The sequence below is a fragment of the Indicator indicator genome, chromosome 9 (assembly GCF_027791375.1).
Source record: "Indicator indicator isolate 239-I01 chromosome 9, UM_Iind_1.1, whole genome shotgun sequence".
NCBI classification, from domain to species: domain Eukaryota; kingdom Metazoa; phylum Chordata; class Aves; order Piciformes; family Indicatoridae; genus Indicator; species Indicator indicator.
In genome coordinates this window covers 1,592,680-1,655,431 of record NC_072018.1, presented here as the reverse complement: position 1 = coordinate 1,655,431, position 62,752 = coordinate 1,592,680, and the positions used below count along the sequence as shown (strand labels likewise).

The 62,752-nt window shown below is 56.4% G+C and overlaps 2 protein-coding genes across 2 annotated transcripts; one reads left to right on the top strand and one right to left on the bottom strand.

Moving 5' to 3' along the window:
- Positions 1-4,312: 4,312 nt before the first annotated feature.
- On the top strand, positions 4,313-10,087 carry MAL (mal, T cell differentiation protein). The gene is made up of 4 exons (XM_054383775.1): positions 4,313-4,399; positions 8,419-8,586; positions 9,607-9,744; positions 9,972-10,087. Exons 1-4 carry the CDS (start codon positions 4,313-4,315, stop codon positions 10,044-10,046), a joined length of 468 nt encoding a protein of 155 aa, XP_054239750.1. The 3' UTR covers positions 10,047-10,087.
- Positions 10,088-15,245: 5,158 nt separating this feature from the next.
- Positions 15,246-58,941, bottom strand: MRPS5 (mitochondrial ribosomal protein S5). Its single transcript, XM_054383600.1, has 11 exons — positions 58,872-58,941; positions 57,201-57,338; positions 48,269-48,394; positions 46,390-46,623; positions 43,438-43,472; positions 25,567-25,657; positions 25,113-25,159; positions 23,401-23,458; positions 21,805-21,867; positions 18,600-18,736; positions 15,246-15,807 (listed from the first exon to the last, which is right to left on the bottom strand). The coding sequence occupies exons 1-11, from the start codon at positions 58,939-58,941 to the stop codon at positions 15,583-15,585; spliced, it is 1,224 nt and encodes a 407-aa protein (XP_054239575.1). The 3' UTR covers positions 15,246-15,582.
- Positions 58,942-62,752: the final 3,811 nt, after the last annotated feature.

Below are 62,752 nucleotides of genomic sequence, written 5' to 3'. Positions count from 1 at the left end.
AGCCCCTTTAAAGGCCAGACCCCAAACCCCTTTACCTGCCTCCAAACCCCCTTCAGAGGCCACTCAGACCCCTCAGCAGCAGGTGGCAGCCAGCAGTACCCGGTCGTGCCCACAAGGCGGCAGCAGTGAGCGTGAGAGCTGCGCTGCTAGGGACGCCGAGAGCCTAACACCGCCCCAGAGCCACCCAGACACTGTGGGCACCTGACAGAGACCCAAACCACCACTGAGACACCTCCTGGCTCCTTCGAGACCCTCCTGAGACCCCCTGGGGAGCCCCCAGGGGCCCCTCAGACGCCTCCCATTGTAGAGGTCCGAGGGGGACCTTAGGGCTCCCTTCCTGTACCTGAAAAGGTACAGGAAGGCTGCAGAGGGAGTTTTGCTAAGGGTACCTAGAGACAGGCCAAGGGGGAATGGTTTGAAGCTGAGGCAGAGCAGGGTCAGACTGGAGCTGAGGGAGAAGTTCTTCAGTAAGAGGGTGGTGAGACTCTGGCACAGGCTGCCCAGGGACTAACCCCTGGGACCAGTGACAACCTGACCTCCCTGGGCAACCTGTGGGAGTGGTGAGACAGTGGCACAGATTGCCCAGGGAGGCTGTGGCTGCCCCCTCCCTGGAGGTGTAAAGGAGCAGGGAGCCTTGCAGGCTGTTTATTCAGCTCAGCTCTTTGTTGTGAGGTGAAAGCCTTACAGCCCTTCTCAGCTTTCCTCTTGTCCACCTGCAGCCAGACCCTTCCAACAGCTGTCCCAGCTGCACAGCCTATGGGCTCCCAAACGCCACCCAGGAGATCCAGCAGATGGCCAGAAGCCTCCTGCCTGGGCTGTGCCCCTGCACTGCCTCTCTGCTTTGCTAGCAGAGGTGGAAGTGTTGAAAGCAGTTTCTAGAGAGCAGGGATTTGTGCCACGAGTTGCTCAGCAGCTGCCTGCAGGTGGTTCAGCTCCCTCTGCCCCCACACAGACAGGGGGGTGCAGGGGAAGCTGAGGCACAGGAAGTTCCATGGAGAAAAGAGGAGGAATTTTGTCCCTGTGAGGGTGACAGAGCCCTGGAGCAGGCTGCCCAGGGTGGGGTTGTGGAGTCTCCCTCTCTGGAGATACTCAAGACCTGCCTGGCTGAGTTCCTGTGTGCCCTGCCCTGGGTTGGGCTGGATGACCTCTGGAGGCCCCTTCCAGCCCCTGACATCGTATGACTCTGTGACAGGAAGGCCTGAGTCTGGCTGTCAGCCTGGGGCTCACTGTGAGAGTGACTGATGGGCAAACATTCCAGCTGTAGGCAGTGTCTCCATCACAAAGCTTGGGGGCCTGGGCAGCACCACCATTCTTCAGAGGGTGTAGGCTTCAGCTTTAAGTCACCAGAGGCAGTTAATGCCCTTTCAGGGCCATTGGAACTAGATGATCTTTAAGGTGACCTCCCCCCCCAGCCCAGCTTGCTCAAGGCCTCATCCAGCCTGGCCTTGAACACCTCCAGGGAGGAGGCAGCCACAGCCTCCCTGGGCAACCTGTGCCAGTGTCTCACCACCCTCACTGCCAACAATTTCTTCCTCATCTCCAGTCCCAATCTGCCCTCCTCAAGCTTCAATCCATTCCCTCTCTCCAAGATGGTTGACCAAACACTGCTATGTCCAGCTTCTGGAAGGATGCCCCCTGCCCAAACACATCTGCCTGGAGCGTTACAGTCACCAAATCCAGCAGGGGGGCTGGAAGGGACCCCTGCAGCTCACCCAGTCCAACCCCCCTGCTAAAGCAAGGCAGCCACAGCAGCTCGCCCAGGAGCACAGTGGCCAGGGCAGGGGTTGGAAGATCTCTGGACAAAGGAGACTCCACAACCTCTCTGGGCAGCCAGCTCCAGGCCTCCAGCAGCCTCACACCAAAGAAGTTTCTCCTCCTGCTCAGGTGGAACCTCCTGGGTTCCACTTTGTGCCCATTGCCCCTCGTCCTGTCCCTGGGCACCACTGAGCCTCAGCCTCCTGCCCCCCACAGCTCCTTCAGCTCTTGCTGAGCATTGCTCAGATCCCCTCTGGGGCTGCTCTTCTGCAGGCTCAACAGCCCCAGAGGGGATCTGAGCAATGAGTGGTTGCCCCTGCCAGGGCAGCACCCTTGTCTTGGGGTGCACCTGCAGCTGTGTGGCATTGGAGCAGGCTGCCAGGGAGTGCCCATCTCTGGAGGGGTTTCAGAGTGGTGCAGATGTAGTTCTCAGGGATGTGCTTCAGCCAAGAGCTCCTCAGGGCCCTGGGTGGTGTCCTGCATCTTAGAGGCCTCCTCCAGCCTGGGCAGCTCTGTGATTCTGTGACATTCCCCAGCCCTGCCTGTTTGCCAGCCCCTGGCATGTGCTGTCTTGCCCTGCCTGCCAGCTGCCCTTGTGCCCACTGCTGTGGGTGTAAGGAAAGATTAGTCCCATTGCGAAGCTCCTGTTCACAGACAGAGGAGTCCTGTAAAACTTCATTTGAATTAAGGGAGGCTCCACAGGACAATTCTCTCTGGGGTCTCTTAAATTCCTGGCAGGAACAGCTTCCCTTTTAGCCTAAATTTCCCTCTCCCTTTCCCCATGGGCTAAGGTACTCAGCATTTCCAGTCTCTCCCCAAACACCTACTGCATAGAATCATAGAGTCATAGAACTGGCAGGGCTGGAAGGGACCTCAAGGCTCAGCCAGTTCCAACCCCCCTGCCATGGGCAGGGACACCTCACACTACAGCAGGTTGCTCACAGCCACATCCAGCCTGGCTGCAAAAACCTCCAGGGATGAGGCTTCCACCACCTCCCTGGGCAACCTCTACCAGGCTCTCACCACCCTCATGGGGAACAACTTCTTCCTAACATCCAATCTGAATCTCCCCACTTCCAGCTTTGTTCCATCCCCCCAGTCCTATCCCTCCCTGACACCCTCAAAAGTCCCTCCCCAGCTTTCTTGGAGCCCCCTTCAGATCCTGGAAGGCCACCAGAAGGTCTCCTGGGAGCCTTCTCCTCTCCAGCCTGCACAACCCCAACTCTCTCAGGCTGTCTCCAGAGCAGAGCAGCTCCAGCCCTCTGCTCATCCTCGTGGCCCTTCTCTGGACACCTTCCAGCCCCTCCAGATCTTTCCTGTCCCCCTTCACCTCTAGCCCTCCTGCATCATGCATCCTATCTTCATTTAAATTAGGTTCTTCACTTCTCTGGGTGGAGAAGCTAATATTCAGTAGTCTGTTCAGCCTGAGCTCTGTCCTAAAAGTTCAGCAGTTCAGGCTGTGTTCAGTGTCTGCTATCTTCACACAGGCTCCTACTGATTTACAGCAAAGTTCAAGGTAAGGCCATTAGCAGAAGCCCTTTGTGATTTACACACACACAGATAAGGTGACCTGAGTGGTTTCTCCTTTGCTATTCCAACTCCCTCTAGCCTCAGGAGCCAGCAGTGTGCCCAGCTGGCCAAGAAGGCCAATGGCATCCTGGCCTGCATCAGGAAGAGTGTGGCCAGCAGGAGCAGGGAAGTCATCCTGCCCTGTGCTCAGCACTGCTCAGCCCACACCTTGAGTGCTGTGTCCAGTTCTGGGCTCCTCAATTCAAGAGAGATGTTGAGATGCTGGAAGGTGTCCAGAGAAGGGCAGCAAGGCTGGTGAGAGGTCTGGAGCACAGCCCTGTGAGGAGAGGCTGAGGGAGCTGGGGGTGTTTAGCCTGGAGAAGAGGAGGCTCAGGGCAGACCTCATTGCTCTCTACAACTCCCTGAAGGGAGGTTGTAGCCAGGTGGGGGTTGGGCTCTGCTCCCAGGCACCCAGCACCAGAACAAGAGGACACAGTCTCAAGCTGTGCAGGGGGAAGGTTAGGCTGGAGGTGAGGAGAATGTTCTTCCCAGCAAGAGAGATTGGCCATGGGATGTGCTGCCCAGGGAGGTGGTGGAGTCAGCACCCCTGGAGGTGTTCAAGAAAGGATTGGATGTGGCACTTGAAGCCAGGGTTTGGTTGTCAGGAGGTGTTGGGCATCAGGTCATAGGCTGGAGCTGGTGATTCTGAGGTCTTTTCCAGCCTGGCTGATTGAGTGAATTCCCCTTGCTCAAGGCACTACCTCGCTTTAACCCCAGCAGGGGCCAGGTCTTCCCTGCTGCCCGGGGGGTCAAGCCAGCGCCACCCCCTCAGGCCCTTGGCCGCAGCTTGTGCAAAGAGCTGAGCCCCACCAGCGCTGCCCACCCCCTGCCGGGCAGTCACAGCGCCGGGCCACACCTGTGCCATTCGCGGCTGTCTTCACCTGCCGGTAGGAAGAGCAGGAAGGGAGGAGGAAGAGGGAGCGGGAGGAAGCAGGCTGCGTTCGGCACGACCCGGAGCGGCTGCCCGCGGCGGTGCGGGAGGCTCACCATGTCCTCAGCGACCTCCGGCACCTCCTTGCCCAGCGGCCTGAGGGTCCTGCTGACCTTCCCAGATGCACTCTTCATCCCTGAGCTGGTGAGTGCTGCCCCGCGGCCGGGCAGGGCAGGTGCTGCTGGGAGACAGCTGGAGGGGTCTGGGGGAGCAGAGGGCACAAAGGCTGTGCTGCAGGAGGGGCACCCCTGGCCCCTGCCTGCTGGCTCACCTTCAACGCACAGCCACCAGCCCTGGGCCGGGGCTCGCACAGGGATGGGATTTTTCCTCTTCTAATCAGCACTGGGGAGGCCACACCTGGAGTGCCGGGGGCAGCTTTGGGACCCTGACTGCAAGAAGGACATTGAGGAGCTGGAGAGGGTGCAGAGAAGGGCAAGGAAGGTGGGGAAGGGTCTGGAGAAGAGGGCTGGGGAGGAGCAGCTGAGGGAGCTGGGGGTGTTTGGTGTGGAGAAGAGGAGGCTGAGGGGAGACCTCATTGCTCTCTGCAGCTCCCTGAGAGGAGGCTGCAGCCAGCTGGGCTTGGGCTCTTCCCACATGCAACAAGGGACAGGTCAGGAGGGAAGAGCCTCAGGCTGTGCCAGGGGAGGTCCAGGTTGGATGTCAGGAACAATCTCTTCCCAGCAAGGGCTCTCAGGCACAGCCCCAGGCTGCCCAGGGAGGTGGTGGAGTCCCCATCCCTGGAGGGGTTCATGGTGTGTGTGGATGTGGTGCTGAGGGAGGTGGTGCAGTGGCAGTGGCTGAGCAGCAGTGGTGGCTCTGTGAGCTCTGGGTGTGAGGTTGGGCTGGAGGAGCTCAGAGATCTCTTCCAAAGTCAGCAGCTCTATGGCTGAAGGATTTACAGCCTCTATTCACCCTCCTGTTAAGAGCAGTCACACACAGAGGGACTCTGGCCAAGCAGCAATTACCAGCACGTGGAGGAAGCCTTTGCTTCAGCTCCTCCTGAAATGCTCTGGGGGTTAACCTCTGTGCCCTGAGAGCAAGCTCCAGGTTTCCTGCTGCTGCACAAAGAAGTCCCATGGAGGGCACTGGCTGGGCAGACACTTGCCAGCCCCCCCTGCCAGTCCTGGTGCTGATGGCCTCAGCACGATGAGAAGCTCAGCAGGAGCCAGCAGTGAGCACCTGCAGCCCAGAGAGCCAAGCAGAGCCTGGGCTGCAGCAAGAGAAGTGTGGCCAGCAGGGCCAGGGAGGGGATTCTCCCCCTCTGCTCCACTCTGCTCAGACCCCACCTGGAGCTCTGGGTCCAGTTCTGGAGCCTCTGTTCCAGGAAGGCTCTGGAGGGTGTCCAGAGAAGGGTCATGAGGATGAGCAGAGGGCTGGAGCTGCTCTGCTCTGGAGACAGCCTGAGAGAGTTGGGGTTGTGCAGGCTGGAGAGGAGAAGGCTCCCAGGAGACCTTCTGGTGGTCTTCCAGGATCTGAAGGGGGCTCCAAGAAAGCTGGGGAGGGACTTTTGAGGGTGTGAGGGAGTGATAGGAGTGGGGGGAATGGAGCAAAACTAGAAGTGGGGAGATTGAGATTGGATGTTAGGAAGAAGTTGTTCCCCATGAGGGTGGTGAGAGCCTGGCACAGGCTGCCCAGGGAGGTGGTGGAAGCCTCATCCCTGGAGGTTTTTGCAGCCAGGCTGGATGTGGCTGTGAGCAACCTGCTGTGGTGTGAGGTGTCCCTGGCCATGGCAGGGGGGTTGGAACTGGCTGAGCCTTGAGGTCCCTTCCAGCCCTGACAGTTCTGTGATTGAAGTTGTTGTAATTCCTGCCTTCAGGGGACTTGGCAAGGGAGTTCCTTCACGGAACGAACACAGGCAGCCTCTCCTTTGGTTTGGATAAGGTCTGGGAATGTGCATCCTGAAGGCTCAGGTAAGAGGAATGCTGCATAACCAGCCTGCTGCACCTCTGGAGGTGCAGGACTCCAGGTCATGCAGCTACATTGCCTCTGCTGTGCACAGGAGAGGTTGCTGCCTGCAGCACTGCAGCCAGAGGGAGTTTGTCCATCCCCAGGGGAAGCTCAGCTTGCCTGCAGTGCTGGCATGTTCAGCCTGGAGAAGAGAAGGCTCCAGGGAGACCTTAGAGCAGCCTTCCAGTACCTGAAGGGGCTCCAGGAGAGCTGGGGAGGGACTTTGGACAAGGGCTGGGAGCGATAGGAGCCCTTGTCCCCCCAGCCCAGCTTGCTCAAGGCCTCATCCAGCCTGGCCTTGAACACCTCCAGGCAGGAGGCAGCCACAGCCTCCCTGGGCAACCTGTGCCAGTGTCTCACCACCCTCACTGGCAAGGATTTCTTCCTCATCTCCAGTCTCACTCTGCCCTCCTCAAGCTTCAATCCATTCCCTCTCCTCCTGGCACTCCCAGCCCTTGGCCAAAGTCCCTCCCCAGCTCTCCTGGAGCCCCTTCAGGTACTGGAAAGCTGCTCTGAGGTCTCCCTGGAGCCTTCTCTCCTCTCCAGGCTCAACAGCCCCAGCTCTCCCAGCCTGATCCCATAAGGCTCCAGCCCTTTGAGCATCTTTGTGGCCTCCTCTGGACTCTCTCCAGCAGTTCCCTGTCCTTCTTGTGTTGGTGGCTCCAGAGTAGTCCAGGTGAGGTCTTAGCAAAGAAGGCAGAGGGGCAGTCAATGCCTCCAAGGACACAGAATTGCCCTGGCTTGTGTCAGCTGGCACCTGGCTGCTGCCTGGCCAGGGATCTGCTGCTGCTCAGAATGACCACAGGATCCCAGGATGTTAGGGGGTTGGTAGGGACCTCCAGAGATCAGCAAGTCCAACCTCTCCCCACCCTCCTGCTGGCAGAGCATCATAGTGAGACTGAGAGTTACCTCTGGAGATTGGCCTTGCAAATCCAAGACCAGTCAGTGAGGAGGGGCAGGTCCCCCCAGCAGCTCTGATCTCCACACAGGGTGTGTTTAGCTGAGGGGCTCCTCATGTAGGAGGCTGCATGGCCTACACTTTGCACTAGCTGAAGAACCAACCAGGCTGATTGGGCACAAAACAAAGCTGTGAGGTGTGTTTGGTGCTAAGACATCAGCCTGCAGCACTGGAGGTCATCCTGCAGCACTGGAGGTCATCCTGCAGCTTGGAGGTCATCCTGCAGCTTGGACATCATCCTGCAGCAGAGCCAAGTGTCCTTCTGCTCCCCACCACACAGAGAAGCCTTTCCAAAGCCCCAAGGCTGGCTGGGAAGATGTAGGGTCCCACAGGATTATCCTCCTGCACTCAGCACTGGGGAGGCCACACCTGGAGTGCTGGGGGCAGGTTTGGGGTCCTCACTCCCAGAAGGACATTGAGGGCTGGAGAGGGTCCAGAGAAGGGCAAGGAAGGTCTGGAGAAGAGGGCTGGGGAGGAGCAGCTGAGGGAGCTGGGGGTGTTTGGTGTGGAGAAGAGGAGGCTGAGGGAGACCTCATTGCTCTCTGCAGCTCCCTGAGAGGAGGCTGCAGCCAGCTGGGCTTGGGCTCTTCCCACATGCAACAAGGGACAGGTCAGGAGGGAAGAGCCTCAGGCTGTGCCAGGGGAGGTCCAGGTTGGATGTCAGGAACAATCTCTTCCCAGCAAGGGCTCTCAGGCACAGCCCCAGGCTGCCCAGGGAGGTGGTGGAGTCCCCATCCCTGGAGGGGTTTCAAAGCTGTGTGGATGTGGTGCTGAGGGAGGTGGTGCAGTGGCAGTGGCTGAGCAGCTGTGGTGGCTCTGTGAGCTCTGGGTGTGAGGTTGGGCTGGAGGAGCTCAGAGGTCTCTGCCAGCCTCAGCAGCTCTGTGATGCATGAGGGCCACTTCCGTGGTGTTTGTGCAGGGTTTGCCAGCACTGCTGGGGGCAGCTGCCAGGCCGGGTGTGGAGCACCCCAGTGCCTCCCTGCCCAGCGAAACCAGCCCTCAGCAGGGCTGTGCCAGCCTCCCGGGCACACCAGCCTGGGCAGAGGCAGGCATGGCCCTGACAGCAGGAGCCAAGGCTGCAGTGAGGCCACCCCAGAGGCAGATGCTCCCAGCCTGGCCCCCAGCTCCAAGTGGAGGCTGGGAGGAGCTGAGAGCAGCCCTGGGGGGTGGCTCTGCGCAGTGCCAGTGCCGGAGCCTGCGTGGCTCTGCCTCTGCTCTGGCTCTGTCGATTCACCCCAGCTTTGCCCTCTCTCCCAAGGTCTTTGGGGGCCTTGTCTGGATCCTGGTGGCCTCCTCGAGGGTCCAGTCACCCATGCTGCAAGGCTGGGTGATGTTTGTCTCTGTCTTCTGCTTCGTCATGACCGGCACCCTCCTGTGCCTCTACATCGCCGGGGCGCACGGAGGCAGCAGCTCCTGGGTCACCTTGGTAAGTGCCTGTGACAAACCCCAGGCCCTCAGCCCCCTCTGGTGTCACCAGCAGACAGCTGTCTCCTCTGCATAGCAGACCACAGGCTGGGGCTCACTTCTGTGGGTTCCTGTCCCCCCACTCAGTGTGCTCCCTCCTTGCCCATGGCTGTGATGAGGACCCTTCCCTCATGCTGGAGGGAAGGGATCCATCCAGAGGGACCTGAGCAGGCTGCAGACATGAGCCCAAGCCAACCTCACCAAGGGCAAGGTCCTGCAGCTGGGCCAGGGCCATCCCCAGGCACTGATCCAGGCTGGGCAGGGACTGGCTTGAGAGCAGCCCTGAGGAGAGGGACTTGGGGGTGCTGGGGGAGGAGAAGCTCAGCAGGAGCCAGCAGTGAGCACTTGCAGCCCAGAGAGCCAAGCAGAGCCTGGGCTGCAGCAAGAGAAGTGTGGCCAGCAGGGCCAGGGAGGGGATTCTCCCCCTCTGCTCCACTCTGCTCAGACCACACCTGGAGCTCTGGGTCCAGTTCTGGAGCCTCTGTTCCCGGAAGGATCTAGAGGGGCTGGAAGGTGTCCAGAGAAGGGCCATGAGGATGAGCAGAGGGCTGGAGCTGCTCTGCTCTGGAGACAGCCTGAGAGAGTTGGGGTTGTGCAGGCTGGAGAGGAGAAGGCTCCCAGGAGACCTTCTTGTGGCCTTCCAGGATCTGAAGGGGGCTCCAAGAAAGCTGGGGAGGGACTTTTGAGGGTGTGAGGGAGTGATAGGAGTGGGGGGATGGAGCAAAACTCGAAGTGGGGAGATTGAGATTGGATGTGAGGAAGAAGTTGTTCCCCCTGAGGGTGGTGAGAGCCTGGCAGAGGTTGCCCAGGGAGGTGGTGGAAGCCTCATCCCTGGAGGTTTTTGCAGCCAGGCTGGATGTGGCTGTGAGCAACCTGCTGTAGTGTGAGGTGTCCCTGCCCATGGCAGGGGGTTGGAACTGGATGATCCTTGAGGTCCCTTCCATCCTGCCAGTTCTGTGACTCTATGATCCTTGCTCCCTAGGATGCCATCCTCCAGGCGACTGCAGCTCTGTTCTACCTCAGTGCTGCTGTGCTGGAAGCCTACTTCACCTACAATGTTGGCTTGGTGGCTCAGATCCCTGGGTACCTGCTCATCTACCAGGAGAACATTGCTGCTGTGGTGAGTGCCAGGCAAGCAAAGATCCTCTCTGGAGGCTGCTCCACAGCCGCTGGCAGCGTCCAGAGCAGATCTTGACTCTCCCCAGCTGTTCAGTCCCTCCAAGCGTGCAAGGGTCACCAGACCTGCAGGGTCAGCAGGCCTCCAAGGCACCAGGAGGTGTTTGCTGAGTGCAGGGACTCGTGCCAGCCAATCCAAAGTTAACTGCCTGCTGTGTTTGCCTACTGCAGGTGTTTGCATTCCTGGCCACCCTCATCTACGTGATCCATCAAGCGGTGTCCCTCTGGAGATGGAAATCTTCCTAAGAGCCTCCCCTTGCAAAACATCCCTCATGGACACCCAAGCTGGTCAGCCACTGCCATTTCCAGGCTGGGTTTGGGGTTTTTTGGTGTTTTTTTGGTGTCTGTTCTATACTTTTCACGTGGGGACTGTGGCAATGAAGATGAAGAGCCTGCCAGGGGAAGTGATGCCCTTCAAGTTTCTTCTGGGTTTGGTTTCAGGCAAGGTAATTGGGGCGCCAAAGCCATTCAGCTTTAAAAAGAAGGGTACAGCAGGGGGGCCCCTTGAACCACACCTTGATGCCCCCGGGTTGTGCCTGCTGCCAGGGGAGCCATCACAGGCTCATAGAATGGGTTGGCTTGGAAGGGACCTCCAAAGGTCATCTCGTCCAAGCCCCTCTGCAGTCAGCAGGGACATCCTGCACTAGAGCAGGAGCCTGACCTTGCACATCTCCAGGGACGAGGCCTCAGCTACCTCACTGCCCTGCTCCTGCTGCCCACACTGCTCCTGCTCCAGGCCAGGCTGCTGGTGGCCTCCTGGGCACCCCCTGGCTCCTCTCCAGCCAGCTGCACACCAACACCCCCAGGCCTCTCTCTGCTGGGCACTTTCCAGCCCCTCTGCCCCAAGCCTGCAGCCCTCCTGGGGTAGTTGTGCCCCAAGTGCAGGACCCAGCCCTTGGCCTTGTTGGCTTTCATCCCACTGGCCTCAGCCCATGGCTGCAGCCTGTGCAGGTCCCTCTGCAGAGCCTGGGGAACATGGGTGTGAAACCAGCCACGTCAGCCTGTTCCCCTCCCTTAAACCTGCTGTGCCTGCAGAGCATCTTCCTGCCCTGCCTGGAGACCCCATCTCTGACTCCTGAGGACAAGCAGTGACAATGTTTAACTTGCCCTGGAGGCAGCAGCACTTCCTGCAAGCCCTGCAGGGTGGTGCTGAACTCCCAGGCACAACCCCAACGCCCAGGAATTGCCCCTTCCTTGACCCCCTCCCAACAAACCTCACCCTGGGAGGTGTGCTGGAGAATGGTGTGCAGGATGAGAACAAGACCTTGCCTGACCAGAGGCCATCAGCTCTTGTCTTGGGTGCAGGGATGCCCTTAGCTACCCTTCCCTTCTGTGGCTAATAAAAGTGCTGTTGTTGGGAAGGTGCAGAGAAGGTGTTTCTGCTGCTTTCCCCTTGCTGCTCACCCAGCCCTGCCCTGCCCCTGCCCCTGCCCAGCCTGGGCACTGCCTGAGCAGGAGGCACAGCTCTGGCCATCACCAAGAGGGGAGGAGGGAGACCATGGGGCACTGCAGCCAGGGGCTAAAGCAGCTCAGATCAATCACAGAAGGGTTTGGGCTGGCAAAGATCTCTAAGCTCATCCAGTCCAACCAGCAACCCAGCCCCACCATGACCACTAAGCCATGGTCCCAACTGCCATGGCCACACGGTTCTGGAACACCTCCAGGGATGGGGACTCTACCACCTCCCTGGGCAGCCTGTGCTGATCCCTCACCACTCTTGCAGCACAGAAATTCTTCCTCAGCTGCAGCTTAGCCCTCCCCTGGCACCATTCCAGGCCATTTCCTCTCCTTCTATCACTGATTAACTGGGAGCAGAGCCCAAGCCCCAGCTGGCTGCAGCCTCCTCTCAGGGAGCTGTAGAGAGCAATGAGGTCTCCCCTCAGCTTCCTCTTCTCCACACTGCACACCCCCAGCTCCCTCAGCTGCTCCTCCCCAGCCCTCTTCTCCAGACCCTTCCCCAGCTTCCTTGCCCTTCTCTGGACCCTCCTCCAGCCCCTCAATGTCCTTCTTGCAGTCAGGGTCCCAAACCTGCCCCCAGCACTCCAGGTGTGGCCTCCCCAGTGCTGAGTGCAGGAGGACAATCCCTGCCCTGCTCCTGCTGCCCACACCATTGCTGAGCCAGGCCAGGCTGCTGGTGGCCTCCTTGCCCACCTGGGCACCCCCTGGATTGGGTTGGAAGGGACCTCAAAGCTCATCCAGTCCCAACCCCCTGCCATGGGCAGGGACACCTCCCCCCAGCCCAGCTTGCTCAAGGCCTCATCCAGCCTGGCCTGGAACACCTCCAGGGAGGAGGCAGCCACAGCCTCCCTGGGCAACCTGTGCCAGTGTCTCACCACCCTCACTGGCAACAATTTCTTCCTCATCTCCAGTCTCAATCTGCCCTCCTCAAGCTTCAATCCATTCCCTCTCCTCCTGGCATTCCCAGCCCTTGTCCAAAGTCCCTCCCCAGCTCTCCTGGAGCCCCTTCAGGTCCTGGAAGGCCACCAGAAGGTCTCCCTGGAGCCTGCTTTTCAACCCCAACTCTCCCAGCCTGTCCCCACAGCAGAGCTTCTCCAGCCCTCTCAGCATCTCTGTGGCCTCCTCTGGACCCTCTCCAGCAGCTCCAGGTCCCTCTCATTCTGGGGGCCCCAGAACTGGAGGCAGTGCTGCAGGTGTGGTGTGAGCAGAGCAGAGCAGAGGTCAGAATCCCCTCCCTGTGCTGCTGCTCTCCCTGCTCTGGATGCAGCTCAGCACACAGCTGCCTGCTGGGCTGCCAGGGACCATTGCTGGCTCCTGGGGACTCTGTCACCACCTGACACCCCCAAGGCCTTCTCCTGCAGGCTGCTCTCCAGCCACTGCTCACCCAGCCTGGATCTGTGCTTGGTATAATTTCTAAATGGGGCTAAACCATGCCAGGGAGTTCATGTCAATTTTCAAACCCAAGAGGGAGGATTTCCAGACCCAAGGAGGACTTTTCTTTCACCTCAGAGGTGCCTAATAAAGCAGAAGGAAAATAAAAGCTGCTTTGGAGCCACCTCTGTTGCTTCAGATCCAGGGGGAGCCTTTGAGCTGTGCCCATGGCTTTGTGTTTAAGCTTTTTAACTGCAATGTGAGGCAAACATCTGACTGATTTTTTTTTTCTTGTTTTTGTTTTCCTTGCTGCAAACCAGCCTGACCTGTCCTTTTTTTGTTGTTGTTGTTGTCATTTGGGGTTTTTTTTGTTTGTACATTTTTTTTTCCTGTTTCACTGTGACAACAGCCAACTGATTGTAAGAGAGGTGGAAAGAGAAAGCCTTTTGGAGAGGAGGGAGGGGACCTCTGAGCCACTTGGGTCTGAAGGTTGCAGCCTGACATCAGGAGAAGGGGAAGGTGTGGGCTGTGGGGCAGGGCTGGTGCCCAGGTGTGCCCTGCTCCTCTCTCCACACCCCAGACCTCAGCACTAAAAACACAGAGGTCCAGTGGCCAAGGTTGTGGTCACAGCCTGGGCTCTGCCCTCTCTGTCCACCTCCTGCTGCCAGCACCTTGGCTGTCTGTCCCCTGGTGGCCATCTCCCTCTGCCTTGTGGCTCTCACACTTGCAGCTTATCTCTTGGCAGGGCTCCCATCCCTCCTGCTCAGTTCCTCCTGCCTTTGCCCTTTACTGCTCCTTCCCCTGCCACACACCAGTTTACACCAGTCTGCACCAGTTCACATGCTGGTCCTTTCTAGCCCCACCTGGTTTGCTGAGGCAGTTTCCTCCCAGGACTAGAGCAACATTCCTGTAAAGCAGTGGAAAAACCCCAGGCAGGTGCTGCTGGCAGGGGAGTGCTGCTCAGCCCCACTGCAGCTGGGCACTGGGCTCAGGCAGGGTTGTGTGGCCCCAGTGCAAACTGGGCAGGCCTGGACAGGGAGAAGAGCCACCAGAGGCTCAAGAGCATCTAAATGAACTGATGAAAAGGAGAAGTTTCTCCTAATGTTCAGCCTAAACCTCCCCAGCAGGAAACTTGAGGCCATTTCCTCTCCTCCTCTCACTTGTTCCCAGGGAGCAGAGCCCAAGCCCCACCTGGCTCCATGGCCACAGGGTTCTGGAACACCTCCAGGGATGGGGACTCCACCACCTCCCTGGGCAGCCTGTGCTGATCCCTCACCACTCTTGCACCAAAGAAATTCTTCCTCAGCTGCAGCTTAGCCCTCCCCTGGCACCATTCCAGGCCATTTCCTCTCCTTCTATCACTGATAACTGGGAGCAGAGCCCAAGCCCAGCTGGCTGCAGCCTCCTCTCAGGGAGCTGCAGAGAGCAATGAGGTCTCCCCTCAGCCTCCTCTTCTCCACACTGCACACCCCCAGCTCCCTCAGCTGCTCCTCCCCAGCCCTCTTCTCCAGACCCTTCCCCAGCTTCCTTGCCCTTCTCTGCACCCTCTCCAGCTCCTCAATGTCCTCCTTGCAGTGAGGACCCCAAACCTGCCCCCAGCACTCCAGCTGTGGCCTCCCCAGTGCTGTCTCCAAGGGGACAATCCCTGCCCTGCTCCTACATTGATCTCCCTTCTAGCCTCCTGCTTTGGCCACAAAAGACTCATAGACTCATGGAATGGTTTGGGGTTGGAAGGAACCTCAAAGCTCATCCAGTCCCAACCCCCTGCCATGGGCAGGGACACCTCCCTCCAGCCCAGCTTGCTCATGGCCTCATCCAGCATGGCCTGGAACACCAGCTGGGGACAGACTCTTTGGGAGGGTCTGTCCCAATAATGCTTTCACACTGAAAGAGAAGGGATTCAGGCTAGAAAGAAGGAAGAAATATTTTCCCAAGGGAGTGGTGAACACCAGCACAGGTTGTCCAGAGAGAGAGAGGTGGCAGATGGCCCCATCCCTGGAAACAATCAAGGTCAGGCCCCACAGGGCTTTGAGGACCCTCCTCTAGTGACAGATGTCCCTGCCTGTGGTAGGGCTGTTGGACTAGAGGAGCTTTAAAGATCCCTTCCACCCCAAACTGCTCTGTGGTTCCAGTTTGGGTGCTTCAAGGTCATTCAATTCATTTGTTGCACTTCTCTGGACCCTCTCCAACCCCTCAATGTCCTTCTTGCAGTCAGGGTCCCAAAGCTGCCCCCAGCACTCCAGCTGTGGCCTCCCCAGTGCTGAGTGCAGGAGGACAATCCCTGCCCTGCTCCTGCTGCCCACACCATTGCTGCTCCAGGCCAGGCTGCTGGTGGCCTCCTTGCCCACCTGGGCACCCCCTGGCTCCTCTCCAGCCAGCTGCCCCCCAGCACCCCCAGGGCTTGCTCTGCTGGGCACTTTCCAGCCCCTCTGCCCCAAGCCTGGAGCCTTCCTGGGGTTGTTGTGCCCCAAGTGCAGCACCCAGCCCTTGGCCTTGTTGGCTCTCAACCAGCCCTGTCCTCCAGCCCCTTCCCCAGCTTGCTGGCACTTACTTCATCATCTCCCAGACCTTGGCATGTTGCAAGAAAGGCCCCAGCAGTCCTCCCCACCCCTGACTCATTCTGAGGATTCTTTATTGCTTTCACAATCTTTCCAGCAGTTTTCCCAGAGCTTGTAAAGGAAACCATGGGACCTGTGGAATGAACACCTGCAGGAACCAAGTAAATGCATGCTTGAGGACAAGGTCACACCAGCTGCCTCCAGCTGGACCTCCCCAGCCAAACAGCAGCCAGCAGAGCTGTGGGAAGGCAAACAGTGAGGCTGAAGGGGAGCACTGGGAGCAGCACTGTGGCTGTCAGGAGAGGCTCAACTGCTGCCCTGCTGTGAGATGCCAGCCTGCAGAAGCAGCCCCCCGTGGGCTGGGGCTGCCTCTCCGAGCAGAGGGAGAGAGGCTCTCACCAGACTGAACGTCTGACCTTGGCCCAGGGAGACTTCTTCATGCCCTGAGCTTCCTTCACATCGCTCCACTCCAGCTTGGTGTCTGGCACCTCATCCTCAGGCAGGGGCTCCTGACTGGGAGTGCCCTCAGGCAGTGCCACCAGGATGGGCAGAGGGCCCTGCTCCTCCCGGAACTCCACCACCAACAGCCTCTTCTGGTTGGCCAGCTGCTGGTGAGTCTCCTGCCAAGGGAAGAGAGGAGACATCACAGCAAGGGGGCCTGGGGGCAGCCAATGGCTTGCCTTGGAAGGGATCTCAAAGCTCATGCAGTTCCAACCCCCCTGCCATGGGCAGGGACACCTCCCCCCAGCCCAGCTTGCTCAAGGCCTCATCCAGCCTGGACTTGAACACCTCCAGGGAGGAGGCAGCCACAGCCTCCCTGGGCAACCTGTGCCAGTGTCTCCCTACCCTCACTGCCAACAATTTCTTCCTCATCTCCAGTCTCAATCTGCCCTGCTCCAGTTTCAAACCATTGCCCCCTTCCCATCCTATCCCCACAAGCCTTTCTGCAGAGTCCCTCCCCAGCCTGCCTGCAGCTCCCTTGCAGACATTGAAATGCAGCTCTGAGCTCTCCCTGCAGCCTTCTCCTCTGCAGGCTCAACAGCCCCAACTCTCCCAGCCTGTCCCCACAGCAGAGCTTCTCCAGCCCTCTCAGCATCTCTGTGGCCTCCTCTGGACCCTCTCCAGCAGCTCCAGGTCTCTCTTGTGTTGGGGGCCCCAGAGCTGGACACAGCCCTGCAGGTGAGGTCTCCCCAGAGCAGAGCAGAGCAGAGGGGCAGGATCCTCTCTCTCCAGCTCTGGCCATGCTGCTTTGGCTGCAGCCCAGGCTGCCCTTGGCCTTCTGTGCTGCCAGTGCCCATTGCTGGCTCCTCTCCAGCTTCTCCCCCACTCCCAGCACCCCCAAGTCCTTCTCTGCAGGGCTGCTCTCAGTTTGCTTCCAGGATCTGAAGGGGGCTCCAAGAAAGCTGGGGAGGGACTTTTGAGGGTGTCAGGTAGGGATAGGACTGGGGGGATGGAGCAAAACTAGAAGTGGGGAGATTGAGATTGGATGTGAGGAAGAAATTGTTCTCCATGAGGGTGGTGAGAGCCTGGCAGAGGTTGCCCAGGGAGGTGGTGGAAGCCTCATCCCTGGAGGTTTTTGCAGCCAGGCTGGATGTGGCTGTGAGCAACCTGCTGGAGTGTGAGGTGTCCCTGCCCATGGCAGGGGGGTTGGAACTGGCTGAGCCTTGAGGTCCCTTCCAACCCTGACAGTTCTGTGATTCTATGACCTCCAGTCTCAATCTGCCCTCCTCCAGCTTCAACCCCCAGCTGCTGGTTTACTTCAGGGCAACCTCCACATGGTGTTGTGACCCACCTTGGGGCCCCAGCACTTGGCCTTGTTGAACCTCATCCCATTGGCCTCAGCCTATCCATCCAGCCTAGCCAGGAGGCTTCTCAGAGACCATATGTGAGAGGCTTCCTGAAGTCTGGTTAAGCTCAGGTACTGAGGAGCATCTCTCCCTACCTCACTAGGCAAAGAGGACCCTTGCCCCCTCCCCTGTGAGGCTCCCTTGGAGAAGCTGGCTAGGAGATGGTGACAGCTCTGCCCACCACAGCTTTGCAGGGCTGCACTGGGACTGCCAGCAGCTTCATCCTAGCAGCTGCCAAGGCTCTAGGACTGAATGAGAGAGGAGTTTGCCAAAGGAGTGACTCAAAGGAATGATGGCTCAAAGGCTCAGATGGATTCAAAGAATCTCTAAGGTTGGAAAAGACTCTAAGGTCATTGAGCCCAAGCCTAAGCCACCTCCAACTGCTGGCTCTCTCCATCAGGTACAGAGAGAGACATCTCCATGGTGAGCACCTGCTGGCAGTGACACCACCTCCCTGCCTCCTTCCAGAGATGATCATCACCCTAGCAGCAGAAGCAGCTCTGATGTTCAGTCCCTCAGGCAAGGAGCACTTAGAATGCAGCAGCAGCAGCAGCCAGTGCTGGGCTCAGACTTCCTCGGCTGGTGATTTTTCACATGGCACCAAAAAAACATATGAGAAGAGGAAGATTCCAGAGTCTCCTGAGGGCACCTGGAGAGTTCCATGCAGCTGCTTCTGCCTGGAGCTGAAGTACCAGGTGATAGGAGTGGAAATGGCTCCAAGCTGCCCCAGGGAAGGGGTAGGTTGGAGATTAGGAGAAAAGTCTTCACTGAAAGGTTGTGAAGCACTGGCACAGGCTGCCCCAGGACATGCTTGAGTCACCAGCTCCAGAGCTCTTTAAAGGAGGAGCAGGAGTGGGGCTCAGGAACTTGGTTTAGTGGTGGACTTGGCAGTCTTAGGTTGGATCCAGTGAGCTCTCCTAGGAGGACAACTGAGAGCCCTGGGGGCTGATCAGTCTGGAGAAGGCTGAGAGGGATCTGATCAATCTCTATCAATAGCTGAGGGCTGGGGGTCAGGAGGAAGGCTCCAGGCTCTGGTTGGTGGTGCCCAGGGACAGGACAAGGCACAACAGGTCCAGGCTGGAACCCAGGAGGTTCTGCCTTGATATGAGGAGAAACTTCTTGGGTGTGAGGCTGCTGGAGGCCTGGAGCAGGCTGCCCAGAGAGATTGTGGAGTCTCCTTCTCTGGAGCCTTTCCAAGCCCACCTGGCTGTGTTCCTGTGTGCCCTGCCCTGGGTGATCTCTGGGGGTCCCTTCCAGCCCCTCCCATTCATGAGTCTGTGACCTTAAAAGTCCTTCCCAAAGGAAATGATTCCATGAGGCTTGGACTCCAAATCTCTCAACCTTTCAACAGCTTTTCTGTAATCTTCACTTTTCTTCACCAACCTTCTACAACTGTTGATGCAAACCTGAGTGGAAGCCAAGAGCAAAGCAGAGACTCCTTCCAGGCAAGGCACAGACCTCTGGACCTCCCTTCCAGCCCCTAGCATTCTGTGTTTGACCCCCAGCCCTGAACAGTGTCAACTCCCTCATCTCACCCTGAAGAACCAGGGAGGAGTGCAACCCACCTGTTGTGTCAGGCCCTTAAAGAGAGCCCTGGTGATGTTGATCAGGTTTTTGGATCCAGTCACCTTGGCATACATGTCCTGAATGCCAATCAGTTTGCAGATGGTGATGATAGCTCGGTGGCAGTGAAGCCCATACCCTGGGGGAGAGGACAAAGGCAATTAGCATCACCTGATTAATTGTAAGCAGGCCACTCAGCTTAATGAGGAAGAGAGACCTCAGAGCTCTTCCCACTCACTCTGGTGGCCTGGCAGCTTGGAGCACATCAGTGCACAGAGCTGGCATTGTGGGACCAGGAGTCACAGCAGGGCTGCCTGGTGGTGGCTGCTGGGTGGGAGCAGGGCAGCTGCTCTGGTGAGAGCTCAGCTGGCAGTGCTGTGTGTCCTGCCTTCCACGCTTGCTCCCCAGCAGACTGAGCTTTCAGCAGGTCATTCAGAGCAGGTGGAGAGAGGGGATCCTGCCCCTCTGCTCTGCTGAGACCTTGTTGAACCTCAGGAGGTTCAAGAAGGTAAAGGGCAAGGTCCTGCACCTAGGTCAGGGCAAGCCTTGATATCCATCCAGGCTGGGGGTGAGGAGATTGAGAGCAGCCCTGCAGAGAAGGACTTGGGGGTGCTGGGGGGTGGGGAAGAAGCTGGAGAGGAGCCAGCAATGGGCACTGGCAGCACAGAAGGCCAAGGGCAGCCTGGGCTGCAGCCAAAGCAGTGTGGGCAGAGCTGGAGAGAGGATCCTGCCCCTCTGCTCTGCTCTGCTCTGGGGAGACCTCCCCTGCAGGGCTGTGTCCAGCTCTGGGGCCCCCAACACAAGAGAGACCTGGAGCTGCTGGAGAGGGTCCAGAGGAGGCCAGAGAGATGCTGAGAGGGCTGGAGAAGCTCTGCTGTGGGGACAGGCTGGGAGAGTTGGGGCTGTTGAGCCTGCAGAGGAGAAGGCTGCAGGGAGAGCTCAGAGCTGCATTTCAATGTCTGCAGGGGAGCTGCAGGCAGGCTGGGGAGGGACTGTTGAGAAGGGCTTGGAGTGCTAGGCCCAGGGGCAGGGCTTTGAAAGTGGAGCAGGGCAGCTTGAGGTTGGAGCTGAGGAGGAAGTTGTGCCCAAGGAGAGTGGTGAGACACTGGCACAGGCTGCCCAGGGCTGTGCTTGAGGCCCCAGCCCTGGAGCCATCCAAGCTCAGCCTGGCTGTGTCCCTCTGCAGCCTGCTCTAGCTGGAGGGGTCCCTGCTGAGTGCAGGGGGGTTGGGCAAGATGCCCTTGGAGGCTCCCTCCCAGCCCACTGCAATCTGTGACTCTATCTCCCCCAGCCCTGGTGGGCACCAGGTGCCCAGGTGTTCTCCCAGGCAAACTTCAAGATGGATTGGTGGTGAGTAGGGGGCCTCAGGTCTGGGCCAGGGCAGCAGGTGGAGAGGAGGTAAAAGCCAGGCAAAGCCAGAGGGAGCTGGGAATGTGGAGTGCATGAAGGCCAGCTGTGAGAGGGCAGGTGTGTGGGGTAGTGAACATCAAGGTGAACCAGCAGGGGACATGGAAGTGGGTCAGAGGGCCAAGAGACTGGGCAGAGGCCATGCTGGTACTGAGGGCTCCACAAGTGTGTGTGCTTGTGGTCCTGCAGAGTGCTGTGTGTGCCTGCTCTGGGACCTTCTGCCACTGCCAGGCAAGGAGGAGGAGCAGGGCCTGTGGCTGTGGCTTCACTACTGGCTGAACCTGCAAAATGAGAGCCACAAGCCCAGGAGCAGGCCCTGTCTCCTTGGGAAGGCTCCTGGGAGGAGGTGCTGTAGAGCTGACAGCAGTGAAGAGCAGACCTGTGAGCTGGCAGCTAGCTGGCAGGGACTCCTGCCACTCACAGCCAACCTCCTGCGGCCTGGAGAAGCAGCTGCCCCTACTCCAGCCTGGAGCTGAGGGAAGAACAGCTGGCACAGCTGGAGAAAGGGAAACACTGCTGCCAGCTAAGCAGCCAGGTGGTCTGTGTGATGGGATGGTGCAGCACCACAAGCCAAGGTAGATATCCCACTGGTTTCCATACTGGGAGCTCTTGGGTTTAGGGGAAATAAAAGCAGGAATGGACTTGAGGAAGCAGCAGGCTGGGTGGTGTCCTGGCTGCAGGTCATGAGCACAGCCAGTCCAAGGCAGTCAAGGGAGGCCACCTGCCCACTATCCTCAGGTGGAATGGGGAGGGACAGGCACACAGGGGTGGCTTTGCACCCTGATTCCAGCTGAAGCACTCCCACTGCCCCTCTGAATCCTCTCTTGGCAAGAGATTACAAACCACTGGGAAAGGATGGAAGGAGCTCCTCAGGGCTGAATCTTCTCTTGCCAAGAGAGATTACAAACCACTGGGAAAGGATGGAAGGAGCTCCTCAGGGCTGAATCTTCTCTTGCCAAGAGAGATTACAAACCACTGGGAAAGGATGGAAGGAGCTCCTCGGGTCTCCAAAGCACACATAAGGCACACAGTGGGAAGGAAAAGCTGCAGGACTCTTCTAAAGGTCTTTGCTTCCAACATCTCCAACATAAAAAGGATGAGGAGAAGGCTGGAGCACCTCTCCTGTGAGGACAGCCTGAGAGAGTTGGGGTTGTGCAGTCTGGAGAAGAGAAGCCTCCCAGGAGACCTTCTGGTGGCCTTCCAGAATCTGAAGGGGGCTCCAAGAAAGCTGGGGAGGGACTTTTGAGGGTGTGAGGGAGTGATAGGACTGGGGGGGATGAAGCAAAACTAGAAGTGGGGAGATTGAGATTGGATGTTAGGAAGAAGTTGTTCCCCATGAGGGTGGTGAGAGCCTGGCAGAGGTTGCCCAGGGAGGTGGTGGAAGCCTCATCCCTGGAGGTTTTTGCAGCCAGGCTGGATGTGGCTGTGAGCAACCTGCTGTGGTGTGAGGTGTCCCTGGCCATGGCAGGGGGGTTGGGACTGGATGCTCCTTCCAGCCCTGACAATTCTGTGATTCCCTGACCTCTGCTGTCAGGTTAGACCTGTGCACACCTAGTGACTCAGAGCTGAAGGCACTACAGCAAGCATGGAAGAACACCACCAACAGAGCTCCCACAGTTCCAACACCAAAGCCATGGCAGCAGCAGCAGCAGCTGCCAATGGACAACAACTGATCACCTTCAGCAGGTCAGAGAGGGCAGACTAACACTCTGAAGCAAGGAGCCATGGCACAACCTCCCCTTCCTCCAGCCCCAGTCAGTGATTCATGAGGGTGCAGCATTTCCAAGCAGCTTTCATTACCTCTGTTCTGCTTCTTCATCCGGATGATTGTGCTCTTAAACCTCACCCTGATGTCGTGGTAAACTGGAGGGCAGGGGGCAAACAAAAAGGCATTAGAGAGAAATTCTTCCTTCTAGAAAGGCTTTAGCTCAGCACAGTTAAGGATTCATAAGGTTCACAGAACGGCTCAGCTTGGAAGGGACCTCAGAGATCATCTACCCCAACCTCTCAGCTAGACTCAGCTGCTCAAGGTCTCATCCAGCCTGGCCTTCAACACTCCCAGGGAGGAGGCAGCCACAGCCTCCCTGGGCAGCCTGTGCCAGTGTCTCACCACCCTTCACCTTCTTAGCTCCAGTCTGACCCTGCTCTGCCTCAGCTTCAAACCATTCCCCCTTGGCCTGGCTCTAGACACCCTCAGCAAAAGTCTCTCTGCAGCCTTCCTGCAGGATCCCTTCAGCTATTGCAAGGCAGCTCTGAGGTCCCCCTGGAGGGGAGAAGAGGGCTGGGGAGGAGCAGCTGAGGGGTGTTCAGTGTGGAGAAGAGGAAGCTGAAGGGAGACCTCTTGCTCTCTACAGCTCCCTGGAAGGAGGCTGCAGCCAGGTGGGGGTTGGGCTTTCTTGCCCAGTACCAGGTGATAGGAGTGGAAATGGCCCCAAGCTGCCCCAGGGAAGGGGTAGGTTGGAGATTAGGAGAAAAGTCTTCACTGAAAGGTTGTGAAGCACTGGCACAGGCTGCCCCAGGACATGCTTGAGTCACCAGCTCCAGAGCTCTTTAAAGGAGGAGCAGGAGTGGGGCTCAGGAACTTGGTTTAGTGGTGGACTTGGCAGTCTTAGGTTGGACCCAGTGAGCTCTCCTAGGAGGACAACTGAGAGCCCTGGGGGCTGATCAGTCTGGAGAAGGCTGAGAGGGATCTGATCAATCTCTATCAATAGCTGAGGGCTGGGGGTCAGGAGGAAGGCTCCAGGCTCTGCTTGGTGGTGCCCAGGGACAGGACAAGGCACAACAGGTCCAGGCTGGAACCCAGGAGGTTCTGCCTTGATATGAGGAGAAACTTCTTGGGTGTGAGGCTGCTGGAGGCCTGGAGCAGGCTGCCCAGAGAGGTTGTGGAGTTTCCTTCTCTGGAGCCTTTCCAAGCCCACCTGGCTGTGTTCCTGTGTGCCCTGCCCTGGGTGATCTCTGGGGGTCCCTTCCAGCCCCTCCCATTCATGAGTCTGTGACCTTAAAAGTCCTTCCCAAAGGAAATGATTCCATGAGGCTTGGACTCCAAATCTCTCAACCTTTCAACAGCTTTTCTGTAATCTTCACTTTTCTTCACCAACCTTCTACAACTGTTGATGCAAACCTGAGTGGAAGCCAAGAGCAAAGCAGAGACTCCTTCCAGGCAAGGCTGATTTATGTGACACAGACCCTGCCTGACCATAGTCTGACATCACCACTGTCCCCCTAAACCAGTCTGGAGCAAAGACTTCCCCCAGCATGCTCAGGAAGAGGAAGAACACAACACATCAGCTCCCAGTGGTTTTAGTTACCATCATTTCATGCTCTGTGGCAAGCAGCTCTTGCTGGGATATTCAAAAGGCTGAAGAAAGAGTCAAAGGAAGCCCTCAGGATACTCACTGGTGTGGTTCTGGTACAGCTCTATGTAGTGTAAGCAGTGTATGGCTTTGTTCTTTGCCTAGGGGAGAACAGCAGAAGACATTTGGGGGTTAGATTCCCCACTGGCCAGGTCAGCAGACAGAAGAGAGGCAAGAGAGGAAACTGAGGAGGGCAGCTTGGCTTGGGGGAGGAAGCCAGCTTGGGCTGGGTGGGAATGGAACTGTTCTCCCTGAAGAGTTCTCTGCTTTTGCCTTGCAGAGTTATGCAGAGATGCACAGAATGCTTTGGCTTGGGAGGGACCTCAAAGCTCATCCAGTTCCAGCCCCCTGCCATGGGCAGGGACACCTCCCCCCAGCCCAGCTTGCTCAAGGCCTCATCCAGCCTGGCCTTGAACACCTCCAGGGAGGAGGCAGCCACAGCCTCCCTGGGCAACCTGTGCCAGTGTCTCACCACCCTCACTGCCAAGAATACCTTTGACAGCTCAGCTGAGCAGTTCAACACAAACTAATTAATGTTCCTGCACAAGGAACATTTGGAAGTCCAAAGGAGCATTAGTAAGTTCACTCTGCATGGGTGAGAGACTGCATGGGGAAAGACATGGGGAACAAGTGACCAAGGGTGAGGAGCTGCACACCAGAGAAACAGCAGCAGAAAGAAAATCAACTGAACTGCATGGCAGGGCAACCTCAGCATGCAGCCAGCAGCCTGGCCTGGAGCAGCAATGGTGTGGGCAGCAGGAGCAGGGCAGGGATTGTCCTCCTGCACTCAGCACTGGGGAGGCCACACCTGGAGTGCTGGGGGCAGCTTTGGGACCCTGACTGCAAGAAGGACACTGAGGGGCTGGAGAGGGTGCAGAGAAGTGCAAGGAAGGTAGGGAAGGGTCTGGAGAAGAGGGCTGGGGAGGAGCAGCTGAGGGAGCTGGGGGTGTGCAGTGTGGAGAAGAGGAGGCTGAGGGGAGACCTCATTGCTCTCTGCAGCTCCCTGAGAGGAGGCTGCAGCCAGCTGGGGCTTGGGCTCTGCTCCCTTGGGTCAGGTGATGGAAGGAGAGGAAATGGCCTGGAATGGTGCCAGGGGAGGGCTAAGCTGCAGATGAGGAAGAATTTCTGTGCTGCAAGAGTGGTGAGGGATCAGCACAGGCTGCCCAGGGAGGTGGTGGAGTCCCCATCCCTGGAGGTGTTCCAGAACCCTGTGGCCATGGCAGTTGGGACCATGGCTTAGTGGTCATGGTGGGGCTGGGTTGCTGGTTGGACTGGATGAGCTTAGAGACCTTTGCCAACAGAACAGTTCTACAGTTCTGTGGAAGGAGGCTGAGGAGAGACCTCCTGCCTCTCCACAACTCCTGAAAGGAGGCTGGAGCCAGGTGGGGGTTGGTCTCTTCTCCCTAGTAACAAGTGCGAGGAGCAGAAGAAATGACCTCAGGCTGCCCAGGGGAGGTTGAGGTTGGACATTAGGAAAGCTTTCTTCTCTAAGAGGGTTGTTAAGCAGTGGAAGAGGCTGCCCAGGGAAGCCTTGGAGTCACCATTCCATGAGGTATGTTGAAAGTGGTAGCCTTAGTGGCTTAACTCCACCATCTGACAAAGGCCTTTTGAAGCCTCCAGGATGGTGTGGAACAGATGGACAAGCCATGCACATGGCCTCACCCTTTGGACAGCCTACCAAAGGGAAAGAAAAGAGGAGCAGTGTGGGGCTGAGCTCCTTGAGCTGGTCCTGCAGTCCCACCTCCAGCCACCTACCTTCCGCAGAGCGTTCATCCTGTCACCTGCTTTGCCCAAGGCAAACCCTGCAAGGGACAGAAAGAGTCCTTCTGTTACTGCAAAGGCCTCAGCCTCTCCCCAGGCTGGCACAGTGGGCACAAGCTGGGACCCAGGAGGCTTTACTCAAACATAAAGAGAAACTTCTTTGGTGTGAGGGTGCTGGAGCCCTGGAGCAGGCTGCCCAGAGAGGCTTTGGAGTCTCCTTCTGTGGTCACAATGATCCCTGTGGAACCCTTCAGACACAACAAGCAGACAGCCCTGCAGCCCCTTCACTGCCCAGGAGGTTGTGGAGTCTCCTTCTGTGGTCACAATGATCCCTGTGGAACCCTTCAGACACAACAAGCAGACAGCCCTGCAGCCCCTTCACTGCCCAGGAGGTTGTGGAGTCTCCTTCTGTGGTCACAATGATCCCTGTGGAACCCTTCAGACATACCTGCAGCCCCTTTCCCATTCCCAACAGCCACCAAGGCACGGATGGATTTTTTCCTGCCCTCCTTTGCCTTCATGCAGAACACATTTTTCACCTGAGAAGAAATAAAAAAGAAAAAGAAGAAAAAATAAAAAACCCAAAATATTCTTCTTGTGGCACAGTCCAATTGTTTCTTCTGCCTTGGGATTGTTTTATTTTTTTTTTTTTTTAAGAGAGGTCAGTTTACCAAAAAGGGACCTGGGGTCTGTGATGAAACCTTGTAATATTCACAGAGTCACAGCCTGCCCTGGGCTGGGAGGGAGCCTCCAAGGGCATCTTGTGCAACCCTCAGCAGGGACCCCTCCAGCTAGAGCAGGCTGCAGAGGGACACAGCCAGGCTGAGCTTGGATGGCTCCAGGGCTGGGGCCTCAAGCACAGCCCTGGGCAGCCTGTGCCAGTGTCTCACCACTCTCCTTGGGCACAACTTCCTCCTCAGCTCCAACCTCAAGCTGCCCTGCTCCACTTTCAAAGCCCTGCCCCTGGGCCTAGCACTCCAAGCCCTTCTCAACAGTCCCTCCCCAGCCTGCCTGCAGCTCCCCTGCAGACATTGAAATGCAGCTCTGAGCTCTCCCTGCAGCCTTCTCCTCTGCAGGCTCAACAGCCCCAACTCTCCCAGCCTGTCCCCACAGCAGAGCTTCTCCAGCCCTCTCAGCATCTCTCTGGCCTCCTCTGGACCCTCTCCAGCAGCTCCAGGTCTCTCTTGTGTTTGGGACCCCAGAGCTGGACACAGCCCTGCAGGTGAGGTCTCCCCAGAGCAGAGCAGAGGGGCAGGATCCTCTCTCTCCAGCTCTGCCCACACTGCTTTAGCTGCAGCCCAGGCTGCCCTTGGCCTTCTGTGCTGCCAGTGCCCATTGCTGGCTCCTCTCCAGCTTCTCCCCCACCCCCAGCACCCCCAAGTCCTTCTCTGCAGGGCTGCCCTCAATCCCATCCCCCCAGCCTGGACCTATCAAGGCTTGCCCTGACCTAGGTGCAGAACCTTGCCCTTGGCCTTCTTGAACCTCCTGAGGTTCTCCTCAGCCCAGCTCTGCAGTGGTGCAGACCTGCAGTGGGACACTGGCTGCAAGGCATTAAATCCATAAAGGCTGTTCCAAGTCTCTCCTCAGGGACAGAGGTCACCTCAGTAGAGCTTCATCAAGATCCTTCCTCTCCAGTGTTTCGCTGCAGAACAGCTGCTGCTGGCTTCATGTGGGATTTCAAGCATGATGAAGGAACAAGGAATAAAATGGAAAGGGCCACCACCAATCTCACTGCCCCCCCTCACATTCTCCCATGTTTTAGCAGCACTCTCAGGAAATGCTCCAGGCATCTTGCTCTTGCTTAATGTGGATTCCAACTTGGAACTGAAATCCACTTGCAGACTGCAGAAGGCACTCTCATTACTGAGATGAGAGAGGCTAAAGTGAAGAGTTAATGGAAGGGAGAGCAGAAGGAAGTGGTCTTGCACTGCTGGCACCACAAATGTGCCCAGAAAAGTGCCAGAATTCAAGCAGAGATACAAGAATCACACAGAAGCACAGAAGGGTAGGGGTGGAAGGGACCTCCAGAGATCATCCAGAGCAGGGGCACCCAGGGGAGGGCACCCAGGAACATAGCCAGGTGGGGTTGGAAAGGCTCCACAGGAGGAGACTCCACAACCCCCCTGGGCAGCCTGCTCCAGGCCTCCAGCAGCCTCACAGGAATGAGAGCTCTGCAGTTGGGAGTGGGGGCACACAACAACAGGGCAGACAGGGAGCCTCATGGTTTGCACTCTGCAAGTCTGATCATGCTTCTGCCTCTGCAGCAGGCTGCCCTGAGGGACTACTGCCAAGCCTCTGCTTTAGCTTCCCACCTCAGATGTCTAATACATCACCTGAGATGCTTCCTCCACCTAGCTCCAGTCTTCAGTTCCTTGGGTTTAAAGTATCATAGAAGAGAAGCAATGAATGGTTTCAGTTGGAAAAGACCTCCAAGACCCTCCAGTCCAACCATTCCCTAGCTCTGCCCAGGCTGGGGCTCAGCCATGGCCCTCAGCACCACAGCTCTGCCTCTCTGACACACCTCCAGGGATGGGCATTCAACCACCTCCCTGGGCAGCCTCTGCCAATCCCTCACCACTCTTGCAGCAAAGAATCATGGAATCAGTCAGGGTTGGAAGGGACCACAAGGATCATCCAGTTCCAACCCCCCTGCCATGGGCAGAACACCTCACACTAGAGATTCTTCCTCATCTCCTAAGCCTCCCCTGGCACCATTCCAGGCCACTTCCTCTCCTCCTATCACCTGATCCAAGGGAGCAGAGCCCAAGCCCAGCTGGCTGCAGCCTCCTCTCAGGGAGCTGCAGAGAGCAATGAGGTCTCCCCTCAGCCTCCTCTTCTCCACACCAAACACCCCCAGCTCCCTCAGCTGCTCCTCCCCAGCCCTCTTCTCCAGACCCTTCCCCACCTTCCTTGCCCTTCTCTGCACCCTCTCCAGCCCCTCAGTGTCCTTCTTGCAGTCAGGGTCCCAAAGCTGCCCCCAGCACTCCAGCTGTGGCCTCCCCAGTGCTGAGTGCAGGAGGACAATCCCTGCCCTGCTCCTGCTGCCCACACCATTGCTGAGCCAGGCTACAAAATCCTGATAGAATTTGGGGGGAGGGGTTATTTATGTTTTATACATTGCTTATAGATTAGAAGACTGAAACACATTTATGTAAAAATAATCATTTAAAAATGAGCAGAGGGCTGGAGCTCCTCTCCTGAGGACAGCCTGAGAGAGTTGGGGTTGTGCAGGCTGGAGAGGAGAAGGCTCCCAGGAGACCTTCTGGTGGCCTTCCAGGATCTGAAGGGGGCTCCAAGAAAGCTGGGGAGGGACTTTTGAGGGTGTCAGGGAGTGATAGGACTGGGGGGGATGGAACAAAAGTAGAAGTGGAGAGATTCAGATTGGATGTGAGGAAGAAGTTGTTCCCCATGAGGGTGGTGAGAGCCTGGCAGAGGTTGCCCAGGGAGGTGGTGGAAGCCTCATCCCTGGAGGTTTTTGCAGCCAGGCTGGATGTGGCTGTGAGCAACCTGCTGTAGTGTGAGGTGTCCCTGCCCATGGCAGGGGGGTTGGAACTGGCTGAGCCTTGAGGTCCCTTCCAGCCCTGACAATTCTATGAAGCTATGATTCTAAATACCTTGTTTTTAGATAGCCTATTCATGACTGGAGTTGAGGCAGAAATTCTTGACAGTGAGGGTGGGGAGACACTGGCACAGGTTGCCCAGGGAGGTTGTGGCTGCCTCCTCCCTGGCGGTGTTCAGGGCCAGGCTGGATGAGGCCTTGAGCAAGCTGGGCTGGGGGGAGGTGTCCCTGCCCATGGCAGGGGGTTGGAACTGGATGAGCTTTGAGGTCCCTTCCAACCCAACCCAACCCAAACAATTACATGAATCCTTTTCTCCCTTGCCTTTTCTCTTCCCTATACCCAGGGGACTCACCAACACTTCACCAAGCAGAAGGACCTCTGAAGGGAGCCTACCAGAAAGCTGAGGAGGGACTTGTCCCCAGGGCTTGTAGTGACAGGATGGAGGTCAGTGATCTGAAACTGCAGCAGGGCAGCTTTGGGCTGGACATGAAAAAGTAACTTTCCTCTGAGGGTGGTGGAACACTGGCAGAGGTTGCCTAGGGAGATGCTGGAGGCCCCATCCCTGGTGACCTTCAAGGTCAGGCTTGATGGGGCTGTGAGCAACCTCTCTAGCTGGGGATGTCTCTGCTTCCTGCAGGGGAGGGGGGGCTTGAACAAGATGACCTTTGAAGGTCCCTTCCAACACACTGCACTGAAGACTCTGTGAGGGTATGCTTGCAGAAAGCTGCTCCAGAACTCTTCTTCTCCCTTCCCAGAAGGTGGCAATCAAGCCACAGGCACTGAGCTGCTCCAGAAGCCTTCCTCAGTGTGCTGCTGTCAGCTGTTTGTGAGTGGCTCTGAAGGGAAAGGTGTTCAGTCAACCCTCCTGGAATGCTGTGAAGGCCTTTCAAAAGGCTGCCAGGGCTGCTGGAGCAACAACAGCAGTGTCCTCACATCCTCCTGCCTCCACCTAAAGTCAGCAGTGCCCTTCCCCAGCAGGCTCAGCAACGCTGCCCAGCTGCCTCTGGAGCCCAGTCACAGGCTGCAGAGGCTGGGCAGGGACCACCAAAGCTTCTGCTGGAGCAAGGAAGCTGGGGAAGGGGCTGGGGAGGAGCAGCTGAGGGAGCTGGGGGTGTGCAGTGTGGAGAAGAGGAGGCTGAGGGGAGACCTCATTGCTCTCTACAGCTCCCTGAGAGGAGGCTGCAGCCAGGTGGGGCTTGGGCTCTGCTCCCTAGCAACAACTTAAGGGACAAGAGGAAAATGGCCTCAAGTTAGCCTTGGTGAGGTTTAGGTTGGATGTTAGAAGAAAATTCTCCCCTGAAAGGGTTCTCAAAGCCTGGCAGAGGCTGCCCAGGGAGGTGGTTGAATGCCCATCCCTGGAGGTGTTTGAAAGAGGCAGAGCTGTGGTGCTGAGGGCCATGGCTCAGCCCCAGCCTTGGCAGAGCTAGGGAATGGTTGAGCTGGAGGATCTCAAAAGTCTTTTCCAACCAAAGCCATTCTCAGCTGTGATATGAAGTGCAGGCTTCCCCTCCTTAGCCAGCCCAATCCCAGTGCCTGTCCTGAACATCAATGAGAAGGTGGTAGGAGAGCAGTGAGCCTGGGCTGGCTCCTTGGCATTCAGTCTTCTGCTCTGATTGCAAACCACTCTTGTAGACAGGCAGCAGAGGGGTCCAGCAGGGCAAGCTTCCAGTTCCCTGCTGCAACATTGTGTTCTCATCTGGGCTGGAAGTAATGGCCCCTGGGGACCAGCTAAAGACTCTGAGCTTGTCTGGCTTGGAGGAGGCTGAGAGGTGACCTCATTGCTCTCTACAGCTTCCTGAGGAGGGGAGAAGTGGAGAGGGAGCTGTAGGTATCTTCTCCCTGCTAGCCAGTCACAGGATGAGTGGGAATGGTTAAGAGCAGCTGAGGGAGCTGGGGGTGTGCAGTGTGGAGAAGAGGAGGCTGAGGGGAGACCTCATTGCTCTCTGCAGCTCCCTGAGAGGAGGCTGCAGCCAGCTGGGCTTGGGCTCTGCTCCCTTGGATCAGGTGATAGAAGGAGAGGAAATGGCCTGAATCTGTGCCAGGGAAGGTTTAGTTTGGAGATGAGGAAGAATTTCTGTGCTCAAGAGTGGTGAGGGATTGGCACAGGCTGCCCAGGGAGGTGGTGGAGTCCCCATCCCTGGAGGTGTCTCAGAGCTGCAGAGCTGTGGTGCTGAGGGTCATGGTGTAGCCCCAGCCTTGGCAGAGGCAGAGAATGGTTGGGCTGGAGGATCTTGAAGGGCTTTTCCAACCCAAACATTCTGTGATTCTAAAGGAGGAAATGTGCCTGCAGGTTGGCAGGGAACTGAAGAAACAGGCAGCCCAGGTCACCTCCTCTGCATAACACCAGAAACCAAGCCCAATATGCAGCTGCTGCTGCTGGCCCTCAACACTCACTGAAGCCAGCTGTTCATCTCTGACAACTTCAGCTCCACTTTAGATCAACATCTCACCTTCTTTGCCCTCTATTCTGCAAGCAGGGTGTAAAAAAAAAAACCAAAACAAACCCCAAAATCAGAATCAGGTTAGCTTTTCTGTTTCTACATGAGAAGAAAACAACTGAAGCAGCAATTTCTCCCTTCAGCAAGGGAGCTCAGCTGTGTTAGGAGTCTAATCACAGCAGGCAGGGCCTTTGCTGCCTGTGCTCATCAGGCAGTCCCTTAAAAATGCCTTTCCATTCCTTCCTCTGCAAAGTGTGAGTGCCCAGCAAACATCATTTTAATCTCCTGTCCTGGCAGAAAGAGGGAAAAAAAAAAACCCAAAACCCAAAAGAATGGCAAAGCCATCCAGAAATAGCATCCTCTCTGCCATCTCTGTAAGAGAAGAATGCTGAAAGAGAGCTGTGCAGCTCCAAACCTCTGCTTGTGAGCAGACAATTACAGCCCTTGATTATCTTGGGCTGAATGCTTGCTTTGAAGGCAGAAGTTTGAGCAGCTGCTGCTGCTTCTCTTCCTCTGCAAAACTCAGAACTCCTTCTCCTTTCAGGTCTGTGGCAACCTCATAGAAGGGCAGAGCCTCTAAAAGCTTTTTCTGCTCTAACAAAGCATGGGAACAAATTCTAGAGCATGTGGAAGCACTGCAGGGCAGCCTGCTGTGACCTGTGATGCTGCACCTGGGCTGGGGCAACCCCCAGAACAAATCCAGGCTGTGGCAAAATGTGGGACACAGACAGGAAAGGTTAGAAAATGGGTACCAGAGACAAGCAGAAACTGGCAGTGGCATGGGCAGAGGCATGGAGGCACCCTCAGCAAGTCTGAGGTGGCACCAAGCTGTGAGGTGCTGCTGACAGGCTGGAGGGAACCTCATGAGGTTCAACAAGGCCAAGGGCAAGGTCCTGCAGCTGGGTCAGGGCAATCTCCAGCTCAAATCCAGGCTGGGTGAGGAGTGGCTGGAGAGCAGCCTGCAGGAGAAGGCCTTGGGGGTGTCAGGTGGTGACAGAGTCCCCAGGAGCCAGCAATGGTCCCTGGCAGCCCAGCAGGCAGCTGTGTGCTGAGCTGCATCCAGAGCAGGGAGAGCAGCAGCACAGGGAGGGGATTCTGACCTCTGCTCTGCTCTGCTCACACCACACCTGCAGTCCTGCACTAATCTCCAACTCACTGACAGGAGGCTGGAATCAGGTGGAGGGTTGGACTCTTCACCCAAGTACCAAGTGATAGGATGAGAGGAAAAGGCCTCAAGATGCCCCAGGTTTAGGCTGCAGATGAGAAAAAACTTCTTGGCTGAAAGGGCTCTCAAAGCCTGGCACAGGCTGCCCAGGGAGGTGGTTGAATGCCCATCCCTGGAGATGTTTCAGAGAGGCAGAGATGTGGTGCTGAGGGCTGTGGCTTAGCCCCAGCCTTGGCAGAGCTAGGGAATGGTTGGGCTGGAGGATCCTGAAGGGCTTCTGCAAGGCAAATGATGCTCTGACTTTATTGAAAGGGAATGTGGTATGTCAATGGAGCAGATGATTCACTTCAGTATGGTTAGATGTTCACCAGGCCTTTCTCCAACAATAGCATCCTTCCAAGGCTGATCTGCAGAGGTCCAGACAGGCCACCAGCAGATGCAACAGAAGCAAGCAACCCACTTCCTATTGTGACAAAGCCCTGGTGACATCAAATCCAGGTTTGCTGCTCATCCCCTTTCCTGTCACTTCCAGGCACCAGTGACAAACCTGCAGTTAGAGATACCTGAGGAACCAGAAAGCTCTTTTGTATGGCTTCATATTCATGTCTGCTCAGGTATGGATGGCACAAAGAGCACCCCTTGAGGCCTGGGGTTGGACTCAAGAGATGGAGGTGCTGGAGAGGGGCCAGAGAAGTAAGGGGATGGAAGGGGAAGGCTCTGGACAACAGTTTGCTGCTCAGAACACTGCTGTGCCCTGCACCTTGTCAGCCCAGCAGGCAGCTGTGTGCTGGGCTGCAGCCAGAGGAGTGTGGGCAGCAGGGCAGCAGAGGGGATTCTGCCCCTTGGCTCTGCTCTGCTCACACCTCACCTCCAATCCTGCCTCCAGCTCTGCTGTCCCCAGCAGAAGAAGGACACAGAGCTGCTGGAGTGAGGCCAGAGGAGGCCACAAAGATGCTCCAAGGGCTGGAGCAGCTCTGCTGTGAGGCCAGGCTGAGGGAGCTGGGGGTGTGCAGCCTGGAGAGGAGAAGGCTCCAGGGGGACCTCAGAGCTGCCTTGCAATAGCTGAAGGGATCCTGCAGGAAGGCTGCAGAGAGACTTTTGCTGAGGGTGTCTAGAGCCAGGCCAAGGGGGAATGGTTTGAAGCTGAGGCAGAGCAGGGTCAGACTGGAGCTGAGGGAGAAGTTCTTCAGGGTGAGGGTGGTGAGACTCTGGCACAGGCTGCCCAGGGAGGCTGTGGCTGCCTCCTGCCTGGGGGTGTTCAAGGCCAGGCTGGATGAGACCTTGAGCAGCTGAGTCCAGCTGAGAGGTGTCCCTGCCCATGGCAAGGGGGTTGGTATAGATGAGCTCTGAGATCCCTTCCAACCTGAGCCATTCTAGGGTTCTAGGAACTCTCAGTGGAAGTCAGATCCTTTGACAAATATTCTCTTATTATTTAGTCTGAATGCACTCATTAGTGAAGAAAACCTTCCTCATTCAATTACCTTTAATGGCATTGTTCTGGTGCCCACCAGCACCAATTACAGATCCTGTTGAAAACTCAAACAGGAATTGAATTTTTACAATAAATAATGACCACAGCCAAAGAATCTAAGGGCTCTGGCAAGCTGACACAAGGGACACTCATTTTACTCTAAGTGCTGGAACTCTGAAATACTAAAAATGAAAGAAAAAAAATAAATGAGGACTTAAGACAGAAAAAAAAAAACCAACCCAAAAAACAACCATTCCTTGGGCAAAGAGGCAAAGGAAGGTCTCTAAAGAACCTTCAAAGCCAGGTGACAAAAAAAACCAAACTAAAAAAGAAGCTATTTTCCATTTGCAAGGATGTCATCATCACTGTGATAATGGAAACTGATTCTGCTTAACATCTTTATTGTCAGCATAAAAGAGGACTGCCAGTGGTGGAGACATTTGAGACAAGGTCTGCATAAATGTTCTTTCAGGGCAAGCAGAATATGAGGAAGAAATGAATATGAGGAGGAAACCTGAGCAGAGAGGTGGAGGGATTCATTACAGTGAGGGGGAGAGGGGATGTTATAGAGGTGAGAGGAAGGAAGAAAACTGAGAGCAGCCCTGCAGAGAAGGACTTGGGGGTGCTGGTGCGGGAGAAGCTGGAGAGGAGCCAGCAATGGGCACTGGCAGCACAGAAGGCCAAGGGCAGCCTGGGCTGCAGCCAAAGCAGTGTGGGCAGAGCTGGAGAGAGAGGATCCTGCCCCTCTGCTCTGCTCTGCTCTGGGGAGACCTCACCTGCAGGGCTGTGTCCAGCTCTGGGGCCCCCAACACAAGAGAGACCTGGAGCTGCTGGAGAGGGTCCAGAGGAGGCCAGAGAGATGCTGAGAGGGCTGGAGAAGCTCTGCTGTGGGGACAGGCTGGGAGGGTTGGGGCTGTTGAGCCTGCAGAGGAGAAGGCTGCAGGGAGAGCTCAGAGCTGCATTTCAATGTCTGCAGGGGAGCTGCAGGCAGGCTGGGGAGGGACTGTTGAGAAGGGCTTGGAGTGCTAGGCCCAGGGGCAGGGCTTTGAAAGTGGAGCAGGGCAGCTTGAGGTTGGAGATGAGAAAGAAATTCTTGCCAGTGAGGGTGGCAAGGTGAGACACTGGCACAGGTTGCCCAGGGAGGCTGTGGCTGCCTCCAGCCTTGAGCAGCCTGGGCTGGTGTGAGGTGTCCCTGCCCATGGCACAGGGTTGGACCTGGAAGATCTTGAAGGTCCCTTCCAACCCCAACCCAGCCCATTCCATCCATCCAGGAGTTTGTCTCCCCACCCCCTCCAGACAGGTTGATCTCTCTTACTGTTACAAACCTCCACTGACCCTCAGCCCTTCCATTCCACTCCAGTATTCAGCTCCCATTGGCAGCTCATACTTTACCCCTGCCTCTCCCTGGCTCACTGCTGAAATCCATTGCTTCTTGTGCTTACCAGGGCAGACACAGCTTCTCTATTACTGTTTTACCCACAGAGACACCAGCTCCTAACTTCTAATTGCTCAATCTCACACCACAGGAGGACACCCTGTGGTCCCTGCCTTAGAAGCCCTTTGAAGGTGCCATGAGGAGCAAGGACTTGGACAGGCAGGATTCATCTGGAGTTCAAGCAAGGTGCTGGATGGATTCCTAGCTGATGGTTGTCTCAGCAGCACACAGTGAGATAATCAAGGGCAAAACAAGCTCTGTTTGCTCAGCTCTCAGGATAGGAGAGAACCCTCAGAGGCTTTTCTGAAGCAGAGCTGTCAATCGACTCAACGTCTGACTCTCCTGATGAGCCTTTCAGCTTTCAGAGAAGGAGCTGCTGAGAAACAAGGCTCCTGTTCTCTTTAGGGACAGGGTCCTCACAATCCCTCTCTCCCACCTGAACAGACTGCAAGCAACTCTGGAAAGCAGCTTTGAGGAAGATCTGGGAGCCCTGGTGGATAGCAAATCCGCCCCGGAGCCAGCAGAGTGCTTGGTGGCAAACCAGGTCCTGTGCTGTGGCCAAGGCCAGCAGTACTCTGGGGTGCATGAAGAGTGTGGCCAACAGGTCAAGGAGCTTCTCTTCCCCCTCTGCTCTGCCCTGCTGAGGCCACATCTGGAATATGGTGCCCAGTTCTGGCCTCCCCAGTTCAAGAGAGGCAGAGAACTGCTGGAGAGAGTCCAGTGGAGAGACAAAGATGCTGAGGGCTCTGGAGCATCTCTCTTACAGACACCTCTGGTTTCTGTATCTGGCCCTGTTCTGGAGTGGGACCTGCCCATCTCACTCCTTGAGAGCCCTGGGAGCCTCTTCAGTCTGGAGAGGAGAAGGCTGAGAGGGATCTGATCAATGTCTATCAATAGCTGAGGGCTGGGGGTCAGGAGGAAGGCTCCAGGCTCTGGTTGGTGGTGCCCAGGGACAGGACAAGGCACAACAGGTCCAAGCTGGAACCCAGGAGGTTCCACCTCAACATGCGGAGAAACTTCTTTGGTGTGAGGCTGCTGGAGGCCTGGAGCAGGCTGCCCAGAGAGGTTGTGGAGTCTCCTTCTGTGGAGCCTTTCCAACCCACCTGGCTGTGTTCCTGTGTGCCCTGCCCTGGGTGCCCCTGCTCTGCCAGGGAGCTTGGGCTGAATCCCTGGAGGTCCCTTCCAACCCCTATCATTCTGTGATGCTGTGTGATTCTTTGACTACAACCCAACTTCAAGGCCAAGCTTTTCCCTTCACAGACAGGAAAAGGCCTTAAAGATCACTGAGTCCAAGTGCAACCCAACTACCACGACCAGTAAACCCTGCCCTGAACTGCCACATCCACACACACCATGAACCCCTCCAGGGATGGGGACTCCACCACCTCCCTGGGCAGCCTGGGGCTGTGCCTGAGAGCCCTTGCTGGGAAGAGATTGTTCCTGACATCCAACCTGGACCTCCCCTGGCACAGCCTGAGGCTCTTCCCTCCTGACCTGTCCCTTGTTGCATGTGGGAAGAGCCCAAGCCCAGCTGGCTGCAGCCTCCTCTCAGGGAGCTGCAGAGAGCAATGAGGTCTCCCCTCAGCCTCCTCTTCTCCACACTGCACACCCCCAGCTCCCTCAGCTGCTCCTCCCCAGCCCTCTTCTCCAGACCCTTCCCCAGCTTCCTTGCCCTTCTCTGGACCCTCTCCAGTCCCTCAATGTCCTTCTTGCAGTCAGGGTTCCAAACCTGCCCCCAGCACTCCAGGTGTGGCCTCCCCAGTGCTGATTAGAAGAGGACAAATCCAACCTAAGCCTCCCCTGGCACAGCTTCAGCCCATTCCCTCCCATCCCATCGCTGCTTCCCTGGGAGAGGAGATGAAGGCCAGCCACACTCCAGCCTCTTTGCAGCTGGTTGTAGGGAGCAACAAGATCCCCCCTCAGCCTCCTTTTCTCCACATTACACAACCCCAGCTCCTTCAGCAGCTCCTTGCACCACAGGCTCTCCAAAGCCTTCCTTTCCAAAGCAAATAAGCATTTGATTTCACAGCTCTTTAGGCAGCAGCTCTGACTTTACTCTCAAGGGACTGGATCACTTTTTCTCTCTCCTGCCTCAAAAGCAGAGATCTTTGGCCACCTTCCAAGAAAACTGCAATCAGACACAAGGTCTAGGCAAGGAAATCCAGGGTTGGCATTTATACCTTGCCTGGAGATGTGCAGTGCAGAAGAAAGTGACTGTCTCAGAGGGAAGACAACCTGGAGATGAGATTTTACCCTGACCACAATGCAAAAGCTTGAGGCAGAACAGAACTGACAGAATTCATGGATTGGTAGAATGGTTCAGGTTGGAAGAAACCTTCAAGCTCATCCAGTTCCAACCCCCTGCCATGGGCAGGGACACCTCCCCCCAGCCCAGCTTGCTCAAGGCCTCATCCAGCCTGGCCCTGAACACCTCCAGGGAGGAGGCAGCCACAGCCTCCCTGGGCAACCTGTGCCAGTGTCTCCCCACCCTCACTGCCAACAATTTCTTCCTCATCTCCAGTCTCAATCTGCCCTCCTCAAGCTTCAATCCATTCCCTCTCCTCCTGGCACTCCCAGCCCTTGTCCAAAAGTCCCTCCCCAGCTCTCCTGGAGCCCCTTCAGGTCCTGGAAGGCTGCTCTAAGGTCTACCTGGAGCCTTCTTTTCAACCCCAACTCTCCCAGCCTGTCCCCACAGCAGAGCTTCTCCAGCCCTCTCAGCATCTTTATAGCCTCTTCTGGACCCTCTCCAGCAGCTCCAGGTCCCTCTCATTCTGGTGGCCCCAGGACTGGAGGCAGTGCTGCAGGTGTGGTGTGAGCAGAGCAGAGCAGAGGTCAGAATCCCCTCCCTGTGCTGCTGCTCTCCCTGCTCTGGATGCAGCTCAGCACACAGCTGCCTGCTGGGCTGCCAGGGACCATTGCTGGCTCCTGGGGACTCTGTCACCACCTGACACCCCCAAGGCCTTCTCCTGCAGGCTGCTCTCCAGTTCTTGGCATTGCCCTGACCCAGCTGCAGGACCTTGCCCTTGGCTTGGTTGAGCCTCATGAGGTTGGCTTGTGCCCAGCTCTGCAGCCTGTCCAAGTGCCTCTGGATGGATCCCTTCCCTCCAGCCTGCCCAGGTCCCTCTGGATGGATCCCTTCCCTCCAGCCTGTCCAGGTCCCTCTGGATGGATCCCTTCCTTCCAGCCTGTCCAGGTCCCTCTGGATGGATCCCTTCCCTCCAGCCTGCCCAGGTCCCTCTGGATGGATCCCTTCCCTCCAGCCTGCCCAGGTCCCTCTGGATGGATCCCTTCCCTCCAGCCTGCCCAGGTCCCTCTGGATGGATCCCTTCCCTCCAGCCTGCCCAGGTCCCTCTGGATGGATCCCTTCCCTCCAGCCTGCCCAGGTCCCTCTGGATGGATCCCTTCCCTCCAGCCTGTCAGCAGCACCTCACAGCTTGGTGCCACCTCAGACTGGCTGAGGGTGTCTCCATGCCTCTGCCCATGGCACTGCCAGTTTCTACTTGCCTCTGGTACCAATTCTCTAACCTGTCTGGGTTCCACATTTTGCCTTGGTTTACTGCTCACACAAAGGTTCTTTGGGTATGTAGGGACCTCCTGTGCTATTCTGCTCTTGGCCTTCTTGAGACCCTGCTATGTTGTAGCCTCCTGGAGCTGTAGTTTTGTCTGTCCTTCCTTCCATGCTTGCTTTGCATGACTGACCTTTGATTACTTGTTCCAAAGCACTGGAGAGAAGGGATCCTGCTCCTCTGCTCTGCTCTGGGGAGACCTCACCTGCAGGGCTGTGTCCAGCTCTGGGGCTACCAGAACACAAGAGAGACCTGGAGCTGCTGGAGAGGCTCCAGAGGAGGCCACAGAGATGCTCAGAGGGCTGGAGAAGAAGTTAAACACCACTGGTCCCAGCACCCAGCCCTGAGGGCTGCCACTCCAGAGTCCTGACTGAACTCAGCCTCCTGAACAATTTCATCTGTTGGAAAGCAAACAGCTGGAGAATGATCTAAAGCAAGAGCTTTACAGCAGCCTAAAGGCTTCTGTGACTCTACAGCCAGCAGAGGTTCCCCAGTGGCAAGTCCACTTCAACTTAATGTCCTTTCATGACCATGCCACCCTCCCAGGTGACCAAGGCCAACCAGTAAATGTGGAGGGTGTTCTGGGGTTTAGCAAAGCTTTTGATGTCTCTCACAACACCCTCCTGGACAAATCATCCATCATTTGTTGGGTGATGGACTGGGCTCAACCTGGAATGCTGTGTCCTGTTCTGAGCTGCCCAGTTCCAGAAGGCCAAGGAACTATGGGGAGAGTCCAGCAGAGCTGCTGAGGGCACCTGGAGCATCCCCTTGTGAGGAGAGGCTGAGAGCCCTGGAGAAGAGCAGCCTGAGGGGGAGCTCAGCAGTGCTGATCCATAGCTGAAGGGTGAGTGGCAGGAGGCTGCAGCCAGACTCTGCCCAGTGGTGCCCAGAGACAGGACCAGGGGCAGTGGGCACAGACTGGAACCCAGCAGGTGCCACAGGAGCAGGAGGAACAAATTCTTCCCTGTGAGGGTGGCAGAGCACTGGGACAGGCTGCCCAGAGAGGCTGTGGAGCCTCCATCTCCGGAGGCATTCCAGAGCCACCTGGAGCTGTTCCTCTGTGGCTGACTCTGGGTGCCCTGCTCTGGCAGGGGGGTGGGACTGGAGGAGCTGCAGAGGTCCCTTCCAACCCCTGCCAGTCTGTGATTCTGTGATGAATGCCCTCTGATGGTTTGAAGAGTGGTCTGCATCAGCCCCTGGGAGGGCTGCAGGGGCCCTGGAGGGGGAAGCTGCCTGTTCAGACCCCCTTACCCAGGTGCTCAGCTGGAATCTGGAGATCCAAAGCACTGCAGGCTCCTCACATTGCCAGCATGGGAAATGTTTACACAACCACAGAATATTAGGGGCTGGAAGGGACCTCCAGAGAGTATCCAGCCCAACCCCCCTGCCAGAGCAGGGCACACAGGTAGGGTTGGAATATCTCCAGAGAGGGAGACTCCACAGCCCCCCTGGGCAGCCTGTTCCAGGGCTCTGTCACCCTCACAGGGAAACAACTTTTCCTCCTGTTCCCATGGCACTTCCTCTGCCTTGACATGAAATGAGATCTCTAGAAACTGAGGGGAGGAAGAGTGTGGAAGCTTGATAGTAAATGAGGCTACACAAGGTTGGTGAGCAAGCACTAGAGGGCTCAGTTTTGGGGCCAGAGCTCACAAATGCTTTCACAAAGGCTCTGGCTGCAGAAGCTAAAGGTTCCTTAAGCACATTTGCCAAGGACACTACATGAGGAGGAGCTGTGGACCTCCTCAAGGGGAGAGAGACCTTAGAGGGAGACCTGGAGAGATGAGAGAGCTGGGCAATCACCAACCAGAGGAGCTGCAGATTGCAGTCAAGGCCAACCAGCAACCCCACACCAGCCTGGCCATCAAACCACAGCCCCAAGAGCTATGGCCACAGGTTTCTGGAACACCTCCAGGGATGGGGACTGCACCACCTCCCCCCTGGGCAGCCTGTGCCAATCCCTGACCACTCTTGCAGCAAAGAAATTCTTCCTACTCATAGAATCCTGCAATGGCTCAGGTTGGAAGGGACCTCACAGGTCACCTACTCAAATCCCTTGCCATGGGCAGGGAGCCTCTCAACTCTTGGTTGCTCAAGGCCTCATCCAGCCTGGCCTTAAACACTTCCAGGCAGGAGGCAGCCACAGCCTCCCTGGGCAACCTGTGCCAGTGTTTCCCACCCTTACTCTCAAGAATTTCTTCCTCATCTCCAGGCTCAATCTGCCCTCCTCAAGCTTCAATCCATTCCCTCTCCTCCTGGCACTCCCAGCCCTTGGCAAAAGTCTCCAGGAGCCCCTTCAGGTACTGGAAGGCTGCTCTAAGGTCTCCCTGCAGCCTTCTTTTCAACCCCAACTCTCCCAGCCTGTCCCCACAGCAGAGCTTCTCCAGCCCTGTGAGCATCTTTGTGGCCTCCTCTGGACCTCAGAGATCATCTACTGCAACCCCCTTGCCATGGGCAGGGACACCTCTCAGCTAGACTCAGCTCCCCAAGGCCTCATCCAGCCTGGCCTTCAACAGCCCCAGGCAGGAGGCATCCCTGGGCAGCCTGTGCCAGTGTCTCACCACTCTCCTTGGGCACAACTTCCTCCTCAGCTCCAACCTCAAGCTGCCCTGCTCCAGGTTCAAACCCCTGCCCCTGGGCACTGCAAGCAGGAGCTGAGGAGGAAGTTGTGCCCAAGGAGAGTGGTGAGACACTGGCACAGGCTGCCCAGGGCTGTGCTTGAGGCCCCAGCCCTGGAGCCATCCAAGCTCAGCCTGGCTGTGTCCCTCTGCAGCCTGCTCTAGCTGGAGGGGTCCCTGCTGAGTGCAGGGGGGCTGCACAAGATGCCCTTGGAGGCTCCTTTCCAAGTGGCTGCAATCTGTGACTCTCTGAAATGTGACAATAAATGCTCTTGCTTCCAGAGCTTCTCCCTGGCTGTGGGTAATCTGATTCTGGGCTGGGAGGAAATGAGTCAGAAGACATCAGTGTTTATCTGAAGCCATGATTTCCCCCCACCTCTCCCCCCAACAATGCTTCTTCTGTGCCCCTTCTGTGGTTTCCATAGTAACTACTGTATCAGAAATGAAAGGGAAATAAGAGGAGAGATGGGAAGCACCAAGCACCCTGTGATGCAGTCTGGAGGTGTGCAGCACTGACACTTAATGGCCTGCTTTGGGATGAGACACAAGCTGCCTTCTTCAGGAGTGCCTTTGCCAGAGAGAAGTAACCAAATCACGAGCAGCAGGTTGAGAGAGGTCATTCTCCCCCCCCCAGCCCCCACCTCAGCTCAGCTCTGTTCAGACCCCTACCTGGGGAGTACATTCAGCTCAGGGGACCCCAGCAAAGAATCCTCAGAGAATGGCTTAGCTTGGGAAGGAGATCAGAGAGATCTCCAGCCCCCTGCCACGGGCAGGGCTGCCTCTCAGCTAGACTTGGTGTCTCAAGGCCTCAGCCAACCTGGCCTTGAACAACTCCAGGGATGTAGACCTGTTGGCCTGAGTGCAGAGGAGGGCCATGAAGATGATCAGAGGACTGAAGCACATGGGAGCACATACTGAGAGAGCTGGGCTGCTCAGCCTGGAGAAGGCTCCAGGAGACCTCAGAGCAGCCTCCCAGGACCTGAAGGGGGCTAGAGGAGAGCTGGGGAGGGACTTTTTACAAAGGTTTGGAGTGATAGGATGAGAAAGAATGGATTGAAGCTTGAGGAGGGCAGATTGAGACTGGAGATGAGGAAGAAATTGTTGCCAGTGAGGCTGGTGAGACACTGGCACAGGTTGCCCAGGGAGGCTGTGGCTGCCTCCTCCCTGGAGGTGTTCAGAGCCAGGCTGGATGAGGCCTTGAGCAAGCTGGGCTGGGGGGAGGTGTCCCTGCCCATGGCAGGGGGTTGGGACTGGATGAGCTTTGAGGTCCCTTCTAACCCAGCCCATTCTGTGATATTATGGATCTGTTCCAAGACCAGCATAAACCAGTGGGCATGAGAGCAGCCCTGAAGGAAAGGCCTTGGGGGTGCTGGGGGAGGAGAAGCTCAGCAGGAGCCAGCAGTGAGCACTTGCAGCCCAGAGAGCCAAGCAGAGCCTGGGCTGCAGCAAGAGAAGTGTGGCCAGCAGGGCCAGGGAGGGGATTCTCCCCCTCTGCTCCACTCTGCTCAGACCACACCTGGAGCTCTGGGTCCAGTTCTGGAGCCTCTGTTCCAGGAAGGCTCTGGAGGGGCTGGAAGGTGTCCAGAGAAGGGCCATGAGGATGAGCAGAGGGCTGGAGCTGCTCTGCTCTGGAGACAGCCTGAGAGAGTTGGGGTTGTGCAGGCTGGAGAGGAGAAGGCTCCCAGGAGACCTTCTGGTGGCCTTCCAGGATCTGAAGAGGGCTCCAAGAAAGCTGGGGAGGGACTTTTGAGGGTGTCAGGGAGTGATAGGAGTGGGGGGAATGGAGCAAAACTAGAAGTGGGGAGATTGAGATTGGACTGTGAGGAAGAAGTTGTTCCCCATGAGGGTGGGGAGAGCCTGGCAGAGGTTGCCCAGGGAGGTGGTGGAAGCCTCATCCCTGGAGGTTTTTGCAGCCAGGCTGGATGTGGCTGTGAGCAACCTGCTGTAGTGTGAGGTGTCCCTGCCCATGGCAGGGGGGTTGGAACTGGCTGAGCCTGGAGGTCCCTTCCAGCCCTGCCAGTTCTGTGGTTCTCTGGTTTCAAGCCCTTGTAAAGATTTGCAATGCTTACCTCAATGACTCTGGTTTCAAAATCCTCATAGGTTTCTGTGGGGAGAAAAGTGAGGAATTACATTTCCTTCTAAGCCCTCCCCCAGCAGCACAGCTCCCTGGAGGTTGGGAGAATTCTCAAAGGCTCCCATTTTCAGGTAACTGAATCTAGGAACCAATCTCAGCAACAAGCAGAAAAAGTAAGGGGAAAAAAAAAAAGAAAAAGAATATTGGGACAAATTTATCTAAGAGTGAGATTTTTAAAACACTTTTAAAAACACCTCACATATGTTGTTGGGTTGTTTTTTTTTTTTAGCTTGGCTCCATTCATTCAATTTCTTTTACAATAGGATTAGTGGAAAATCAAAACCAGCATAAAAGTTTGTGCTTTTTGGTTTTTTTTTTTTTCCCCTTCCCCATTTCTTCAGTAAAATCAATTCCTGTGAAGAAAATTAGGTTCAAGGAGAAAAAAAAAAAAAAAAACCAACCAAAAAGACCCCAAAGCAATTCAAATGTCAGCTTCCCACAAGAGGGAAGTTAGAAGTAGACTGAAGCTCCTGGGCAGGCTGGGCAGAGGAGATCTCATGAAACCTAACCAGGGCAAGTGTAGGGTCCTGGACCCTGGGGAGGAACAATTCCCCAGGTGAGGGCTGCCCTGCAGAGGAGGACCTGGTGGAGAAGCTCACTGTGAGCCAGCAATGTGTCCTCAAGGGCAGGCAGCAAGGCCAATGGCACTCTGGGGTGCACTGAGAGTGTGGCCAGCAGGTTGAGGGAGGTTCTCCTCTCCCTCTGCTCTGCCCTGCTGAGGCCACAGCTGGAGCTTTGTGTCCAGTTCTGGGCTCCCCAGGTCAAGAAAGACAAAGGAAGAGAGTCCAGCTGATGCTGCAAGGCTGCTGAGGTGCCTGGAGCATCCCTGTCAGGAGGGAAGGCTGAGAGCCCAGGGACTGTTGAGCCTGGAGAAGAGCAGCCCCAGAGGGGATCTTCTCTGATCATCTGATAAAGGATGGAGGTCCAGAGGATGAGGCTGAGCTGTTCCCAGCATGCCCAGTGACAGGAGAAGGGGCAGTGGACACAAACTGGACCATGAGAAGCTTCACTTGAACTTAAGGGAAAACTTCTTTGGTGTGAGGCTGCTGGAGGCCTGGAGCAGGCTGCCCAGAGAGGTTGTGGAGTCTCCTTCTCTGGAGACACTGAAAACCTGCCTGGCTGTGTTCCTTTGAGACCTGCCCTGGGTGAACCTGCCCTGCCAGGAGGTCTGGACTGGATGATCTCTGGAGTTCCCTTCCAGCCCCCAGCCATGCTGGGTTGCTGTGAACTGGCCCATGGCTGCAGCCTGTGCAGGTCCCTCTGCAGAGCCTTCCTGCCCTCAATGGAATCTTCCAACTCATTCCATTGGGTGTAGCTACAGAGGGATTCTGCAGAAGGACTGAAAACAGCATAATGGTGAAGACTGGGGACTCATTCCTTCACCAAACATTGCTTTAGCATTTCACAGATTGATAGAACAGGTTGGCTTGGAAGGGTCCATAAAGCTCATCCAGTTCCAACCCCCCCACCATGAGCAGGGACACCTTCCTCCAGCCCAGCTTGCTCAAGGCCTCATCCAGCCTGGCTTTGGTCCCTTCCAAGCTGGCATTCTAGGACTCTAACACAACAGAACAGCACTGCACATCTGGCAGGTAATCCAAGAGGCTAAAAGCCATCATGAACTCCCTGAACTATCTGAGCCTATGGAGCAAAAGTAGAAGTGGGGAGATTCAGATTGGATGTTAGGAAGAAGTTGTTCCCCCTGAGGGTGGTGAGAGCCTGGCAGAGGTTGCCCAGGGAGGTGGTGGAAGCCTCATCCCTGGAGGTTTTTGCAGCCAGGCTGGATGTGGCTGTGAGCAACCTGCTGTAGTGTGAGGTGTCCCTGGCCATGGCAGGGGGGTTGGAACTGGCTGAGCCTTGAGGTCCCTTCCAACCCTGCCAGTTCTGTGATTCTAACTCAGCAGTGATATAACAAATCTCACTTCTGCTCTGATTCAGCTGCCTGGATTCATGTATGGGTATGCAAAAAAAGGAGCATGGAATGTTTGTGGGTTGGAAGGGACCTCCAAAGGTCATCTAGGCCAACCCCCAAGCAGTACAAAACTTCTCACATAAAAAGCAGAGCAGACACCCAGATCCTGGTTCTATTTTCCAGCTCACAAATGGACTCTCTCTATGACCTTGATACTTCTCTGCAAACTGGAGCTGCCCTTTTCACAGCTCACAGGATGGTAGGGGTTGGAAGGGACCTCTGGAGATCTTCCAGTCCAAGCCCCCTGCCAGAGCAGGATCAGAGAATCCAGCATAGGGCACACAGGAACACATCATCATAGAATCATCTAAGAATCAACCAGGTTAGGAGAGACCTCCAAGATCATCCAGTCCAACCTATCACCCAGTCCTACCCAATCAACCAGACCATGGCACCCAGTCTAGTTGATTTCCAGGCAGGGCTGGAAAGGCTCCAGAGAAGGAGACTCCACAACCTCTCTGGGCAGCCTGCTCCAGGCCTCTGGGACCCTCCCAGGGAAGAAGTTCCTCCTCCTGTTGAGGTGGAACCTCCTGTGCTGCAGTTTCCATCCATTGCCCCTTGGCCTATCCCAGGGCACAACTGAGCAGAGCCTGTCCCTGTCCCCTGCCTCCTGACCCCCAGCCCTCAGCTATTGATAGACATTGATCAGATCCCTCTCAGCCTTCTCCTCTCCAGACTGAACAGCCCCAGGGCTCTCCTCATAGGGCAGTGCTCCAGTCCTTGCAGCCCTCCCTTGGACTCTCTCCAGCAGATCTCTGTCCCTCCTGAACTGAGGAGCCCAGAGCTGGATGCAACACTCCAGGTGGGGCCTCAGGAGGTGGTGGGGGAGGGAGGGAGAAGCTTGGCTCTGCCTTTCTCTGAGCCCCTCATCAGAAAGGCTAAGAAAGCCTAAGACAAACAATCAGCTTTTCTTACCTCCATTAGGACCTGGGTCAGGAGGATCCAGAAGGACACCTCCCCAACACTTCCCACTCCAGCCTCCCTCTCTCTTGATTTTGACTTTCCTTTTCTTCTCCCAGGTGTCTCTCTGCTGAAGGATTTCAGACTGGATCCTCTCCCGCTCTTCTTTTTTCCTCTGGGTAACTGCCTGCATTTTCCCATCCTGCACCACAGGGGCATTAAGACCAGGCCAGAGGAAACCAGAACGTCCTAAAGAAACAAAAAAAAACACCCCAAAACATCAAAAAAAAAAACAAACCCCAAAACCCACAAAAATAGCAGAGGAAACCAAAAAGCAATAACAGAATTATGGTTTATTCCAAATGAGGATTCCAGACTCTGTAGCATGCAACTGAAAGGCAAGAGAACTGGAAGGTTCTCCCACATTTCATGGATGTTTGAGGAGAGTCTGGTTCAACATTTCTGTTGGTGCCATGGGCAGTGGCATTGAGGCACCCTCAGCAGGTTTGCTGATGACACCAAGCTGTGTGGTGCTGCTGACAGGCTGGAGGGAAGGGATCCATCCAGAGGGACCTGGGCAGGCTGGAGGGAAGGGATGCATCCAGAGGGACCTGGGCAGGCTGGAGGGAAGGGATCCATCCAGAGGGACCTGGACAGGCTGGAGGGAAGGGATCCATCCAGAGGGACCTGGGCAGGCTGGAGGGAAGGGATCCATCCAGAGGGACCTGAACAGGCTGGAGGGAAGGGATCCATCCAGAGGGACCTGGGCAGGCTGGAGGGAAGGGATCCATCCAGAGGGACCTGGGCAGGCTGGAGGGAAGGGATCCATCCAGAGGGACCTGGACAGGCTGGAGGGAAGGGATCCCTCCAGAGGGACCTGGGCAGGCTGCAGAGCTGGGCCCAAGACAGCCTTCTGAGGTTCAACAAGGCCAAGGGCAAGGTCCTGCAGCTGGGTCAGGGCAATGCCAAGCACTGATCCAGGCTGGGCAGGGACTGGCTGGAGAGCAGCCCTGAAGAAAAGGCCTTGGGGGTGCTGGGGGAGGAGAAGCTCAGCAGGAGCCAGCAGTGAGCACCTGCAGCCCAGAGAGCCAAGCAGAGCCTGGGCTGCAGCAAGAGAAGTGTGGCCAGCAGGGCAGGGAGGGGATTCTCCCCCTCTGCTCCACTCTGCTCAGACCACACCTGGAGCTCTGTGTCCAGTTCTGGAGCCTCTGTTCCAGGAAGGATCTGGAGGGGCTGGAAGGTGTCCAGGGAAGGGCCATGAGGATGAGCAGAGGGCTGGAGCTGCTCTGCTCTGGAGACAGCCTGAGAGAGTTGGGGTTGTGCAGGCTGGAGAGGAGAAGGCTCCCAGGAGACCTTCTGGTGGCCTTCCAGGATCTGAAGGGGGCTCCAAGAAAGCTGGGGAGGGACTTTTGAGGGTGTGAGGGAGTGATAGGAGTGGGGGGAATGGAATAAAGCTGGAAGTGGGGAGATTCAGGCTGGATGTTAGGAAGAAGTTCTTCCCCATGAGAGTGCTGAGAGCCTGGAATGGGTTGTCCAGGGAGGTGGTTGAGGCCCCATCCCTGGAGGTGTTTAAGGCCAGGCTGGATGAGGCTCTGGCCAGCCTGATCCTGTGTGAGGTGTCCCTGCCCATGGCAGGGGGGTTGGAACTGGCTGAGCCTTGTGGTCCCTTCTAACTTTGACTGATTGCATGATACCAAATTGATATTCAACCCCCCTCCAGCCCCTCCAAGGGCAACATGAAACAACCAGAGCAGGATTTCTTTTTTTTTTTGTAAAGGGTAAAAATACCTCTGGCACCACAGCCATCACCAGCAATTTGTCCACTTAGCAACTGCAGAAACAGCAGACATGGAAAGGTCAGGAGATGCCTTCAGCCCTTCCTCTGTCAATTTACCTTCACCAATCTCCTGGCCTCTGTTGAGATTCTTCCTGAGCTTTTTCTTCCTTCTCTTTCCTCTTCCTTTCTTCACTCCTGCGCCAGTCTCTGCCAAAGCTCCTTTCCATAGCTCATCAGCTGTCACTGAAATAAAAAAGCTTTCCTAAGTAAGACACAAGCACAGCTCCTCCTGCAAACCAAAGCTGAACAACCAGAGGCAAACCTTGACACCTGAGCCTCCTGCTTCATCTTGGCTGGGATCTGAACTGTAGGACTCAGTGAGACTTAAGACAGGCTGAGAGCTGGGCAGGGAGACATGGAATGACATCCAACAAGGGCAAGGGGAGATTCCTGCACCTGGGAAAGAACAACCCCAGGGAGCAGGAGAGGTTGGGGACTGAGCTGCTGGAGAGCAGGGAAGGGGAAAAGGCCCTGGGGGTGCTGGTGGATGGGAGGTTGGCCATGAGCCAGCAATGTGCTCTGGTGGCCAAGAAGGCCAAGGGCAGCCTGGGGGGGATCAGAAGGGCTGTGGTCAGTAGGTCAGAGAGGTTCTCCTGCCCCTCTGCTCTGCCCTGCTGAGGCCACATCTGGAATATTGTGTCCAGGTCTGGGCCCCTCAGCTCAAGAAGGACCTCAGGGAAGTGCTTGAGAGAGTCCAGCACAGAGCCACAAAGATGCTGCAGGCAGTGGAACATCTTCCTCATGGGGAGAGCCTGAGGGAGCTGAGGGCTCGGGAGCTTGGAGAGGAGGAGCCTGAGGGTGAGCTCATTGCTGGTGCTAAAGATGTGCAGGGGGAGTGCCCAGAGGCTGGAGCCAGGCTCTGCTGGGGGATGCCCAATGCCAGCACAAGGGGCAGTGGTGGGAGTTGAGGCATAGGAAGTGCCATGGGAACAGGAGGAGAGATTTTGTCCCTGTGAGGGTGGCAGAGCCCTGGAGCAGGCTGCCCAGGGGGGTTGTGGAGTCTCCCTCTGTGGAGATATTGAAGACCTGCCTGGCTGTGCTCCTGTGTGCCCTGCCCTGGGTGCCCCTGCTCTGGCAGGGGGGTTGGACTGGATGAGCTCTGGGGGTCCCTTCCAGCTCCTGACACTCTGTGCTTACTGCCTGGCTAAGGAAGGAGTTTCCCTCTAGGTGTGCAGAGGTGTGCCTCTGCCACAGCATCACAGAATGCCAGGGGTTGGGAGGGCCCTCCAGGGACCATCAAGTCCAATGGTCCAATGCCAGAGCAGGGCCACCTGGGGCAGATCACACAGGAACACACCCAGGGGGGTTTGGAAGATGTCTAGAGAAGGAGACCACCTGCCCAGTGAATGGAATCACAGAAGGTCCTCTTAACCCAGGCAAAACCAAACTACACCAGGATGGACCTGAGGATGTGGAGCAGGCAGCATATTCCCTCCTGCTGCTGCAGAGCAGGAGGCCAGCACCACAAAGCACACACAGCACCACTGCTGTGTTGGCAGAGTGATGCTCTTCTGGGTCTCACCCAGAGGCTGTGTTACTATGGCAGCTTCAATCTCTCCTCTTCTCTCATTAGAAAATGAATTTGTTTCTCTGAAGGCAGCACAGACTTCCAGCCAGGGGAATTAAAATAACTCTGCTCCAACCCCTTGTTTTCCATCCCCAACTCACCACTGCTTACACTGGGAGAGAACTACTGAAAGCCCAGATCCATGTGGCTCTCAAGAATCACATTCCTAAAGTCTTGGCAATCCTCATGGGGCTCAGCCAGGCCAAGGGCAAGGTCCTGCAGCTGGGTCAGGGCAACCCCAGGCACAAATCCAGGCTGGGAGAGGAGTGGCTGGAGAGCAGCCTGCAGGAGAAGGCCTTGGGGGTGTCACAGAATCACAGAGTGGTAGGGGTTGGAAGGGATCTCTGGGGATCTTCTAGTCCAACCCCCTGCTAATGAAGGTACATCTAGATCAGGTTTCACAAGGATGTGTTCAGATGAATTTGGAAAGCCTCCAGAAAAGGAGACTCCACAACCTCTCTGGGCAGCCTGTTACAGTGTTCCATTGGCCTCAAAGTCAGTAAGTTTCTCCTTAAGTTCTAAAAGAAACCTCATGTGTTCTAATTTGTACCCATTACCTCATGTCCTATCACTGGTCACCATGGAAAAGAGCCTGGATCCATCCTCATGGCCTCCATCCTCCAGACATTTATATGCATTTTGTATATTGTTTCTCAGGCTAAAGAGCTCCAGGTCTCTCAGCCTCTCCTTGTAAGAGATGCTCCAGTCCCCTGATCATCCTTGAGGTCCTTCGTTGGACTCTCTCCAGTAGTTCTCTATCCTTCCTGAACTGGGGAGCCCAGAATTGGACACAATACTCCAGGTGTGGCCTCTGCAGGGCAAAGCAGAAGGGGAGGAAAACCTCCCTCATCCTGCTGGCTGTGCTCTTATTGCATCCCAGAATACTATTTGCCTTCCTAGCCATGGGGGCACATTGCTGGCTTATTGTGAACTTGACCACCAGCACTCCCAGGTCCTTCTGCACAGAGCTGCTTTCCAGCAGGTCAGTCTCTAACCTGCAGTGGTGCACAGGGTTATTCATCCTCAGGTGCAGGACTCTACACTTGCCCTTATTATGAAGCTCCTCTCTGCTCTTCTGCCTGTCCAGGCCTCACTGAGTGCCAGCACAGCCTTCTGGTGTGTCAGCCACTCCACTCATCATCATCAGTAACGTTGCTGAGAGCACGCTCTCAAGCTGAGTTCCAGACATTAAGACAAGCATGCAAAGATCATCTTCTCCCTCCTCTGTTTTCCATGTGATCCTTTATCATCCAAGATGTTAAAAAATGAGTGAATGTGTTTAAAGCAAAATACTTATCAGGTCCACAAGCACACATCTGGTCATGCCATGAAGTCCCCCAGAACGCCTTGGATGCTCCTTCCACTAACTGGATGAGCCTGTGCCATCTACGTGGGCCAAAGAATTACACCTCATATCAAGAGTCAGGAATTCATTGTTGGCTTAACTGACCACTGTCAGGTGGTGACAGAGTCCCCAGGAGCCAGCAATGGTCCCTGGCAGCCCAGCAGGCAGCTGTGTGCTGAGCTGCATCCAGAGCAGGGAGAGCAGCAGCACAGGGAGGGGATTCTGACCTCTGCTCTGCTCTGCTCACACCACACCTGCAGCACTGCCTCCAGTCCTGGGAGGGACATGGAGCTGCTGGAGAGGGCCTGGTGCTGGTCTCTTCCCCCAGGTACCAGTCTCTTCTCAAGCTGCAGCAGGGCAGGGTCAGACTGCACATTAGGAAAATATTTTTCCCCATCAAGTGTGGTCAGGCACTGGGATGAGCTGCACAGGGAGGTGGTGGAGTCCCCAAGCCTGGAGGTGTTTCAAGGTGGTTTGGATGTGGTGCTTGGGGCTCTGGTTTAGGGCTGACCCTTGCAGAGTAGGGGCAGTGGTTGGACTTGGTGCTCCTGAGGGGCTCTTCCAACCTGAACGTTGCTGTGATTGTGTGCAAGAGGCAGAGCTGTGGTGCTGAGGGCCAGGGCTCAGCCCCAGCCTTGGCAGAGTTGGAGAGTGGTCGACTCAATGATCTTTGAAGGCCATTTCCAACCCAAGCAACTCTGTGATTCTCTAACTTCACCAAGGAGAAAAGCTTCATTGCTGACCTGAGCATCTCACTTCCAACCAAAAGCCCAACTGTGCTTGGGACCAGCAAGCAGGGAATGCACCACTGCAGCAAAGTCCAGCCCAGAAGGAGACTGCAGGCCAGCAGCTCTTGCACGATGCAGCTTTGCAGGTTCTAAAGTGGCCCTAGAGGCCTGCTGCATGAGTTGGAATGTGGATGGTCAATCACCTTAAGCTTCTTAGCAGACTCAGAACACTGCTGTGTAAGCAGCAATTTCTTGTTGGCACTGCTAATCCTGCCAGCCTGGAAACATGCAGGGACAAGGAACCCATTCCCATTCTTCCTTGCAAGCTGCTTTTGAAAAGGTGGAAGAGTTCCCCAAACTGCTGCAGGTTGTGTGGCCTCACAAAGGGTCAGGAACAGCTGCAAAGGAGGCTGCTGAGAGGGGCAGCAAGAAGCAGGTGAGAGCAGGGAGCTCTGCAGCTGGGAGCACACTCAAAAACCTCCCAGCACCCTGAGCTGCATTCTCATTGTCTGTACAATGAGATCCCTGAAGCCAAAACAGAGGAAAGGAACAGAGGTCACAGAGCAAGGAGCCTGAACCAAAGGAGAGCAGCTGGTCCCAACAGAGCAGCCAGCTGAGGTGACACTCACAGACTGCATTGGGTTGGAAGGGACCCTCCAAGGGTCTGCCCTCAGCAGGGACACCTCCAGCTAGAGCAGGCTGCACAGGGACACAGCCAGGCTGAGCTTGGATGGCTCCAGGGATGGGGCCTCAAGCACAGAAGCACAGAATGGGAGGGGCTGGAAGGGAGCTCCAGAGAGCATCCAGCCCAGCCCCCCTGCCAGAGCAGGGCACCCAGGAACACAGCCAGGTGGGCTTGGAAAAGGCTCCAGAGAAGGAGACTCCACAACCCCCCTGGGCAGCCTCCAGCAGCCTCACACCAAAGAAGTTTCTCCTCATGGAAAAAGAGGAACCTCCTGGCTTCCAGCTTGCACCTCTTGTGCCTTGTCCTGTCCCTGGGCACCACCAAGCAGAGCCTGGCACCTTCCTCCTGACCCCCAGCCCTCAGCTATTGACAGACATTGATCAGATCCCTCTCAGCCTTCTCCTCTCCACACTAAACAGCCCCAGGGCTCTCAGTCTCTCTTCACAGGGGAGATGCTCAAGTCCCCAAATCATCCTCCTGGCTCTCTGTTGGACTTTCTCCAGCAGGTCTCTGTCTCTCCTGACCTGGGGAGCCCAGAACTGGACACAGCATTCCAGGGGTGGTCTCAGCAGGGCAGAGCAGAGGGGCAGCAGAACCTCCCCAGCCCTGCTGCCCACACTTTTCTTGCTGCCCCCCAGGATCCCATTGGCTCTCTTGGCCACAAGGGCACATTGCTGTCCCATGCAGAACTTGCTGCCCACCAGCACTCCAAGGTCCTTTTCCATGGAGCTGCTCTCCAGCAGGATCACCCCTGGGCTGTCCTGGTGCCCCCATCTCTGGGCAGCCTGTGCCAGTATTTCACCAGTCTCCTTGTGCAGAGCTCCCTCTGAATGTCCAACCTAATCCCTGCTCCACTTTCAAACCTTTGCCCCTTTCCTACCACTTGAGTGAGTCAGGTTTTGACCTCAAGCACCAGACAAGCTCTGCCAAAAGGAGAAGCAGATGACAATGTCACATTTGGTACCCAAGTGCAGCTAATCAGTCTGCAATAATCTCATCCTGTGTTTGGAAAGCAGTGAATTTCATGGAGCACATGGGAAGCCTGCAGGCTACAGAGCTGAGAGCCCTTTGGAAGATGGCAGATATCACCCTGACTGTAAGACAAAGTGACAAGAATGGAACATGGAAGGAATGTGCTGCAGTCAAGAAGATTACAGGGGCAGGGACACTGCTCACAGGGGACAGACAACACAGCAGTGGAGGAATAAAAGATATCTGACCACAGAAAAGGTCAATCTGGCTGGGCAGCAAAGCACCAAGCTGACTGAAGAGCACAGGCAGGGGCAGGAGAAATGTAGGCTGGGTGAGCAGTGGCTGGAGAGCAGCCTGCAGGAGAAGGCCTTGGGGGTGTCAGGTGGTGACAGAGTCCCCAGGAGCCAGCAATGGTCCCTGGCAGCCCAGCAGGCAGCTGTGTGCTGAGCTGCATCCAGAGCAGGGAGAGCAGCAGCACAGGGAGGGGATTCTGACCTCTGCTCTGCTCTGCTCACACCACACCTGCAGCACTGCCTCCAGCTCTGGGGTCCCCAGAATGAGAGGGACCTGGAGCTGATGGAGAGGGTCCAGGGGAGGTCACAAAGATGATCAGAGGGCTGGAGAAGCTCTGCTGTGGGGACAGGCTGGGAGTTGGGGTTGAAAAGAAGGGAGGTCTCTCCAGGGAGACCTCAGAGCAGCCTTCCAGGACCTGAAGGGGCTCCAGGAGAGCTGGGGAGGGACTTTGGACAAGGGCTGGGAGTGACAGGAGGAGAGGAATTGAAGCTTGAGGAGGGCAGATTTGGACTGGAGATGAGGAAGAAATTCTTGAGAGTAAGGGTGGTGAGAGACTGGCACAGGTTGCCCAGGGAGGCTGTGGCTGCCTCCTGCCTGGAGGTGTTTAAGGCCAGGCTGGATGAGGCCTTGAGCAACCAAGAGTTGAGAGGCTCCCTGCCCATGGCAAGGGATTTGAGTAGGTGATCTTTGAGGTCCTTTCTGACCTAAGCAAGGTCAGAATCCATTGCAGGATTCTCTGATGAACACATGCTGGCCCATCTGCAGAAAAAGAATGCCCTCTGCTCAGATCATCAACATGGGTCCAGTAGCCACCAACCAAATGGACAGGAGAGCTAGAAATTGAAACAATTTCATCTCACAAACCACTGAAGGCTGTGAGGGGTTTTTTCCCTAAATTTGCAAGTTCCTTATGGCCTCACCACAAGCAGAAGCATCAAACAGTCATAGAATCACAGAACCAACCAGGTTGGAAAAGACCTCAGAGATCCCCAAGTCCAACCTATGACCTAATGCCTAACACCTCCTGACAACCAAACCCTGGCTCCAAGGGACACATCCAATCCTTTTCTGAACACCTCCAGGGGTGCTGACTCCACCACCTCCCTGGGCAGCACATCCCATGGCCAATTACTCTTTCTGGGAAGAACTTTCTCCTCACCTCCAGCCTAACCTTCCCCCTGCACAGCTTGAGACTGTGTCCTCTTGTTCTGGTGCTGGGTGCCTGGGAGCAGAGCCCAACCCCCACCTGGCTACAACCTCCCTTCAGGCAGTTGTAGAGAGCAATGAGGTCTGCCCTGAGCCTCCTCTTCTCCAGGCTAAACACCCCCAGCTCCTCACAGCCTCTCCTCACAGGGCTGTGCTCCAGACCTCTCCCCAGCCTCACTGCCCTCAGAGCACTCAGACTGTGCTTAACATTAGGCCAAGAATTACCTGAGAATAAGGGGGGAGGGGGTGGAATCAAACATAAAATCATAGAATGGTTTGGGTTGGAAGGGACCTCCAAAGCTCACTAGTCCAAGCCTGCTGTGGTCAGCAGGGACATCCTCCACTAGGGCAGGTTGCCCACAGCCCTGTCCAGCCTCACCCTGAACATCTCCAGGGCTGGGGCCTCAAGCACAGCCCTGGGCAGCCTGTGCCAGTGTCTCACCACTCTCCTTGGGCACAACTTCCTCCTCAGCTCCAACCTCAAGCTGCCCTGCTCCACTTTCAAACCATTGCCCCTGGGCCTAGCACTCCAAGCCCTTCTCAACAGTCCCTCCCCAGCCTGCCTGCAGCTCCCCTGCAGACATTGAAATGCAGCTCTGAGCTCTCCCTGCAGCCTTCTCCTCTGCAGGCTCAACAGCCCCAACTCTCCCAGCCTGTCCCCACAGCAGAGCTTCTCCAGCCCTCTCAGCATCTCTCTGGCCTCCTCTGGACCCTCTCCAGCAGCTCCAGGTCTCTCTTGTGTTGGGGGCCCCAGAGCTGGACACAGCCCTGCAGGTGAGGTCTCCCCAGAGCAGAGCAGAGGGGCAGGATCCTCTCTCTCCAGCTCTGCCCACACTGCTTTGGCTGCAGCCCAGGCTGCCCTTGGCCTTCTGTGCTGCCAGTGCCCATTGCTGGCTCCTCTCCAGCTTCTCCCCCACCAGCACCCCCAAATCCTTGTCCCCAGGACTGCCCAAAACACTCAACCCCCACACCTCACTGAGCTAAATTACTAAATCATGAAATTTGATGTTCTGAAAATATTTTGCTGCTGCTCCTCTAGAACCACCTTGTACCTTTGAGTGCAATTCAACTCACCACCTCTGATACTGCTAGAAGGAATACACTGGAACCACAGATTCACAGGCAAATTTACATGATAAAGGACTTCAAGAGGTCCTTGATCTAACCCCACACTCCAATCAAAGCCAACTTCAAAGCTAAACTCAGCTTCAAGAATGGACAGAGAATTGCTCACCATATTTTGCTATCTCCAGTAACAGAAATTCCACAACCTCTCTGCATTCCCCCACCCTCGTCCAGTGCTGGACCACCCTCAAGAAGAAGAACCTTTTCCTACTGTGTAACCAGACCTGTTCTTGATCTAACTCCTCTTGCCTGTCCTTTATTGTGGGTCTGGGCACCTCAGAATTGTGTCTCTGTCTTCTTTAGCAACACAACATCATTTAGGTTGGAAGGAACCACAGCATAGCACTGACTCCATCCCCAGGCCCAGGCAGAGCTATCTCAAATTTCACAGATGCATCCCCTGGGTTGGCTTGGAAGGGACCTCAGAGCTCATCCAGTTCCAACCCCCTGCCATGGGCAGGGACACCTCCGCCCAGCACAGCTTGCTCAAGGCCTCATCCAGCCTGGCCCTGAACACCTCCAGGGAGGAGGCAGCCACAGCCTCCCTGGGCAACCTGTGCCAGTGTCTCCCCACCCTCACTGGCAACAATTTCTTCCTCATCTCCAGTCTCAATCTGCCCTCCTCAAGCTTCAATCCATTCCCTCTCCTCCTGGCACTCCCAGCCCTTGTCCAAAGTCCCTCCCCAGCTCTCCTGGAGCCCCTTCAGGTCCTGGAAGGCTGCTCTAAGGTCTCCCTGGAGCCTCCCTGGAGTCCCAACTCTCCCAGCCTCTCCCCACAGGGGAGGTTCTCCATCCCTTTCTGATCATCTTTGTGACCTCCTCTGGACCCAATCCAGCAGCTCCAGGTCCCTCTCATGCTGGGGGCCCAGAGCTGGAGGCAGTGCTGCAGGTGTGGTGTGAGCAGAGCAGAGCAGAGGTCAGAATCCCCTCCCTGTGCTGCTGCTCTCCCTGCTCTGGATGCAGCTCAGCACACAGTTGACCATTTCATTACTGCATCTCTCCAAAGCAAATTTGTTTTCCTCTTGTGTTTATTGCAGAGAACAACTTCAATCCAGTCTGAGACTTACATGTGTTGAAGAAGCTGCTGCTTCTGCGTTGCTCAACTGTGCCAGTCCAGGGGCCAGAGCTGGAACACCGTGCTTGGAAAGCCCAGGCCAGACTGGAATAGGAAGGGCAACTCCCTCCCAGTGGCACAGAAGCAAACCCTGAGAAGGAAAACAGGAAAGGTGTTTATGGCCAGCTCCTTTTCTTCTTTAAAGCAGCATTCCCTGCAAGCACACAGCCCCCAGCTCAGTTTCCAAAGGGAATCAAGGCTTGAAGCTTTTGTCTTGAAGGACAGGTTGCAGGAGGGGTTGGGAGGGAATCACACAATCAGAATGGGGATGGAAGGGACCTCCAGAGATCATCCAGGCCAACCCCCCTGCCAGAGCAGGGGCACCCAGGGCAGGGCACACAGGAACACAGCCAGGAGGGGTTGGAAAGGCTCCAGAGAGGGAGACTCCACAACCCCACTGGGCAGCCTGCTCCAGGGCTCTGCCGCCAAAGAAGTTTCTCCTCATGTTGAGGCAGCACCTCCTGTGTTCTAGTTTGTGTCCACTGCCTCTTGTCCTGTTACTGGGCACCAGTGGAAAAAGACTGGCCCCATCTTCTTGACACCCATCCTTAAGGTATTTGTAACCATTGATCAGATGTTTCTCAGCCTTCTCTTGTCATGCTGAACAGCTCCAGCTCACCCAGCCTCTGCTCACCAAAGAGGTGCTCTGTTCCCTTCATCATCCTCATAGCTCTCCACTGGACTCTCTCCAGCAGGTCTCTGTCTCTCTTGAACTGGGGAGCCCCAAACTGGACACAGCATTCCAGGTGTGCTCTCAGCAGGGCAGAGTAGAGCCTCCCCAGCCCTGCTGGCCACACTCCATGAACCCCAGGAGACCATTGGTCTTCTTGGCCACTAGGGCACATTGCTCTCTCTTGCCCAACTTACTGCCCACCAGCACTCCCAGGTCCTTCTCTGCAGAGCTGTTTTCCAGCAGGTCCCCTCACCTGTAGCACTGCAAGGGATTCTTCTTGCCCTGGTGCAGGATCCTACACTTGCCCTTGTTGAATTTCCTTAGCACCCTCCCTGCCCCACTCTGCAGCCTGTCCAGGTCAGGCTGAATGGCAGCACAGCCTCCCAGTTTCCTCTGCCCCAAGCCTGCAGCCTTCCTGGGGTTGTTGTGCCCCAAGTGCAGGACCCAGCCCTTGGCCTTGTTGGCTCTCATCCCATTGGCCTCATCCCATGGCTGCAGCCTGTGCAGGTCCCTCTGCAGAGCCTTCCTGCCCTCCAGCAGCTCCACGCTGCCTCCCAGCTCAGTGCCACCTGCAAGCTGACTGAGGCTGCCTCCACCTCCTTGTCCAGTCCATTGATGGAGTCATTACTGCCTGCAGCTGTGCCGTGTTCTGACCCAGGCACCTCCAGAGCAGCTCCTCTCATCCCACCTCAAGGGCAACTGGTTCTCGTACCACGAACAGCTCTTGTCAGGTCATTCCCCAGAATCGTGCGATGACAGCAGAGACAGAGCAAACCTCCTTCCCGCTCTCAGGAGCACACCCGCACAAGCGCACACCGCCCTCGCCCGGCGGGCATCCGCTCGGCGCTCTGCCTGCCCTTGCCACGGGAGACAAGCCCGTGGGTGAGTACCGCCTCCCCGCCTGGAGAAAGCTCCCCCGGGACCGCCTGCACCCCACCCCACCCCCATTACCTCTCCACGCCGCTCGGAAGGCCCCAGAGGTGCACGCCCGGCCGACAGCCGCCACCACCGCCGCCGCCATGCCGGCCCCTTCCCCACGCCGGCACCCGCCCCCTCGCTTAGCTGCCCAACGCACTGCCTGATGAGAAAGCCAACACAGGGCGATGCCGGCTCGGGGGAGCGCCAGAGCGGAGCGGCCAAAACCGACGGCCGAAGCGTACCTGAAGTCTTACCGGAGCGCTTCTGCCACCTCGGCCCCTTCCCGAGCCTAGCTGCTGCGTTAACGAGTCGACAGGCTGGCGCCGGACAGCCCCGCATCAGAGGCCCCCGAGCAGGACCCAAACTCAGGGGCGGCCCCAGGGGGCGGCGGGCGCCGGCCTCGGTACCCGGTCAGGCTCGGGCGGAGCGGCGGTGCTCGGTGTGAAGCAGTTGAAGTAAATATCCGCCCGCTTGTCCCCCTGCGCTTCCCGCCCTGGCAGCCAGCCGTGCTGCGGGCAGCTGTGGGTGCAGCCGCCTGCCATGGGACCGATGCTGGGCTCCGCTCCAACCCAAAGCGGGCAGGAACGGCCGCTCTGATAACAGGCATTAGATTAGGTAGATAAAGGTATGCATTAGACTAGGTATTAGCAGGAAGATAGGTATTAGGTATATGTATTAGACTAAGTATTACTAGATCGATATGTATAGCAGAATAGCAAAATCATTTTAGGATCTGACCTTGCAGCTGTTTGCTAAACTATTTTAACTATTTTCTAATGAGAACCAGTAGGCCTGAAAAGGTAGCTCATGATCAGGATGTAGGCTGGATAAAGTAGCTCCTTATCGACTGCCATGTAAAGGAAAGTGTCTGTTGAAGGATAGGGAGCTATGGCACCTGGCAAGATGACAAGGGAAGGACAAACAGCCAAACCAGTTCAGAGGTACAGGGTGAAAAGCACAGTTGTGAGGAAGACTATTTACTTCATGAGGAAGACTACTTACTGCTGGAGAGCAGCTCCATGGAGGAAGACCTTGGAGTGCTGGTGGGCAGCAAGTTCTGCATGGGACAGCAATGTGCCCTTGTGGCCAAGAGAGCCAATGGGATCCTGGGGGGCAGCAAGAAAAGTGTGTTCAGCAGGGCTGGGGAGGTTCTGCTGCCCCTCTGCTCTGCCCTGCTGAGACCACCCCTGGAATGCTGTGTCCAGTTCTGGGCTCCCCAGGTCAAGAGAGACAGAGACCTGTTGGAGAGAGTCCAAGGGAGAGCCAGGAGGATGATTTGGGGACTTGAGCATCTCCCCTGTGAAGAGAGACTGAGAGCCCTGGGGCTGTTTAGTGTGGAGAGGAGAAGGCTGAGAGGGATCTGATCAATGTCTGTCAATAGCTGAGGGCTGGGGGTCAAGTGGAGGGGGCCAGGCTCTGTTGGGGGGTGCACAGTAATAAGCCAAGGAACAACAGGGACAAGCTTGAACATAGAAGATTTCAGCTCAACATGAGGAGAAACTCTTTACAGTGAGGGTGACAGAGCCCTGGAGCAGGCTGCCCAGAGAGGTTGTGGAGTCTCCTTCTCTGGAGCCTTTCCAACCCCACCTGGATGCATTCCTGTGCAGACTACCCTGGGTGACCCTGCTCTGGCAGGGGGGTTGGACCTGATGATCTCTGGAGGTCCCTTCCAGCCTCTGATCTACTCTGAGACTCTGATTCATCCTAAGACCCCCACTCATGACCACCAGATGGCTTCCCACAAGCACAGAGGGAAGGAATTTTGTGGGCTGGACTATGCAAATGGTTTCTTAGAACTATTTATCTCAACCCAAGCATTTTCCTGGGTTTGTAGTGAATCTGTGTGATTTGACAGCATGGAAATCCCTTACTAGCACTGGGTGGTGTGCAAACTTTGGGGAGAGATCCCCTTGCACCCGGTGCTGCAGGTAAACATCCCTGCTCTAGAACTCTCCATTGCACAGAATCCCAGAACTTCAGGGACTGGAAGGGACCTCTAGAGCTCATCCAGTCCAACCCCCCCTGCCAGAGCAGGATCACCTACACCAGATCACACAGGAATGCATCCATGGGGGTTTTGAATATCTCCAGAGAGGGAGACTCCACAACCCCCCTGGGCAGCCTGCTCCAGGGCTCTGCCACCCTCACAGGGACAAAATCTCTCCTCCTGTTCCCATGGCACTTCCTATGGCTCAGCTTCCACCACTGCCCCTTGTGCTGGCATTGGGCATCCCCCAGCAGAGCCTGGCTCCAGCCTCTGGGCACTCCCCCTGCACATCTTTAGCACCAGCAATGAGCTCACCCCCAGGCTCCTCCTCTCCAAGCTCCAGAGCCCTCAGCTCCCTCAGGCTCTCCCCATGAGGAAGATGTTCCACTGCCTGCAGCATCTTTGTGGCTCTGTGCTGGACTCTCTCAAGCACTTCCCTGAGGTCCTTCTTGAGCTGAGGGGCCCAGACCTGGACACAATATTCCAGATGTGGCCTCAGCAGGGCAGAGGAGAGGGGCAGGAGAACCTCTCTGACCTACTGACCACAGCCCTTCTGATCCCCCCCAGGCTGCCCTTGGCCTTCTTGGCCACCAGAGCACATTGCTGGCTCATGGTCACCCTTCCACCCGCCAGGACCCCCAATTCCCTTTCCCCTTCCCTGCTCTCCAGCAGAGTTGTGGAGATTATTTCCCCACCTCAGCTCTGCTTGGGGCTCATTTGGCTTTCCTGGGAGCAGCCATCCCTTCCCAAGGGCTTCCCTTCCCGTTGGTGCTCCCAGGGGATGGGGGCTGGGTTGGCTGAGGTGTCCCCTGAAGCTTTTCCTCAGTGGCTCTTTCCTAGTGCTGGCTGCTCCATGAGGTGCTGCTGGCCACTGGGTCCAAAGAGGCCAGGTGGGATCCAGCAGAAGCCCTTGACCTGCACAGCCTTAGAAGGTTTCCCTTTTGCCTGCTGGTAGTGCTGGGAAATACCTTGCAGTGGCCACACAGCTCTGTTACTCCCTTGAACCACAGCAGCTCATTCACTGCTGGTGCTTTAGGAGCTGCTCAAGACTCAACTCACAGCACCTGTAAGGAGACCTGGGAGCTCAACAGCTCTGGGGGGGCCACACCTCGAGGGTTGTGTCCTGGTTTGGGCTCCTCAGTACAAGAGAGATGTGGAGGTGCTGGAGTGAGTGCAGAGGAGGGCAAGGAAGCTGTGAGAGACCTGGAGAATAAATCTGGTTGGACTTGATGATGTTAGAGTCTTTTCCAACTGAAACCATTCTGTGATGAGAGACTGAAGGAGCTGGGGATGGGTAGTGTGAAAGAGAGGAGGCTGAGGGGAGACCTCCTGGCTCCCTCCAGCTGCCTGGAAGGAGGTTGTGGAGAGGTTGGTGCTGGTCTCTTCTCCCAGCTGATTAGTGACAGAACAAGAGGGAACAGCCTCAAGCTGCAGCAGGGCAGGGGCAGACTGCACAGGAGGAAGAATTGTTCCCAGCAAGAGTGGTCAGGCACTGGGATGAGCTGCCCAGGGAGGTGGTGGAGTGATAGGTTGGACTTGATGATCTCAAAGGTCTTTTCCATCCTGGTTAGTTCTGTCATTCTCTGTCCTGCCACAACTACCACTTCAGCTACCCTGGCTGGGGAGAAGCAGTGGCAACCACAGCCACTGCAGTGGGGAGCACTCCTACTACACCTTTCCTCATCATCTAGACTGGACAGGAGGAAGAATTGTTCCCATCAAGAGTGGTCAGGCACTGGGATGAGCTGCACAGGGAGGTGGTGGAGTCCCCAAGCCTGGAGGTGTTTCAGGGTGGTTTGGATGTGGTGCTTGGGGCTATGGTTTAGGGGTGACCCTTGCAGAGTTAGGGTCAGTGGTTGGACTTGGTGCTCCTGAGGGGCTCTTCCAACCTGAATGTTCCTGTGAGTCTCTGACATGCTGCACACCC

What these genes read in the sequence shown, in the direction of transcription:
- MAL (XM_054383775.1), top strand. Translation starts at nt 4,313, where the DNA reads ATGTCCTCAGCGACCTCCGGCACCTCCTTGCCCAGCGGCCTGAGGGTC. An exon ending in CACTCTTCATCCCTGAGCTG is followed by an intron (nt 4,400 to 8,418) that starts GTGAGTGCTGCC and finishes CTCTCTCCCAAG; the next exon opens with GTCTTTGGGGGCCTTGTCTG. An exon ending in GCAGCTCCTGGGTCACCTTG is followed by an intron (nt 8,587 to 9,606) that starts GTAAGTGCCTGT and finishes CTTGCTCCCTAG; the next exon opens with GATGCCATCCTCCAGGCGAC.
- MRPS5 (XM_054383600.1), bottom strand. Translation starts at nt 58,941, where the DNA reads ATGGCGGCGGCGGTGGTGGCGGCTGTCGGCCGGGCGTGCACCTCTGGG. An exon ending in CTTCCGAGCGGCGTGGAGAG is followed by an intron (nt 57,339 to 58,871) that starts GTAATGGGGGTG and finishes TTTCCTTCTCAG; the next exon opens with GGTTTGCTTCTGTGCCACTG. An exon ending in GCTGTACCAGAACCACACCA is followed by an intron (nt 21,868 to 23,400) that starts GTGAGTATCCTG and finishes CCTGCCCTCCAG; the next exon opens with TTTACCACGACATCAGGGTG.